At 47.2% G+C, this 72089-nt stretch overlaps 1 protein-coding gene across 1 annotated transcript; it reads right to left on the reverse strand.

The window, feature by feature from the left end:
- Positions 1-18265: 18265 nt before the first annotated feature.
- On the reverse strand, positions 18266-38808 carry LOC130127236 (muscarinic acetylcholine receptor M3-like). The gene is made up of 7 exons (XM_056296804.1): positions 38527-38808; positions 37811-38444; positions 25729-25809; positions 25326-25507; positions 22098-22393; positions 20184-20922; positions 18266-18751 (listed from the first exon to the last, which is right to left on the reverse strand). The coding sequence occupies exons 1-7, from the start codon at positions 38806-38808 to the stop codon at positions 18266-18268; spliced, it is 2700 nt and encodes an 899-aa protein (XP_056152779.1).
- Positions 38809-72089: the final 33281 nt, after the last annotated feature.

Below are 72089 nucleotides of genomic sequence, written 5' to 3' on the forward strand. Positions count from 1 at the left end.
GTCCTGTTGCTGCGGTGATGATGATCATCAACAGCTGCCTTTCAGTCATCAACTGAAATCCCAGTGGTTTTCAACTGTCAAGTTATCTAAGGAAACTCACTTCAGCTTCTGCCCAAACTTGAAAAAGGCCTTAGTCAACCACAGGGAATGTATGGAACAACTCAATCAGCACCTTCTTTAGTCTTCTTTGTGTTTTATGGAAGAGTTTTTAACAGTTTTGATGTTATGTTCCTAGATGGTTACGTTGTTAGGTTGATAACCTTTACATTAAAAACCATCAAAAAGACATGCATGTTAGGGTTAGTACTCCTGTCTGCCCCTGACCAAGGCATGGCACGATGAACTGGAGTTGTTCCCCGGGTGCTGCACGGCTGCCCACCGCTGCTAGCTACACAGCTAGGATGGGTTAAATGCAGAGCGTAATTTCCCTACGGGGATCAATAAAATATATCAAATAAATAAGTAAATAAAAATTACAAAGACAGAGAAAAGAAAAAAATACAATGCTGCCATTACTGCGAATTACATTCCACATCCATAAAAAAGCTCCTTTTATCACTTAATTGTTTTTTTAAGAGTGTGAACTAAATGATTCTCACTTACATTTGAAATGTTCTATCAAATGAAATCGATATGCAACCACATACATGTGCTTACACGTACATAGTGGCACGGTGGCCCAGTGGTCAGCACCGTTGCCTCACAGCAGGAAGGTCCAGGGTTCGAACCCCAGGCAGTCCCAGGTCCTTTCTGTGTGGAGTTTGCATGTTCTCCACATGTCTGCGTGGGTTTCCATCAGGTGCTCCGGTTTCCTCCCACCATCAAAAAGACATGCATGTTAGGGTTAATACTGCTGTCTGTGCCCCTGAGCAAGGCAATGGAAAGATGAACTGGAGTTGGTCCCCGGGCGCTGCAGCTGCCCACTGCTCCTGTGCAATAGGATGGCTTACATGCAGAAGACACATTTCGTTGTAACCATAAAATGACACAACAAAGTGGCTTTCTTCTTCTGTTTCTTAATTGCACATCACATGGCTAGCCTCATGCTAACTGTGAATTACACTGCACAGCACGACAACCTGAGTGATTAGCTAAACGTTTCAACATTAGGCTAATAACAAAATGTTAACTATCAATGAATTCTAACAGCAATAAAGGATCAACTAGTCCACCAGTGGCATCCCTGTAGACGGCCAAGAGGATCAAGCTCTCCACGCTCCAGTGTCCGTTTAGCTTCGACAACTGGGCTCTCAGCCAGCACGCACCTGCAGCTCACGCAGCCTTCGGTATGGGTTGAACCGTTCTCTTGTAAAGCAGCGACAGATGGTCCGGGGGAACAAAAAGGGCGTTGAGCTTCAGGATAACAGCATGTTTGCTAGGAAAGGTTGTGGGTGTCAGTGGTGTGTTGGTGGAAACTGAGTTTATTCTCCAAGTACTCCACCATCCCCACCGTTTCATTGCAGATGGAAAGGGGGTTCTGGGCTGTGCAGTGTAAACTGGGATTACTCAATTGCAAAAGCTCTGCAGAAATATCAGAGGTCTCAAATATTTTGTTCATTACTTTATTTGTCAAGTTTTACAATCATAATCTGGGATATCGTTTTGTATATTTGGTCCCCTCAGGTTTTTCCTTTACTGCTGTCTATTATTTTTGAGAAAATGGGTGAAAACTCAGGTTGTGAATGTCTGGCTGTTTTATATCCTCAGTATATTGATAGTGATAATGGTCAGGTGGGAATGGTCAGGATGCAAGGAGTGGAGGTGACGAAGGCATTTGAGTTTAAATACTTGGGGTCAACTGTCCAAAGTAACGGGGAGTGCAGGAGAGAGGTGAAGAAGAGGGTGCAGGCAGGGTGGAGTGGGTGGAGAAGAGTGTCAGGAGTGATGTGTGACAGAAGGGCACCAGCAAGAGTTAAAGGGAAGGTTTACAAGATGGTAGTGAGACCAGCTATGTTATATGGTTTGGAGACAGTGGCACTGATGAAAAGACAGGAGGTGGAGGAGCTGGAGGTGGCAGAGATGAAGATGATAAGATTTTCACTGGGAGTGATGAAGAAGGACAGGATTAGGAACCAGTATATCAGAGGGACAGCTCAGGCTGGACGGTTTGGAGACAAAGCAAGAGAGACCAGACTGAGATGGTTTGGACCTGTGTGGAGGAGAGATGCTGGGTATACTGGGAGAAGGATGCTGAATATGGAGCTGCCAGGGAAGAGGAGAAGAGGAAGGCCAAAGAGGAGGTTTATGGACGCGGTGAGGGAGGACATGCAGGTGGCTGGTGTGACAGAGGAAGATGCAGAGGACAGGAAGAGATGGAAATGGATGATCCGCTGTGGCGCCCCCTAACGGGAGCAGCCAAAAGTAGCAGTAGTAGAGTATATTAATAGTGATGAGCAGTGGTAAACCTGAGCCTAGCACACTGTATTTAAGATAATTTTATCATTCGTTTAAAACTACTTGGATCATCAGATGCTTAGGGTGTGTCATCTCACAATGGTAAAGCTAGTGACCTGTCAATTGGCAATCCCCAGAAAAATACATCAAATTAATTGCTTTCTCGTGGTCGTCAAAGCAAAAACATCAATGTGACCTTTGAGGATCAATGCTCGGTAATCCAAGGTACAACAGTAATGCATTATGGACATTTTCTCTCCATCTGGCTTGTCGTTGTCAACTGCTCCTTTTATGTTTTTTGTCATTCCCAAAAAGGCGAGGGAGTTCATGCACCCAAACAGCCGACTAAACGCAATATAGGCAATGGTATCTGTCAATCAAAATTGTTCATACGGCACATTTCCTGCATTAAAATGCATCGCAAAATGCTCTACATTTTGACAGGTGCACAGATAATAAGCAGGTAATGATAAGAAGAAAACCTAAAAAAAAATGTGTATTACTGTCGTATTAACTCCATAACGATAGATTGTTGAGACTTAGGCGAAATCATGTCCCAGTAAGAAAAGCACGAATTCCGTTAAACGAATAACATTTTATTGTTTAAAATAATCAGGGATGCTGTAACTTTGTTTCATATATTTGTTTTTAATCTTATTAATTATATGATTATGATAGCCCATTACCCACAAAACCCTTGCTTGTGTTATATTAACACTCAGATGTACGACACAGTGGATAAAAGTGTCTGCTAAATGAAACCGTAACATTGTAACATTGTAACATTGTAACATTTTAACAGTGTAACATTGTAACATTGTATATCAACCAGCTCATAGCGCTATTGCACCATCACTACTTCTATAGTAAAGTAATTTAGGTGAGTTCTATTTTATCCAAACATTCAATTTTAGCAACATTTCAAAAAACATAACTACATTCAGAGTGACTTATATTACACATATATTCCGAGGGCGTTACGTTTCATCTTGGGTCATTCCGCCCACCTATATACACACAAACACACACACACACACACACACACACACACACACACACACACACACACACACACACACACACACACACACACACACACACACACACACACACACACACACACACACACACACTCATACACTTAAAAACACGAACTGTTTGCTTTACTTAAAACTGTTAGGTCAAGTGGCTCCACACAACGGTGCCTCGTGCCAAGACCAGAGGTAGGACTCCAGTACAGACACATACCCAGGCACAGTGCGATGGCATCTTTAAACAACATGGTAGGCAAGTTCAGTGTCAAACGGGGAGGCAGGGAGGTCAGTAACAAGACCGACTGAGGTGACAATACCAGAACCAGAAGACGAGTTTAAATCCAAACACACAAGCAAAGTCAAAAACCGGCACGTGAGAAAAGCACTGGAGGGAGCGGACAAGAGGTACCGGGGAAAGGGCCGACATATAGCAGTATTTACTGCATGGAGTTGATGTGTGCAAGAAGCGACAAGTGGTGATGATCAGGGCAGAAGATGTAACACTTTGTGGTTTCGCTATAGTCACTCTTACAGTGCCCAGGTCCTACAGCAAGCATCCCCATATAACCCTGACGTATGCAAATGAGGCGTCGTGTCAGCCAATTACATGTCCTAGGCCAGTGTTTCTCAACCCAGTCCTCAAGGACCCCCTATCCTGCAGATTTTCATTGTAACCCTGCATAGGTAGCTCTGCTTTTACTTACTCAACCAATCATCTCACAGCACTTAATTATGCAAGGTGTGCAAACTCTGACATTCACTGCTGAATTACTACAAACAGGTACCTATTCAGGGTTGCAAAGAAAATCTGCAGGATAGGGGGTCCTTGAGGACTGGGTTGAGAAACACTGCCCTAGGCTATGTCTAGCTACAGGATCTTACATCCCCCTTCTTTTGTAATGAAAGAACATCACATTAGAAACGTACTGTTTAGTAATTCTGTGACAACATGTTCTCACTTAAAGTACATGACAACGACTAAGGCAGATCTAATCATAATAATACTAAAAATATCATAATAATACTTTCACCTTTCAAAGTTTCACCTGAACAATATGCTAAACAGTGCATTGCCCCTTTTCTCCTTGCAGAACAGGTAAGTAACAGGTAAGTAATAGGTAACAGGTAAGTAACAGGTAAGTAACAGGTAAGTAATAGGTAACAGGTAAGTAACAGGTAAGTAACAGGTAATTAACAGGTAAGTAACAGGTAAGTAATAGGTAAGTAATAGGTAAGTAACAGGTAAGTAATAGGTAACAGGTAAGTAACAGGTAAGTAACAGGTAATTAACAGGTAAGTAACAGGTAAGTAACAGGTAAGTAATAGGTAAGTAACAGGTAAGTAATAGGTAAGTAACAGGTAAGTAACAGGTAAGTAATAGGTAAGTAACAGGTAAGTAACAGGTAAGTAACAGGTAAGTAATAGGTAAGTAACAGGTAAATAACAGGTAAGTAACAGGTATGTTGAACAAACACATTTGCAACTCAATGAACATTGTAACAGATTTTTTTTCTTTTATAGGGCAGCGATCCGCCCACACCCTGTACAATTACAAGTCCAGCGCTTTACCCGGCTTGAAAATGGGGCAAAATGGACTGCTGGGGGGGGGGGGGAGAGAAAGGAAAGGGGGGGAGAGGGAAAAAGAAAAGGAGGAAAAAGAAGGAAAAATATACAATATATCCATTGCTTCTCTACTTATTTATCTTTTTAACATTGTTTTCACACACTTCCGCACTTACTGCAAGGGATATCATCACTTTTATTTTCACATCTCTTGCGGGATTCGAACCTTTTCTGCGGCGAGAGCAGCCGACACGAGTTTGAAGGAAGCTGGTGTTACGACTATCTCCTTCCTGTGGACACGTGAGCCAGGGGAGTTATTCGACAAGAGTTCCGGCCATATGCCATTGGGTTAATCGGGTGGGATAAGGGGAAAACTAGAAATAAATTTAAAAATATGTGTATAAATAACAGTAGAACTGATGAGGATTGTGTCCACAAAAGCAATGCAGTGGTCTTTGAAAACAGCAAATATAGCCAGAGGTGGGTGGGAGATATGCGTCTGTCCAACTCGCGCTCTTGTAGTCTGAGGGGAAACGACGTCTCGTGACAAGCAAAAAACCTCAGGTTAATGCACGAGCGCTCACCAGCCACCTTTCATAGTAACCGCCCTAGCAACGCTGCCACGGAAAATTCTAACCCACACCGAACGCTACCGAACAGCTGATCAGAACGCCATTGTCGCGTCATCCGGAACTTTTTCCCCGGCCCCATTTTCCGGCCGGACCAAATTTACTGTGACAGCTCCCGCAATATGGACTTTATATCACGTGACTTGTTCGGAGTGCTGTTCGGACCTCATTTGGAACTGTTTGATCTCGTTCGGACATTGTTCGGATCTATTGTTAAATGAGAGACATCGCTGACCGCTCGACTAAAGTGTCCGACCCTTCGTCGCTCCGCTGATACAAACCTGGATGGCGGCAACAGTGTCCGGTGAGGGTGTCTGAGGAATGGTAGCCTCAATGAGGGTCGTCGTCATTGTTGGTGGGCCGGGCAGTGTCGTCATCCCCTCGGGTGGCAGTGGTGGTGACAGTGGGGGTGGGGGCGACGGCGGCGTGGTGACATGTGGATGTGGTGACAGGTGGAGTTGGCTGGATGTGGATACGTCCCACCTTCCTCTCTGGACGGCGCCGGAGGGCCAGGGTCTCTGTGCCGAGGTGAATGACGTTACTCGACACATCGACCAGAGCCCCCCATCGAGTCAGCAAGTCCAGACCGATGATGCAAGGGTCTTGTAATTCAGCCAACCAAAACTCGTGGGTGGCTGCGGCTTTCCCTGCCTGCACCTGCAGTGCTCTCTTCCCCAGCATGCCGGTTAGTGAAGGGCTGGACCCTCAGCTGAGCCAACAGCTGAAAGACCTGCTCCAAAAGTTCGCTGAGTTTTTCGCTGCAGACGAGGAGGAGTGCACCCAGACCAACCTGGTACAGTACACAATCGACACTGGCACAACCCCGCCCATTAGACTGCGACCCTACTGGTTAGCGCTTGCCAAGCCTGAAGCTGCAGAGCGGATGATTCTAGAGATGGCTGCAGCTGGGGTGATAGAGCCATCCAACAGCCCTTGGGCCGCCCCTACCATCCTGGTCAAAAAGAAGGATGACACCTGGAGGTTCTGTGTGGACTTTCGTCAGCTGAACAATGCAACTCGTGAGAACTCCTACCCCTTGCCCCGCATTGACGACGCTCTGGATCACATCACGGGGTCACAGTGGTTCCGCTCACTTGACTTACGGAGCGGTTACTGGCAGGTGGAACTGGCACCAGAAGCCAGACCCAAGATGGCCTTCACCATCGGCCAGGGATTATGGCAGTTTCGTGTGATACCCTTTGGTCTCTGCAATGCCCCCGCCACGTTCAAGAGACTGATGGAAAGGGTGCCGGCTCACATTCCCCGCAACCGGTGCGTGGTTTACCTTGATGACCTTCTGGTTCATGCCGCTGACTTCGAGCTGGCCCTAGAGAACCTCCGTCAGGTCTTCCAAGCCATTCGGGGGGCGGGCCTGCGCCTGCACCCCAAGAAATGCAACCTCCTTCGACGTGAGAGCAAGTTTTTGGGCCGTGTGGTGGGGTCAGAGGGCGTGGCCCCTGATCCTACTAAGGTGGAGGCGGTCGAGAAATGGCCAGTTCCGCAAAACGTCAGCGAAGTGCGCAGCTTCACGGGGCTCGTCTCCTACTACCGAAGTTTTGTCCGCAACTTTGCCTCCATTGCCAGTCTCCTACAGCGTCTCACCGAGAACGGACGGGAGTTCCACTGGGACGACAACTGTGCAGCCGCCTTTGCCCGGCTCCGCACCGCCTTAATCACTGCACCCATCCTGGCCCTTCTTGATCCTGAGTGCCGCTTCATCGTGGACACAGACGCCAGCAATATGGGGCTGGGGGCCGTCCTGTCTCAGGAGGTTGCTGGGGGAGAGAGAGTGGTGGCTTACTACAGTCGTGTCTTGAGCCGCCCTGAACGCAATTACTGCGTTACACGACGCGAGCTCCTGGCGGTGGTCGCGGCGTTCAATCATTTTCGGCCCTATCTCTATGGCCAGGCCTTTCTCCTGCAGATGGATCATGCGGCCCTGATCTGGCTGCTCAGCTTTAAGGAGCCTGAAGGCTAGGTGGCTAGGTGGAATGAGGAGCTGCAGAGCTACGACTTTGAGACCCAGCACCGAGCTGGGCGCATGCACAGCAATGCAGATGCCCTCTCCCGTCATCCCTGCAAGGATTGTAGACATTGTGATCACCAAGAGGAGCGAGACAGAGCAATCCTCCAAGTGTCCACCACGCGGCAGGTTGAGCCAGAGGAGGCGTGGCTGATGGCAATGGACAAGTAGGAGTGGCAAACAGCGCAGGATAGTGATCCCACCCTGGCCAGGGTGGGACAGTGGGTCGACGCCAACACACGCCCCCACTGGCAAGCTGTCTCTGCCATGTCGGCGGAGACCAAGGCCTACTTTTCCCAGTGGGCCGGGGAAGAAGTGTGTGGCAGTTACTGGTGCCCAAGGACTGGCGCCAACGAGTACTACGGGCGGCCCACGGCTCGGTGGGGACAGGTCACTATGGGGTGGCAAAGACACTGAACAAACTGCGCCAACGGTTCTACTGGGCCGGATGCCGGCATGACACTGAACTTTTTGTGCACTGTTGTGATGCCTGCACCGCCAAGAAAGGACCAACCAGACGTTCCCATGCCCCTCTACAACAATATCAGGTGGGGGCCCCGATGGAGCGGGTCGGTGTGGACCTCCTTGGCCCATTTCCCACCACAGACAACGGAAAACGGTACATCCTTGTGGCCATGGACTACTTTACCAAATGGTCTGAGGCGTATGCGGTGCCAGACCAGAGCGCTGCCACTGCAGCCGAGCGGCTGGTGTGTGAGATGTTCTGTCGGTTCGGTGCGCCCGAAGAAATACACAGCGATCAGGGGCGGAACTTCGAGGCACAGGTATTCGCTGAGGTGTGTCAACGCATGGAGGTGAAGAAGACCAGGACAACGCTCCTCCACCCCGAGAGCGACGGACTGGTGGAGAGGTTCAATCGAACGCTCACGGCACCAGCGAGACTGGGACTGTCATCTACCCCTGGTCCTGTGGGCGTACCGGTCGGCAGTACAAGGAAGTACTGGGTGTACACCGGCCGCGCTCATGTTCGGGAGAGAACTGCGGACCCCTGTGGACTTAGCCTTTGGCACCCCCCCTGGCACTGACCTTCCCAAGATACCCGGCTTTGAGTACCTGCGGGACCTCCAACAACGTCTGGCCGAGGTACACGAGTTTGCTCGGCAGCATCAGGAACAGACAGGTGCGAAACAAAAGCGGGCGTATGACGCTCGTTGTCAGGGCCGCTCCTTCACCCCGGGAGCGAAGGTGTGGGTCTTCAACCCAACCCGGAAGAGAGGAGTCTCCCCCAAGCTCGCCAGCCAGTGGGTGGGGCCCTGTGAGGTGTCGGAGCAGCTTTCGGATGTTGTGTACCGGGTGAAACTGTGTGTCCGGGGGCGGGTGGTAGTTCTGCACCGGGACCGTTTGGCACCTTACCGCCCCTTGGCTGAAGAACCTGCAGATCAGTTTAGCCCACCCGGGACGGTCCCTCCTACACCCACAGGCCCTACCAACCGGACAGACAGTGGGGAACAGGGACCCGTGCCCCCGCGGCGGCGGAGACGGCTTCCCCTTCGCAATAGGGACTTTGTTGTCGGTTGAGGACAGGCGACACGCTGGAGGGGGTAATGTAGCGAAGAGGCTACTGTAGATAACCTTGTAGTGTTATGTTTGTACTGACCTGCATTCCGTACTTACAGAGTAGTCAGGTGATCATGCAGCCTGGTGGCGGCGCTATACACACAGCTACATGCTGTACACTGTACCTGAGTTCCCCTGCGATGATTATTAACTGTTAAGCCTAGACGCTAACACCGCCTCCATGCGAGTCATCCTACATGGTGTCAGAAGTGAAACCTGATACTGTCCCGACTCGAAAGGTCCATAGTTAGATCCGACGCCCTGTTCGGCAAAGTGAGTCCAGTTAGCGGCGCTGGCTCACTAGCGTAGCCGTTCCCTCTGCACGTAAGCAACTCCACAAAGACGACAGAAGAAAAGCTCGCTAGAAGGGCGGCAATGGCAGACGGATTTCGGCGACCAGACCCTCTTACCTTCGATGGTAATGTAGCAGAGAATTGGCGCATATTCGAGCAGGAATATGACATATTCATCGCCGCAGCGCACAGTGACAAACCGGCCAAAAGGCAAGCGTCCATACTGCTAAACTTAGCAGGAGCAGAGGCGAGCGAACGTGAACGCTCATCCACGTATTCACCAGCGGTGCTCGCAGAAGATGGGGTCGTCATGAGGCGGGCAGAGACACGAGAAGACCCGGAATGTTTGAAAAGAAAATTCAGGGAAATGTGCAACCCTCAGACAAACATCACCATGGAGAGGCATTCCTTCAACTCCAGAAACCAGAAACCGGGGGAAACAGTGGAAGCATATGTGGGTACACTCAGGATCAAATCTCAAAGCTGTAATTCCGGAGTTCTCCAGCAGGAGCTGATCAGAGACCGTTTAGTGTGTGGCATTACCAGTGATACGTGTCAGAGAAGCACTACTCAAGGAAAGTGAGCTAACTCTAGCTAAGGCTATTCGTATGTGTCAAATAAGCGAACTAGTTGAGCAACACAGCAAAACTCTGACCAACGCATGCCCCAGTCAGCGTGGATGCTGTCCAGTATCCAAAAGCCTCCAGATAAAACCAGAAGGGAGTCAGATTAACGTCGCAGAGAGAACAAACGTCAACAACAGGGATCAGCAACTGCAGAAAGTGCGGTGGAAATCACCCACCAAGGGAGTGTCCGGCATACGGGCAGCAGTGCCACAACTGCAACAAATACAACCATTTCAGAAGGTACTGCAGGTCCGCTAGACAAGCCCGTGCATACAAACCTGTCAATCATCTGGTCACAGCAGAGGACTCAGACAGCAGCGATGGCTCATTTCATGCAGATGGACTATCACTAGACACTAGAGAAATCAGCACAATCAACCCGGAGAACATAAAGAACAAAAAGGAGATCTATTGCTCCCTCACAGTGAATGCCAAACCATTGGAACTAAAAGTAGACACCGGGGCCAAGTGTAACGTCATCTCCTCAGACACTTACAACTTCATGAAACAGGTAGAAAAAATCTACAAGACGCAGACAGCCAAACTAGTGGCATATGGCGGAACCGTGATCCACACAGAAGGCACTGCGCTGCTAAACTGTCAAATGAGGACGCAGACACGCATGCTGCGGTTCCATGTGGTGAAAAACAATGTCCAACCACTACTTGGCCTACCAGACTGCCTAAAGATGGACTTAATCACTCTAAACAACGACGTACATCAAGTTGACGTCAGCGAGGATTCAACATTCTCACACATAATATTCTCTGAATATGCTGACCTGTTCAACGACGAGATTGGCTCACTACCAGTAACATACACCATGAAAGTCGATCCAAATGTCACACCTGTCGTGAGGCCACCAAGGCGCATCCCCGTAGCGATGAAGGACAAAGTCAAACCGATCCACGTGACTTGAATTAAGCTTTAATGCGCCCTCACCATCCTATGCGCACGGTCGAAGAGGTGGCTACACAAATGTCTGACGCCACTGTGTTTTCGGTGCTGGATGCAAAAAGTTCATTCTGGCAAATCAAACTAGACACAGAATCCTCCATCCAAACAACATTCGCCACACCCCTGGGGAGGCTCAGATTCCTGAGAATGCCCTTTGGAATCAGTTTGGCATCAGAGGTCTTCCAACGAGCGATGGAGAAGGTCTTCACAGGCTATCCATGTGCGATCATCGTCGATGACATCATTGTGGGCGGCAACGGAGTAGAGGAACATGATGCCAACCTCAAAAAGGTCCTGGACAGGGCTCGGAAAGTGAAGCTCAGACTAAATCCGGTGAAATGCAGGTTCAGACTCAAACAGGTGAGCTATGTGGGACACGTCTTCACAGACCAGGGACTCAAAGCTGACCCTGCGAAGATAAAAGCAATCGCTGAGATACCCCCACCTGAAGACAAGGCTGCTCTTCAGAGATTCTCAGGAATGACAACATACCTTGGAAAGTTCATCCCTAACTCCAGCGAACTGTCTGCACCACTCCGCCAGCTGCTGCAACGTGACGTAGCCTGGCGTTGGGAAAAGGAACACGAAGATGCATTCAACAGCCTGAAGGCCCGCATATCAAGCCCTCCGGTGCTGAAATACTACGACGTGAGAAAGCCTGTCACACTCACCTGTGATGCATCACAGTATGGCCTTGGTGCAGCTTGCCTACAGGGAGGCGAACCCATAGCATATGCCTCGCGCACCTTGACGGAGACTGAGACAAGATATGTACAGACAGAAAAGGAGCTGCTGGCGGTGGTGTTTGCATGTTTCAAGTTCTACGACTATGTCTACGGCAAGCCAATCACAGTCGAAACCGACCATCAGCCCCTCATCACAATCCTGAACAAACCAATCCACACCACATCAGTGCGTCTGCATGATGCTGAAGCTGCACAAGTTCAACTTGACGCTTGTCTACAAGAAAGGGAAGTTCATGTACTTGGCCGACACGCTGTCTCGTGCACCAAGGAAGAGCGCATCACAGCATCAAACTGAACAGAACGACTTCGAAGTGATGGCAGTCCAGCCCACCTCATCAAATTGTCTGAAGCTATCTGCCGCACTATAAAGCAAGGATGGCCCGACCGAGCAAGCAGTACCGCAGCCGCTGCAAGACCATTCTTTACATTCCGGGATGAGCTCACCATCGAGAACGACATTGTAATGAAAGGACCAAGAGTGGCCATTCCCCAAACACTGCAGTCCGAGTACCTGACCATTCTACACAAAGGACATCCTGGGGCCGAAGCAACGAAACGCAGAGCACGTGATGTTGCTTTCTGGCCATCCATGGCAAAGGATGTTGAGAACATGGTCCAAGCCTGCCGTGTGTGCAGCAGTCTAAAAGGACATCAACAGAAAGAGCCACTGCAACCTACCCCAATCCCAGAACTGCCCTGGTCCACCGTCGCCACAGACATCTTCGACTGGAACAGTCACCACTACCTGGTCTTGATCGACTCGTACTCAGGGTGGTTTGAAATCGATCCACTTAAAAACCTCTCTTCACAAAGTGTGGTCAACAAGGTAAAGCGGCACTTCTCAGTCCATGGCGTCCCTGACACTGTCTTTTCAGACAATGGCACCCAGTTCTCCAGTCAGACTTTTCGTGAGTTTGCCACAACTGGGGTTTCCACCACGCCACCAGCAGTACCGAATACCCACAAGCAAACGGCCTGGCAGAACGGGCAGTTCGAAGCGCAAAGAGGCTGCTTGAAACTTCAAAGAGAGATGGGACAGATCTACTTCTGAATCTGCTGAGCATTCGGAGCGTGCCACGAGATACAACCCTGGGCTCTCAGGGTTGTATCTCCAGCCAGCAGCTGTTGGCGCCGTCGTCAAAGGACACCGTAACGGTCCGGGCTCAGCGGTCAAAGAAACGGGGAATACAGAAAGCGCACTATGACAAGTCAAGCAGACCACTGCCTGCACTGGAACTGTCCCAAGTGGTCCGTCTTCAGACTACAAAGGGACATGACAAGATCGGAGTGATCAAAAGGAAGTGCAACGAACCTAGATCTTACATCGTTGAATCGGAAGGAAAGGCATACAGGAGAAACCAACGGCACAGTCTGCCAGTATCCGAACCTCAACATATCCTCGACCAAAATGAACACATTCCATCGGTACTTACCACAGAGCAAGACAACGATGGCACTCAAGTGGAACGCATCCCATCAGTACTCACTAGAGACCCAGACCATGGCACTCAAGCGACCACTGAAGAGCCACCACCAGTCGGGGAGCCACCTGGACAATCTCAATCCCCCTATATCACAAGATCTGGGAGGATTTCAAAGCCCAGCCCAAAATACACTGGATGAAGAGTGCATGGGCACAAGAAGTGACTTGCCTTGTTGGTTGAAATGTTAAATGGTAATTTCTATCTACCGTCATAAGTATACTTCTCTTGTTGTTGAAATGTTGTTGAAATGTTGTTGAAATGTTTAATGTGACATTAACACAGATTTGCTTCCTTTGTAGAGTTACATGCCAGGCATAGCTCGTGTAAGACCAGCACCAGATAGCCAGTACTGCTTTACTAAGTATAAGCTACTTTGAAACACAGTGAACATTTTGGAAACATAATTACAGCGCTGAACTAAAGGAGGAGGATGTAGATAACCTTGTAGCGTTATGTTTGTACTGGTGGCGGCGCTATACACACAGCTGCATGCCTGTACACTGTACCTGAGTTCCCCTGCAATGATTATTAAATGTTAAGCCTAGACGCTAACACTGTCTCCATGCGAGTTATTCTACAGCTACCCCGCTAGAATTGTGCCCTCCTGTTTTACCCATCAGGCACTGCGTTCAGATTGTTAGTTGCAATGGTAGGCAAGCTCCCAGTCAAAACAAGCGGGAGGTCAGTAACTACAAAGTGCAAAGTAACAGTGCCAGAATCAGAACACAGGTGCAAATCCAAAATCACAAGCAGAGTCAAAACCCTGGTAACAGGCAGGCACCACAGGAGAACACCAGCAGTAACAAACTAGAGACAGGCAGACAAAACGTGGTAAGTGGAATCAGGGACGGCGGGTGATGATCAGGGCAGAAGGCAAAACAGAAGATCTGGGCTGGACTTGGTGCTGTAGCTGGTACTGGAATTGGTGGTGGCGGTTGTGGAGTTGGGGCTAGAACTGGAGCTGGCTGAAGTCCAGACAGTCAAGTAACTTCTGAGAAACCATTTTATTAATATATAATCAAGGAATCAGACGTTAACAGTTGTGTGGAACTATCTGACATAACATTTTTAACTAAAGCCAACATTTCATTTTGGGAGTATGAAATATTAACTAAGTATAATTAAATACAAAGAATATGACATCGGTTTTGTAAAAACAGAGCAAAACAAGTTAATGCTAAGTATTCACCCGATGTTTTTCAAACCATCTAAATAAAGCGACCTCATGCTGTCGTATATGTATGTAATGCAGCTCTTTAAACGACAGCTACTTACAGTGATCTAACACAATGCAACGGCAATCATCGTTGTTCCTCATAATGATAAAACACCTTAAGTTCGGAGGTTATTTGAAAATTCTTGTCAGTTGTTTGTAGCTTTTCAATCACGTGGCATATTTCATATGAAATTCAACTTTAACATTTGTTCAATATATCCCTGGAGCAAAACTCAAAGCAAACAACTTCACGGGATTTCAAAGCATGTACACGGCTAAGACTGCATCAGATCGTGTGATGAACAAAAGGAGGTTATAGAGTAATTACACAAAAACACACAACTTTATAGTTATGCACAATTGCATAGATGGACTACATAAACATGTTTAATTGAGAGCATGCACAAACAGTTCTACCTGAAATACCTAAATGCATGACACATTTTGAAAGTCAGGGATTAAAAAACGTTTACAACAACTGCAAAGCAGACAAGGTTATTTTGCCTCCCTTTAAATATGAATGGCTTACCATGGGAGGCAGCACTGTTGACTCCACGAGTCTGAATGCAGGAACTTTACCACTATCTCCATCCATAGCTCCTTCAACTGATCATGGATTTTCAGTGCTTGAGTGCTCAGTGAAATTTGCACGAGTGTCCAAGTGTTGGTGCTCTGGAGTGGTGTTTCTTGGAACATAAATACATGTATGCTTGCACATATAAAGAGCACAAATCTTTTCCATCAGGCAGCCCTTTCAAAAATGTAGCTAAAGGTCCTATAGTTTAGAAAACAGGGTTTGCCTTGTCTTGGCATTGATTGAACATTGTAAAGTTGATATCTATGTGCTGGGAAATCATGGAGTCAGCTCTGCATCCCATTTTGATTGTCTTGCATTAGGACCAAACAAGCCTTTCAGATTTGGTCCCAGAATGGCTAGCCAATCATTTTTTACCTTTAATAATTCATTTTACACCCACCCCTCTCAGCCTCTCCCTGAGGCACAGGTAACATCTCTCATAGTGCATCTTCAGAAAAATTACTGTAGCACAGATTGATGGGTCACTTGCTGTATGACTGGTAAATCTGGCCATGTCAACTGTGATGCTTCTGGCTGTGAGTGAATCTTTGCATGGTCTTCCAAAGATAAGGAGAGGCTTTGAAAGGTGGTTGAAACTCAGTTAAAATGAACACTTAACGGAAGTTAGCCAGCTCGTCTCACTCCTTTCCCTTTTGCCTTCTGAAGGAGGCACCATTCAGATATGGATTTGCAGCAAAAAATACTGTGAGAGTTTCTCCCCAGGCCTTGTCTTTCACTCCCCAGTCAGCCTTCCAATCAAAAGAGTGAATAAATATGTGCAAAAAAGTATTACGCACACAGTAAACAGCTTGTTTAGTTTGAGAAAAGAAAGAAGTGCTGTGTGTCTCAGACCTTACTACCACTAAAGACAAACAAAACAGAGATGTCTATTTGGCCCATTAAAATCTAGATCTGACAGCAATCACGAAGCCTGTCTTAAAGAACTCGGGATATTCTAGGACCTTGAGCGAAATAGAGATTTCCAATTGTATTGTTACCAGCTTAGAAACATTTACAAAATAAGGTCTTTTCTCCTAGCAACTTGGAGAAAGTGATCTGAGCCTTTATTTTGTCTCATTCAGTCTACTGAAAGTCTTTATACACTTGCTTTAGTGTAAAGTCTGTCTGCAGCTAGTGCAGTATGCGGCTAGTGCAGTGTGTGGCTAGTGCATATGTAGCTAGTGCAGTATGTGGCTAGTGCAGCTAGTGCAGTGTGCAGCTAATGCAGTATGCGGCTAGTGCAGTATGCGGCTCATGCAGTATGCGGCTCATGCAGTATGCAGCTAGTGCAGTGTGCGGCTAGTGCAGTATGCGGCTAGTGCAGTGTGCAGCTAGTGCAGTATGTGGCTAGTGCAGTGTGCAGCCAATGCAGTATGCGACGAGTGCACTGCAGTATGTGGCTAGTGCAGTATGTGGCTACTGCAATATGCGGCTCGTGCAGTATGCAGCTAGTGCAGTGTGTGGCTAGTGCAGTGTGCAGCTAGTGCAGTATGTGGTTACTGCAATATGCGGCTCGTGCAGTATGCAGCTAGTGCAGTGTGTGGCTAGTGCAGTGTGCAGCTAGTGCAGTATGTGGTTACTGCAATATGCGGCTCGTGCAGTGTGTGGCTAGTGCAGTGTGCAGCTAGTGCAGTGTGTGGCTAGTGCAGTATGTGGCTAGTGCAGTATGCGGCTAGTGCAGTATGTGGCCAGTGCAGTATGCGGCTAGTGCAGTATGTGACTAGTGCAGTGTGTGCAGCTAGTGCAGTGTGCTGCTAGTGCAGTGTGCGGCTAGTGCAGTGCTGTGGCAAGAGTTTTAGCTAGATCAAAAAGAAAGAGCTTATCAGACCTGGTTTAGCATTTCAGTACTCGTGGCCAGGTCATTTTAGTATTGATCTTGACAGCTTGCTGATGGGCTTGGCTGGGGATGGCCCACAAATATGTCACTCATCTTTTAATAACCCCACATAATAATAATAATAATAATAATAATAATAATAATAATAATAATAATATGAGCCACCATACAGCATTAGAGCTTCAGGCGTAGTCCTCTCGGAAATTCTGAAGACTACATTAAAGACAAAGGCCCATATTCATAAAGCTTGCCATCAAGGAATATGGGCCAAAGGGTAGCTGAACTGTTTCTATCAGGGCCTCTGGTCTTCAGAAAAACCTACTTTGGGACATCACACTGGCCAATTCAGTATCCTGATTTAGATCTCTCCTAAATGTGCACTTTATGGAATTGCTTTTATCCTCTGCTATGTCTCCCTGCTTCATGCTGCTCAGATGTTCTTGTATTATGAATTTGAATATTTGTTCTGCTGTTTGTTAACTGTGACCTGTATCTTGTACTTAATGTTGTTATGAAATATGCTATGCTAATTTGAATGTAAAAGAAGAAATAAATTCCCTGTCCACTCCCTCGGGCATCGGTTCTGACTCTCTGACTGTACAACCTGGAACATGCAGTGAACTGTCATTGACATGTCCTCTGCTATCATGATGTTTAAGTTCACTCATTAGTTCATTGTTCATCCACGATGAAAACTATCAAAATGCCTGTGTAAGTCCAGTAAGTACAGAAGAGTTAAACATGTGACATTAGGGTAGCCATCACCACCACAATTAAACTGAGCTGAGACACTGTTCACAGCAGGGGCACCACGTCATGAGAAGATATCACATTGAAAAATAAAACAAAATGAACCATATGCTCTAAAATTGTGTTGAGGCTGCCTGTCAGTCCCCCCCCCCCCATAGGGCACCGCTGAATGTAAGGCTAGGCATTCATGCCAGAAATAGCACAGTCTAGTTAGCTTTAGCATTTTAAAATGCTCCTGTACAGAGGTTTATTTACTTTAAGTCCAGTACTTAAGAGGCTGGAAAATATGTGAGCTCACTTCCTCTTACTAGTTCAGTTCAGGTCTATAAGGATTTGATTTTCTAGTAAAAAATACATCCTGCAATGCCAGCAAACTAAACCCAAGCTGACATGATTTAGGTTCATTCTGACTCAGTATATTTTCATGAAAACATCGTATTGCGTACTTCTGAAGTGGAAACAGGGTACTTGCATACTACACAAAAGCCCCTCCCAGTTCAAATGAGGAAATCAATCTTAAAACACATGTCCAACCGATAACCCCCAGCTACCTTCTGTCTACAGGACGTCCTTCTTGCGGAAGACCACAGCCTGTCTCTGCTGAAAACGAGGCTTGTTCTTCTGTTTTTTAGCCCACTGACACATTATAATGTCCCTAAATGTGGTTCTGAAGGTTTTGTTGCAGAGGGCGTAGCACATGGGATTGACTGTGCTGTTAACATAACACAACCAATAACCCAGTGCCCACAAGGTTTCAGGGATACAGTCCTGGCAAAATGTATTCACCAGAACCATGATATTATATGGCGTCCATGTAATGATGAACGCAAATAAAATGGCACTTAATGTCTGTGCGGCTTTCTTCTCATTCACCTTTTTTTCATTCTTGCGCTTGCTGATCTGTGTCTTGGCCTTGGAGGCAAAGCGCTTGGCCATGGCTGCATCCTTAATGGTGATGGCTGCAGCTGACTGGTCAGCCGACAGGTAGGAGGCGAGGTTAGATTTTAACCCTCCCTGACCTTTGTCAGTTGATGATGACCATTTGTCCCTGTTTCCCCTCACTTTCCCAGACTTCTTCTCATCTAGATAGATAGAGAGATAGACAGACAGACAGACAGACAGATAGATAGATAGATAGATAGATAGATAGATAGATAGATAGATAGATAGATAGATAGATAGATAGATAGATAGATAGATAGATAGATAGATAGATAGATAGATAGATAGATAGATAGATAGATAGATAGATAGATAGATAGATAGATAGATAGATAGATAGATAGATAGATAGATAGATAGATAGATAGATAGATAGATAGATAGATAGATAGATGATGGATTTATAGAGGGATGATGGATTATAGGTTAGGTATTTCCATAGCACCAAACATGTATATATTGCATTATACAGACAAAAGTTATCGAGGTTCAATCCCTGTAGGAAAAGCTGTTGTTTTGTGTTGGTTTGTTTTTTTAATCAATTTTTGTGATTTTAATTTCTAATAATTTTTATTAATTTTTTTATAATTTTGAATTTTAATTTTTGTGATTTTTTTAAGCATTTTTGTAATTTTAATTGTTATTAATTTTGATACTTTTAAAATATTTTTTGATAATTGTAATTTTAATTTTTGGAATTTTTGTTTTTTGTCCATTTTTGTAATTTTCTGTGAGGTGATAAATGTTGGAAACCTGAGGCTGTGCAGGTGTGTACATAATCAAATTAAATTAGCTTTCACAAAAAAAGGGAAGCAGCAATTGTCAACATGGTGGTGTAGCGAGACCTTCACTCTACAACTCAGTATTTGTACAGCATGATGCCGACTGACAGACCAGAGGAGGCGCTAGCGCATCGACCAGGACACATACCCACATCCGGCTTCCCTCCCGCAGACAAGGCCAATTGTGTCTGTAGGGACGCCCGACCAAGCCGGAGGTAACACGGGGATTCGAACTGGCGATCCCCGTGTTGGTAGGCAACGGAATAGACTGCTATGCTACCCGGACGCCCTGTTATACAGATGTAATAATCTTTTTGGCTTTGAAGGACTCCAGTGCGCACATGAATGTGCAGCTTGGCCTCCGCCTGTTTTATCCCTTTGCCATTACTTGTTAGCTGTGTCCTACCAACAGTTCCATCATATACGTCCTCCACACTGGGACACAACCTTTCAGCCGCTCTCTAGCATTCAGCACACATTCTCTCAGGTTTCCATTTCCCATTAGAGCTTGAACCCTGCATTTATTCATTAATTTAATCAATTCATCGATTACTATTATTATTATTATTATTACTACTACTACTACTACTACTACTGCTACTACTGCTATTACTACTACTACTACTACTACTACTACTACTACAACCTGTGGGGGGCGTCCTCTCCGTTCTTTCTTCAAGTGAGATGAGCAGGGGGTTGTCTCTTGACCCTTGAACTATGACCCCAGTAAGATCCACAACAATAGAGTAGATCTCTGTGGTTGAAGTGGTGCCCTTGCCCTCCCCCTCTGAATCGGACTGATCCACCGATGCACCGGCTTCGATGTTGTTCCAGCTATCACTGCTGCTGCACTCTGCTTCCACTTCCGTCGTTGTTGTAGTCACTGATTTCTTGGAGGATCGGTGGATTGGCAGCAGCATTGAGAGACGGAACTCTCTGGGTACCCAAAATCTGAATCCCCCCCACCTTGTCCCACCTCTTACCCTGTTCTGGTGGCTCTTCCTTAAAGCTGGCTCGTTCAGTTCACAACCACTGCAGCTCTGGGAACTGTCCATTTGAGGCAGCGTAGAGGATGATTCCCCCTGACTACAACTCATGACTTTTTCACCTCCACAGCGCCCTCCTCCACGACAGCTGCCTTGATTCTGACTCGGGTTGGAGCTGTTGTCTGAGCCAGATCCACGGAGACTTGCTAAATCTTTTGCCCGATTTTCTGTCTCCTGATAGATCTTCCAGTAGAGGACCGTCATTATGGTAACTGGCAGGTAAAAAGCGGCAATTGCAGTACAGAACGTAATGATTGGCTCAGAAAGGAACTGGATGTAGCACTCGTTGGACTGGACTGTTCGCTCACCAACAATATATTGCCAGAACAGGATTGCTGGGGCCCAGAGAATAAACGAGATGGACCATGCTAATCCAATCATAGTCATGGCTCGTTTAGTGGTCCTCTTGGCACGATAGGTCAATGGTCTAGTCACAGAGAAGTACCTAAGAAATACAGAAAAGAAAAGTTGACACTGCAATTGAACCTGGTCTCACCAATCTGCGTAAAAATAACACAATATTACACCTTGCGTGCAATGCATATGCCAAAATTCAATCTTGCGTACAGATGATACGTCAATCCTTTCCATTAACTGCTGTGGACAGCTGATGCGTCCAAATACCACGCATCACCTTGAACGGTCATGACGTCACCAGCGAGGCTCAGTTTGCCCAGTTCACCAGAAGTGTGGACATCCACAACCAGGGTTAGGGTTAGGGTCAGGGTCAGGGTTAGGGTCAGGGTCAGGGTTAGGGTCAAGGTTGGGTTTAGGGTTAGGGTTAGGGTCAGGGTCAGGGTTAGGGTTAATAAAATAACTAAAACACTACCGTTAATACCATGATTTAATTACAAAAAAGATTGTTTCCCCTGCTTACCTGCTCGTGGATGTCCGCGCATCAGGTGAACTGGGCAAACTGAGCCTCGCGGGCAAACTGAGCCTTGCTGGTGACGTCATGACCGCTGTAGGTGATGCGTGGTATTTGGACGCATCAGCTCTCCACAGAAGTTAATGGAAAGGATTTGCACATCATCTGCACGTGGATTTTGGCGTATGCATTGCACGCAATGTGAAAGTGTAATATTGTGTTATTTGTACGCAGATTGGTGAGACCAGGCTCTTCACCGATCTGCGTACAAATAACACGATATTGCACTTTCACATTGCAGATGATGTGCAAATCCTTTCCATTAATCCCTAGTTATTACATCATCAATAATAATAATACAAAAAAAACTTTTGTTCTTTCTGTTTTTCACTTGCTTCTCCCCCAATACTTCCTATTTAGATAGCCCGTGGAAATGTGGGCCAAATCTCTCTCCTATTTATTGATTATGTAATATATATGTGATAAAACAAATGAATCCCCCGTTATTACAGGTAAACACCCATGTCGTACAGGCGCCCCATGTACCTATGAACGCCTTGTTAATGTATGAAACTTAACGTTTTTGATGAGTTTATCTCTCAGCTGGTTGTGAAATACTACCACATGTCCCTCTCCTCTTCCCGGCCGTAAACAAAAAGTGGACAACTGATGGGTGTATCCCTGACAATGTCGGCTGTAGCCTACTGGCCTTAAACTAGAAGTACAATTCAAAAACAAATAAAGTGAGGTACCTATCAAAGCTGATGACCAGCAGGTTCATCACTGAAGCATTACTGGCCACGTAGTCTATTGCTAGCCACATGTCACAGACCACTGGTCCGAGAGCCCACTGGTCCATGATGATGTAGGTGGTGTACAGGTTCATTGACAGGGTGCCGATGGTCAGGTCGGCAAACGCCAGGCTGAGCAGGTAGTAGTTGTTAACAGTCTTCAACGCCTTGTTGATCTTGAATGACACCAAGACGAGGATGTTGCCAAAAACAGTGATGAGCGAGAGTGAGCCAGTGAGGAAGACGATGATGATCACCTTGAGGGACAGGTAAGATGGTGCAGGTAAGAAAAGAGGGTGAAAACGGGGAAAAAATCAAAACAACCTGTGCACTATTAGTCATTCCATGCCATTTTAACATAAGACTTATTTATCCAGGTTCCTTGAAAACTCAAGTTATATTGATTTTCAGTTTCAACATATTCAGAAAGATGTTTTGACCTATTTGGCACGCACCGGCAGTCATGATATGAATTTAAAAAGCATGCATCAACATGAGAATAGTTTCCCAGACAAGACTAAATACTTGTTTTGACCACAGCATTATTTGGGTAGTCATGACTCCATACAAATGGTAATGTTAACTGACATATGCACATAGACGTGTTATACCGGCCAGAAAAGGCAAAAAGGGGGGTGTCCGGGTGACGTAGTGGTCTACACAAAAACTACGGCGGTTAGGGTTAGGGTAGTTTTTGTGTTTTCAAATATATGTAAGTGACCGGCATTCTCCCATGAGGCCAGACCAGCCAGAGCCAGCATCTTCATAACGTGACGCATTGGATATAACTCCGCGGTGCCAGACAAGAAAACTTCAGTGACATCGTGTCCTTCAGCACGATTTCATAGATTAAATTTCGTGACTATGACATGAAATCTCGTGATACCGGGCTGAAAGAACGCAAACAGAAAGATCGCTGACCTTGAAGAGGATGTTCGACGGCTTTCTGCTGAACTCCATAAGAAGGACTCCTTCTGGCCAGTCCAAACGGACTTCCACTCTCAGTGCAACCATCCAGGATACAATTCTGTGGGACGCCTCCACTTGTCCATGGCTTTCCGCCTGCTCGACACCTAACCACCAGTTGTTCTGGGCCGAAATGGTGGTCCCTGGTCACAAGAGAAACTCGGACGGGGCTGCCTCGCCCCCTCACCAAGGCCTCTCCAGCTACTATGCGACCCTGTCTGACGACATTCCGGTCCACTCAGCTGACGTTCCTCCGTCTCCGACGCATCTTGATCGGGGCCCTTCTGAGAAAATGGCGCCTGCTGACACTGCAGCTTCCCCGCTGGTGGCTAGTGGTTTTCAGGTGGCTTGCCATCCTACTGTGAAGCCAAAACAACAGGCCTCATCCTGGGTAACAACCTTCTCTTCCCATCATAGGATTCTGAAAGAGGCTGTGATAAAAACGCTCTCAAAGTCCTCTGTACCCCGAGCCAGCAGAAACATCCATTGTCAGAGCTGATGTCGCTGCCTCGCCACAACACTTGTTTGGTAAGATACCACATGCCCAGTCGGCGATTTCAATACACAATGAGGATCGTGTACAGCCACAGCCCATATCTCCTCGTCCTCTTTTCCCCTCAGCCACATTAATAATTGGGGATTCCTTAATTAAGAACATCCGTTTTCTCAACGCACCACATACCGTTTCCCTGGAGCCACAGTCCCTGATATCCTGAATAAACTCCCAGGGTTGACCCGCTCACTCCTGTCCTCCACCAATCGAGTGATCGTTTATGTGGGGACAAACGCTGCAGCTTGTCAGCAGTCTGAATTAACCAAAAAGGATTTCATTGATCTTTTCAGCTTTTTAAGTACGTGCGGAAAGTCTGTTTTTATCTCAGTTCGTATTCCGACACTGGCCCATGGAGCTGGGCATTTCAGCCCAATCCTCAGCCTGCACACATGGCTCATCTCCGCCTGCGCAGCTCACAATATTGGTTTTATTGATCATTTTAATCTGTTTTGAGATCGTCTCTCCTTCTTCAGATCTGGCGGAGTCCGCCCAACCAGGCTGGGTAGCTGATGCTGGGTAGCTGATGCTGGGTAGCTGATGCTGGGTAGCTGATGCCGGGTAACTGATGCCGGGTAGCTGATGCCGGGTAGCTGATGCCGGGTAGCTGATGCCGGGTAGCTGATGCCGGGTAGCTGATGCTGGGTAGCTGATGCTAGCGGCCGACCTGCAGCACGCTGTACAGTCCTCTCCACGTGACTGACTGTTCACATCCCGCGCTTCCCTCCCGGAGCCTCCGCTTCCACCTGTGGTGGCACTCAACGGTACTGTTCCGCCCGCTAACTCCCTCTGCTGGCCTCCTCTGTCATTGACCCTCTCGCCGGGAGTTTTACCCAAACAGCATCTTTCCTTGGGTCCTGCTGAGCACTCCCACATCAACAATATTCCTATTCCCACTAGGATAACTTTAAACCGTACCACCTATAGACCCAGAGGTACTACTAAATCTACAATAAGAGCAAACTTGGTTTCCATTCCAGCCTTTCCAACAACAAAATCAGGAACATCTTCTATTCCACAGCAGTTACACCCTTTGACTGCATCTACTGTTGAAACGATGGCTGCTGTGTTTTGTTTGCTGAGCGCGAGGTCCCTTGCTAACAAATCTTTTTTTATGCCAAGATTTTATCACGGACTGGAGGGTGTGCTCCAATTATCGGGGCATCATCGCATTGCTCAGCCTCCCTGGGAAAGTCTACTCTAGGGTGCTGGAAAGGAGGCTCCGACCGATTGTCAAGCCTTGGATCCAGGAGGAACAACGCGGATTCCGTCCTGGCCCTGGAACAACAGACCACCTCTTTACCCTCGCGGAACTGCTGAGGGGGCCTGGGAGTTTAACCAGCCAGTCTCCATGTGTCTTGTGGACTTGGAGAAGACCGTGTACCCCGGGGCACTCTGCGGGGGGTACTGCGGGGTTATGGGGTACCGGGCAGTTGCTACAAGCCATCCGGTCCGTGTATAACCAAATTGAGAGCTGTGCCCACATTCTCAGCACAAAGTCGAACACGTTTTCGGTGGGCGTCGGACTCCGCCAAGGTTGTCCCTTGTGTCTGATTCTATTTGTGATAGTCATATAAGTGTGATACACATATATATGAAATATGTGTATGTTTTATTTTTACAATGTTGAGTAACAGTCAACCAATTCAAAACTAATGCATAGCTATTGTTACCTGCCAAATAGCGTGTCCTCCCAATGGGTCATGGGTGTCTTTGGGCAAGCTCAGAGTGTCGTCCACTTGTAAGCTGGTGAAGTTCCCTCTGTGCCCCGTCATGAGGCTTCCATTCCTGTCATTGTGCTGCTGCCACATGTCCACGCTGGCTGACAGCATGGCTGACTTGTGGTGAGGGTTGCCTGAAATGGGAATTATAAACAATCATACGATTAAAAAATAGTACAATAACGGTCTTTTTTGACAAATAACCCGTATTTGGACCAACTAAAAATAAAGGAAATTGGAAAAATGAATGTAAAAACATTTTGCAGGGGTGTGATTTTTCCAGCTATCTAGGTGCATTTGGTAAGACATCTTGCAGCCCGTCCCTTGATGGCAATGCCAGGGTGGGTTCTCATACCAGAAGAGCTGTTGGTGAATAAGATGCTGGGCGCAAATCTCGAGTTCGGGCTCATTGTGGTCAGCAGACAGTCCGGGGAAACTGACAAGAGCAAAGGAGGCGGAGAAAGAGGTCAGTGTTCAGAGCTCAGGACTGAAACTCAAATAAAACAAACATTTAAACCAACAACCTTTTTGTTCTTTTACTTTTTTGCGTCACATGTGGAATGTAATGGCGTTTTACAGTTCATCATATTCTTACTTTTCAAAGGTGAATTTGGATTCATTTCTCTTATGCCCTCATGTTTTAACTATTGTTTTTTATCTTAAGGTTTGTCATTAACACACATGCTTATATCTCGACTCAAATTGTGGTTTGATTAAGCCTGTCACGGTGTGCAGACCCCACGTAGACCCAAAGACACATTTCCATTGAATCAACAGATGGATTTCACCATGGAAACAACATTGTGTTGGGCACAAAGAGCTTCCAGTCAGCTCTGCACTGATCCTGCAGCGGGGTGCTGGTTCTGAACGGAGTCCCCCTGACATCTTACCTTCTAAGGAGAACGGCGTCCACTGGTCGTTGCACCCTTCAAAGGATGCCAAGAATTTCTGAAGGAAAAACCCCTGTCAGAACTATTTCAAGCTGGGCTGATGGAGGTGAAATACCCGCCTGGCATGCTTTTGTTCCCTAACTGGACCCCGATATGCTTCTGTAATGCATCCTGTATTGTGTCTGAAGCGTTTGTAATTATTGCTGAGGAAACTTAGACAAATTCCAAGAACAGGATGCACACAGACAAAAGGATGCTGAGTGACACGAGTAACACGTCACTCATGTCGACAGATGTACTCTTAGGCCATCTTACAATGCTGTGATTCCCAAATCCTCTGCGAATAGTACACATTGCCATGGAAACTCTACTTAATGGTCACGCCCATATTTGCATATGAAACTGGTCGTTGGTTTGGGTCGTTATGCCACTGTATTGTTTATAAGGGTGGGGACACCTGCAGCCACTGTATTGTTTATAAGGGTGGGGACACCTGCAGCCACTGTAGTGTTTATAAGGGTGGAGACACCTGCAGCCACTGTATTGTTTATAAGGGTGGGGACACCTGCAGCCACTGTATTGTTTATAAGGGTGGAAACACCTGCAGTCACTGTATTGTTTATAAGGGCGGGGACACCTGCAGCCACTGTAGTGTTTATAAGGGTGGGGACACCTGCAGCCACTGTATTGTTTATAAGGGTGGGGACACCTGCAGTCACTGTATTGTTTATAAGGGTGGGGACACCTGCAGCCACTGTAGTGTTTATAAGGGTGGGGACACCTGCAACCACTGTATTGTTTATAAGGGTGGGGACACCTGCAGTCACTGTATTGTTTATAAGGGCGGGGACACCTGCAACCACTGTATTGTTTATAAGGGTGGGGACACCTGCAGCCACTGTATTGTTTATAAGGGTGGGGACACCTGCAGCCACTGTATTGTTTATAAGGGTAGGACACCTGCAGCCACTGTATTGTTTATAAGGGTGGGGACACCTGCAACCACTGTACTGTTTATAAGGGTAGGACACCTGCAGTCACTGTATTGTTTATAAGGGTGGGGACACCTGCAACCACTGTATTGTTTATAAGGGTGGGGACACCTGCAGCCGCTGTATTGTTTATAAGGGTGGGGACACCTGCAGCCACTGTATTGTTTATAAGGGTGGGGACACCTGCAACCACTGTATTGTTTATAAGGGTGGGGACACCTGCAACCACTGTATTGTTTATAAGGGTGGGGACACCTGCAGCCACTGTATTGTTTATAAGGGCGGGGACACCTGCAACCACTGTATTGTTTATAAGGGTGGGGACACCTGCAGCCACTGTATTGTTTATAAGGGTGGGGACACCTGCAGCCACTGTATTGTTTATAAGGGTGGGGACACCTGCAGCCACTGTATTGTTTATAAGGGTGGGGACACCTGCAGCCACTGTATTGTTTATAAGGGTAGGACACCTGCAGTCAGTTTAGACTGAAGAGGTCACTTAGGGCCGAGACACACCAAACCGGTTAGCGGCGACGAAGGCCGACTTTTGCCGTCTGGGCCAAAAAGTAGCACTTGAAATGACCCAAGGATGATCCAAGATGCTACAAAGAACATAAAAATCACAGGTAGACCCTACACATCCATTCTGCCGGAAGATGCACATGCACCAGCATTGTGTTTTACTTGCTAGAAGCTCTGACATAACTGACAGTTTTATCTAGTTTTAGCCACATTTTTGTAGCTACACTTTTAGATCCTGGCTGATTTACCTATATATTTCAACAAGGTAAAAATGTTTAGTCATCAGACATTTGGATCTTAAGTTACCAGTGGTATTAAGTTGGCTATCAGCTGGACGTATCTACTGGACCATCTCGACTGCTGCCACCTTAACTAGGTTTATTTTTAGGCTGGTGGCTAGCCTAGCTGGTCGCTTTTACTGAGGATTTTAATGTTTTAGCACCTTTATGGACTTTTACGCCAATTTTCTTGCTTAATGCCTGAAAACAAACATGGCCTTGTGTGTGGATTGCCTTCCTACCTTTGCACAGTTGAAAGCTGACGTGACCTGACCGCAGGCTGAACTCAGGCAGAGGGACAAGTTAATCCTGGACCTATCATCCGTGGCCACAGTTCAGTCCAAACACCTCTCGCTGTATGGTAAAAACTAAAAACACAGAAAAAAGGCCCTCTGGAGAAACAGAGTGGTTGTTAGGAAGCTTAAGAGAGAGTGTCACCAGGCAGAAGGACTGGAGAAAGACTAAAGTTCAGGTTCACCGTGAACTCTACAAGGATAGACTGAATAACTGCAACAAAGAAATTAAACAGACCTGACAAGCTTTCTTGTCTAAAATCATTCATGAAAATATTAACATTAGTGAAGTTTTCTTCACTACTGTTGATCAACTTCTTAATCCACCATCTCCAACCCCATCTGAGATGATGTCCACTGAAAAATGTGATTCTTCAATCACAAAATTATTGTCATTAGACAACACATTATTGCCAGGAATGAACCTACCCTCCAATTCTCCAAAAATATCACTGGCGCCATGTCTCACTTTGACCCTCTACTACTACTATTTTTGGCTGCTCCCGTTAGGGGGCGCCACAGTGGATAATCCATTTCCATCTCTTCCTGTCTTCTGCATCTTGCTCTGTCACACCAGCCACCTACATGTCCTCCCTCACCACATCCATAAACCTCCTCTTTGGACTTCCTCTTCTCCTCTTCCCTGGCAGCTCCATATTCAGCATCCTTCTCCCAGTATACCCAGCATCTCTCCTCCACACATGTCCACACCATCTCAATCTTGTCTCTCTTGCTTTGTCTCCAAACCGTCCAACCTGAGCTGTCCCTCTACAAACCCCCATTCCAATGAAGTTGGGACGTTGGGTAAAACGCAGATAAAAACAGAATAAAACGATTTGCAAATCCTTTTCGACCTATATTATATTGAATACACTACAAAGACAAGATAGTTAACGTTCAAACTGATAAACTTTATTGTTTTTTGCAAATATTCACTCATTTTGAATTTGATGTCTGCAACACGTTCCATAGAAGCTGGGACAGGGGCAACAAAAGACTGGGAAAGTTGAGGAATGCTCAAAAAACACCTGTCTGGAACATTCCACAGGTGAACAGGTTAATTGGAAACAGGTTAATTGGAAACAGTGTCATGATTGGGTATAAAAGGAGCATCCCCGAAAGGCTCAGTCGTTCACAAGCAAGGATGGGGCGAGGTTCACCACTTTGTGAACAACTGTGTGAGCAAACAGTCCAACAGTTTAAGAACAACGTTTCTCAACGTACGATTGCAAGGAATTTAGGGATTTCATCATCTACAGTCCATAATATCATCACAAGATTCAGAGAATCCGGAGAAATCTCTGCGCGTAAGCGGCAAGGCCCAAAACCAACATTGAATACCCATGACCTTCGACCCCTCAGATGGCACTGCATTAAAAACCGACATCATTGTGTAAAGGATATTACCACGTGGGCTCAGGAACACTTGGGAAAACCATCGTCATTTAACACAGTTGGTCGCTACATCTACAAGTGCAAGTTAAAACTCTACCATGCAAAGCCAAAGCCAGATATCAACACCACCCAGAAACACCGCCCGCCGGCTTCTCTGGGCCGAGCTCATCTGAGATGGACTGACGCAAAGTGGAAAAGTGTGCTGTGGTCTGACGAGTCCACATTTCACATTGTTTTTGGAAATCATGGACATCGTGTCCTCCGGGCTAAAGAGGAAAAGGACCATCCACATTGTTATCAGCACAAAGTCCAAAAGCCAGCATCTGTGGTGGTATGGGGGGGGGGGTGTTAGGGCCCATGGCATCATGGGTAACTTGCACAACTGTGAAGGCACCATTAATGCTGAAAGGTACATACAGGTTTTAGAGCAACATGTGCTGCCATCCAAGCGACGTCTTTTTCAGGGACGTCCCTGCTTATTTCAGCAAGACAATGCCAAGCCACATTCTGCACGTGTTCCAACAGCGGGGCTTCGTAGTAAAAGAGTGTGGGTACTGGACTGGCCTGCCTGCAGTCCAGACCTGTCTCCCATTGAACATGTGTGGCGCATTATGAAGCGCCAAATACGACAACGGAGACCCCGGACTGGTGAGCAACTGAAGTCGCACATCAAGCAAGGATGGGAAAGAATTCCACCTACAAAGCTTCAACAAGTAGTGTCCTCGGTTCCCAAACGCTTACTGGGTGTTGTTAAAAGGAAAGGTGGTGTAACACAGTGGTGAACATGCCCCTGTCCCAGCTTCTTTGGAACGTGTTGCAGGCATCACATTCAAAATGAGGGAATATTTGCAAAAAAACAATAAAGTTTATCAGTTTGAACATTAAATATCTTGTCTTTGTAGTGTATTCAGCTGAATATAGCTGGAAAAGGATTTGCAAATCATTGTATTCTGTTTTTATTTACGTTTTACACAACGTCCCAATTTCATTGGAATTGGGGTTAGTAATTCCCATTATGGTATATTAGTTCTTAAGCCACACTACATTAATATTAATTTAAGATCCCAAAATATTTGTTGATAATCTTGCTCTATATTTCATGTGTTGCGATTTAAAAAAGGAATATATTTCAGCATATTTCATCCAACCATCTGATCTGAAATGTATCTAAAATGCTATAAAACATTACACAATAAAACTCTATACGTCACTATCAAGATAAGGTCATGTAACGTTTGTGCAAAGCTTTAAGGCCCTCTCACAGTGGTTCATACCTAAGAGTCAACTTGGGCAGAATTGGGCGGCACGGTGGTGCAGGGGTTAGTGTCGTCGCCTCACAGCAAGAAGGTCCTGGGTTTGAATCCTGGGGTTGTCCAGCCTTGGGATCATCCCAGTTTGCATGTTCACCCCGTGCCTGTGGTGGGTTTTCTGCGGGTGCTCCGGTTTCCTCCACCATCAAAAAGACATGCATGTTAGGGTTAATACTCCTGCCTGTGTCCCTGACCGAGGCATAGCGAGACCAACTGGAGTTGGTCACCAGGTGCTGCACGGCGGCTGCCCACTGCTCCCAGCTACACAGCTAGGGTGGCGTAAATGCAGAGCAGAATTTCCCTGCAGGGATCAATAAACTATATCAAAATGAAAAGAAAAAAAAATATATATATATACTTGTTCCTGTCCTTCTTTGTCACTCTCAACAAAAATCTTAGCATCTTCAACTCTGCCACTTCAACTCCGCCTCCTGTCTTTTCATCAGTACCACCGTCTCCATATCGTAACATAGCTGGTCTCACTACCGTCTTGTAAACCTCCCCTTTCACTCATCGTCCACGGAGACTCCTGCCTGATCTCGTCCCTCAACCTGTCCATCACCATTGCAAAGAAGAAAGGGCTCAGAGCCGATCCTTGATGTAACCCCACCTCCACCTTCAACCCATCTGTCATTCCAACCACACACCTAGCCAACTGACCTTTCGCAGAGTCCCGCCCCCCTTAGTTACTGTTGCTATGCCCTTCAAGCATTTCAGAACCATCCAGGAAGTAGCCGGAAAACCCCAAAACATGAAGGAAGAAATCAGCGCATTCCCAGAGAAAACAACAAGTGATGTATTTTGGTGTAATTCATCCTGAGTATCCTCCTGTGGAAGGCAGGAGGGGGTACAGTATGCGGTGGCGGGAGACATTCAGAATATCAAAAGTAAAACTGACTGGCGTGGACTCCGGGCTGCCGGGGGCGACTGTAATGGAGGGTAACGCTTACCGGTCACAATCAAAGATGAGAAAGCCCATCAACTAGTAATTCTGAAACACACTGTGGACCCGCTGTGCTCTTGCCCTGCAGGGTAAGTTACATATTTCAGCTGTTATTGGTATATTTTTAATAATCCATTGTCAACATCGCCGTATTGTAGTGTTGATTTTGGCCAAGGTTCCCCATGGCGTTCTTTTATCCAGGCTTCTTCGGGGGTTCTGTATGGGCTCCTGGGGGTCGCAGGGCGGCCAGGGACATACCCCGGGGCCGGGAGAACCGCCCATGATTTTTTCTTTTTTCTTTTTTTTTACCTTTGGACCAGAACCGGTATTTTCCACAAACTAAGGCAAATGTGATGCTTCTGCGGGCGGGATGACTTTTCCAAACGGCCGGTCCCAACCTGGAGCTCACAGAGGGGGAGAAACATATAAAATAGGCCGGATATGGGGAGGTCAGTCTGGCCAGAGACCATCCCAGTGGACCCTCCCCGCGGGGTGGAACCTGGCTAACCTGTGACTAGCATAACAAAGTTGTGTTAGTGGGCTAGCTAGCATTAGCTATCATTAAATTAGGTATATCTGGCCACAGACTAAGCTGGTTCCGTTCATCAGGTACATTGATAATGTTATTTTGTTAGGCAGTAATACGTTGATATGTTGATAATGGTAATAATCATTGTGTGGGTAAAAGTAACAGTAATAATACGTTGGCTGTATTAGCTATCAATAATAGCTAGTAGCAAGCTTAGCTTGGAGCAGACAGGTATTTTTGGTGGTTTTGGATGGACTAAGCTGGCCATGGGGTCTGCTATACTGCCAAATCTATTACTCTGGGTTTCGGGAAGGGAAAGAAAATTACACCCCTCCAAACTTTTCACATATCTAGTATCTGATCTGCAGATCCCATAGGCACACCGTTTCAGCATTTTGCTGTGTGTTTGAAAGCTTGACGGACCTCCCTCACATACTAGAAACCGTTGCTAAGGTAGGATTGGACAAGCACCCTTCTGGGGCGGTGGTACTTTGCGAAAGGTCAGTTGTCCCTAGGTGTGCGTGCGTGTGTGTGTGTGTGTGTGGACCCAGAGATGGCCTGGCGACTTGTCCAGTGTGTCTCCCCACCTGCCGCCCAATGACTGCTGGGATAGGCTCCAGCATCCCCGCGACCCTGGCAGCCTGAGAGCAGGATAAGCGGTTTAGATAATGGATGGATGGATGGATGGATGTCCTGCACCAATCCTACATCTCTGCAACTCCCGACTTCCTCATACAATGCCACACCTCCTCTCGCGGCACCCTGTCGTATGCTTTCTCTGAATCCACAAAGACACAATGTAACTCCTTCTGGCCTTCTCTATACTTCTCCATAGCGCTGTCACAGTTACCACATAATCGCCTGGTCGCGATTATTTGACCTGACCGCGATCATTTTGCATAACGGTTAGAATCGTTTCCATTCATTTGTATAATAACAGCTGGATGAAACTAACAGAAATGTCATATTTCATCACTATTTCCACGTCGTTTTCCACCGTTTGTTGTAATGACGTCATCTTGTTACGCCCCTGGCACATGGGTGGTGAATTAGCGCCAACAAACTTTATCTTGAGACGCTTATTCTATAATAGTCTATAACACTCTATAATGTGCTATAATAGTCTATAACACTCTATAATGTGCTATAATATTATGTAATAGTCTATAACACTCTATAATGTGCTATAATATTCTATAATAGTCTATCATACTCTATAAGGTTCTATAATATTCTATAATATTCTATATTCTCTAATATTCTGCAATATTTTATAACACTCTATAATACTCTATAATATTGGACGATTGCGTTTCGACGAGCATGTGTTGACATGCACATCATGGACGTAGCTGCAAAGCCAAACAGCACAGGGGACATGGTAGTTTTAAGCCACACGAAACAGGAGAGCCCGATAATTTAAAGGAGGCCATTTGTGGGATTTGCAGGAAAAGGTGGCGGTCAGAAGCACTAATACCACAGATTAAAAAAAAAAACATCTACGGATCTACAATTCGCCAACCTTGGAAAGACAGCCACCGCCGCAGTTCCATCCCTGAAGCTTTTGGACGAGTGTCTAAAACGTGACAGTACCAGATGGGGCACATTAACAGACAGTGTAATGCGGTATATAGCCATAGAATTGCAGCCGTTCAATACGGTTGAAAAACCAACACTTAAAGAAAGGCTGCAAAACTTTGACAAGTAGTACGAATTACCAGGAAAAAACACATATCCAAAACTGCGACCCCCAGTTTACACAGCAAGGTGAGGGATGATATTCTCAAGGATTTAAAAGAAACTGACTTTTACTCAGCCACTACAGACATGTGGTCCAGCTCAAATATGACCCCATACATGAGCTTAACAATACACTACCTCACCACTGACTGGACTGTACAGTCCAAGTGTTTAGAAACAAGATGTACACCAGAGAACCACACAGCTGATACACCTCCTGCAGGATGCCTTCCGTCTGCTTTGGCAGACTGGGCATTAGATGAGCAGAAAATGTCCTGCACAACCACAAATAATGGTTCTGACATTGTGGCTGCAATAGGCAAACTCGGCTGGCCATGGCTAAACTGCTTTGGCCATAATCTCAGAGACGTCAGAGATGCCTTGCAAGTGAGAAGGAATGCTCAGCTCGCACCTTGGGATTGTGTAGAAGTCTGGTCAACACTTTCAACCTCCGCTGGCTGAAGAAGAGAGACCTGAGAAAGGCACAGACTGAGGCCAGTTTCCCCAGCCCAGTCTAATTCTGGTGAGCTATCTATTTATTTATTTAGAACATTTATATAGTAGTAAGTCAGTTGTAAACACAGTCATTTTTATTCACAATTTACTTTTACATTATTCATCATTTACACTTGAAATCTGGGCATGAGCAGTGATTTCTCTTAGATGCTTTAGTGTTTTGAAATTGAAACCATAGATGTTAGGTCATTGTCATGTAATCTTGGTATAATGAACAAAAGCCTAAACAAGTCTGTTATCTTTCCTGCAGGATGTCTCTACACGATGGGGTACCAAGCAAAAAATGGTAGAGGGTGGTGGAGCTCCCTGCCATAAGATGTGCTCTTGATCGATGACAGAAAAGATGGGCATCTCAGCCCGACCTGGCAGGATACATCTGTCTAGGAATCCATCAATGCAGCACTGAAACCAGCTTACTGATGTTCTATCAGGGGAAAAGTATGTGACTGTGTCCTCTGTGAACCCTATGTTGGAGCTTCTAAAGGGAGGACTCGTATCCCCAGACCCCAAGGACACCACACTCACAGCAAACAAGAAAAAATGTGGTGTGTTCTTGATGAAACGTACAGCACAACGCCACTGCACGAGTTCTTGAGAAAGGCCCTCCTCGATCCAACGTATAGGAGCCAAATCCGGGATGCAGTTGTTGTGGATGGTACTAAGGACCATCTTATAAGGGAGATGATGGAGATGAGAGATGAATGAGGCAACAGTAACGGAGGAGGGGACTGTAACAGAGCTATGGCAGAAGATGATGGATCTGCATCTCCTGCACCCAAGAAGAAGAGGCTGTGCGACCTGTTGCAGAACAGAAGAACCCAAACTGCTAACCAGGCTGTGCCAAAAATTGTGCGGGCTGATACTGAACTGAGACGGTACCTGCAGGAAGATACACTGGATCTCTTGGTGGATCCTCTGATGTGGTGGCGCGACAACCAAGCAAGGTTCCCTCCGTGCATTTGTCCAACAAGTACTGTAATAGACAGTGCACTGATCACAGTGCATTGCAACAGGATCTCCCCCTTTTCTCCCCCTGATCTCAACAAGATCCCATGCAAACTCCTCACAGAAAGGACCTGGAACGGATAACAATAATAACAATATTTATTATTATTATTATTATTATACAAATGTCCTTTAACGTCATGCCATAATACAACATAATAAGTGGGCGGGTCCATTCCTTGGGCCTAGGGTTAGAATGAAGTAGAAGTCCATGTGATGGATAGTGCCTTTCTTAGGATATGAGATGTTCCAAGTAGTGCGATCTTCTGTAGTTCTTGTATTCTGATGGTACCCGGGATCCTTTGGGTGTATTTCTCCATCACTTTTTTTTTTTACAAGTTCCAGGACTCCTGTCACTACTGGTATTGTTGTGGTTTTCATTCCCCACATTCGTTCAATCTGGATTTCAAGGTCTTTATATTTGGACAGTTTTTCAGTTACTTTTACTGAGGTGTTCCTTTCAGTCGGGATGGACATGTCGATGAGTAGGCAGCTTTTTTCTTTTTTGTTCTTGATGATGATGTCTGTCTGTTGGCCTTTATCTCACGATCTGTCTGTATTGGCATGTCCCATAAGATTGTGATGTTGTCTTTTTCTGTTGCTGTTTGGGGCTCATGCTCGTACCATTTTTCTTTTGTGTTGATGCTGAATTCTTTGCAGATGTTCCAGTGCAGGTATGTGGCGGCCTTGTTATGTCTTTGTAGGTATTCAGTTTTGGCCAGCTCAGAGCACCCTGCCACGATATGGTCAATGGTTTCCTGGAATATCCTGCACGATGGGTCTGTGCCATCTTTGAGGATTTTGCTCCGGTAGTAATTGGTCTTGATGGCCTGGTCTTGGGCAGCGATGATAAAGCCCTCTGTTTCGGATTTCAGCCCAGCTGTTATTATTATTTCTTTCACGTTTCCTGTTTTACATCCTGTAGAGCTGGGTCCAAACTAAGGACCTGAGACACTATACGGCAGATGTCACTTGATTGACAGTACTCGTCGTAATATGTGGGCTGTTCCAAGTAGGGCGATCTTCTGGACTGCATGGATTTTGATGTTTCCTGGGATACGGTTGGTGAACTTTTCCATTCCCTTCTTCATGAGTCCTAGAGCTCCGATGACCACCGGTGTTGTTTCGGTCTTCATTCCCCAGATCCTGTTGATTTCAATCTCCAGGTCTTTGTACTTGATCAGCTTCTCTGTGACTTTCACCAAGGTGTTTTTTTCGGATGGTATTACCATGTCGATGAGCATGCACCTCTTTTCCTTCCTGTCCTTGATAACGATGTCGGGCTTGCTGGCTTTTATCTCGCTGTGAGTGTGGATGGGCGTGTCCCAGAGGGTGGTGACGTCATTGTTTTAAGTGTTCGTACCACTTCTCAGTCATCTTGATCTTGTGACTCCTGCAGATCTTCCAGTACAGTGTATATGTACTCGGTCTTTGCCAGTTCCGGGCAGCCTGAGACAATGTGGTCGATGGTTTCTTCGTATCATTATTATTACTTTTTAATAACAACAACAATAATAATATAATAAACCAGCACAAAAACAACAGGGTTTCAACCCTTCGGGCTTGAACCCCTAATACAATGCAGAGAAACTCTGAGAAAGGAATAATGTCATAAAGTAATGTGACAAGCACGGGGGAACTTAGCACCCGACCCAACAACGAAACAGAGACCGTCGGCAAGTTGAGCCCGCTGTGGGCATTTATTCAAAACACATAAGGAAAAACGCTCCACAGGAGTACTGCTCCTCGTCCGAGCCGGCTGGCTCCCGTCTTCCTTGGCTCCTACGCTGGGCAGCCAACACAACTATAGCTTTCTCTCTCGCCCCCTGGCGACTATCTATAGCTTTCTCTCTCGCCCCCTGGCGGCTGTCTCTGGCTCCCTTTTATCCTTGGGCTCCTCATCAGCCTCTGATTGGGGCCAGGTGTGTCGCCCAGTCTCCCTCTCGTTGAGGGGGGAAGTGGGTACAGGTGTGTTTCTGGGCTGTGCTGGGTCGCTGGCCATGGCGCAGAAGCTGGGCTGACACCGGGGTTGTCACAACTCCCCCTCTCAAGAAGGAAGCCAGGGTCCCCACGTATGGCCCAGAGGCAGGCATCGCGGAGGGACAGGGCGTCGGCGTTGGCGTTCTCCCGTCCCGGGCGGTGCACCACTCTGAAACTGTAATCCTGCAACATAAGGAATGATCGTGTTACCCGCTCGTTCGTGTCCTTGGCGGCGGCCATCCACCGGAGCAGAGAGTGGTCCGTGACGAGGTCGAAGCGTCTCCCCAGGAGGTAGTAGCGGAGCTTTTCCACTGCCCACTTGATGGCCAATGCCTCCTTCTCTACCGTGGAGTAGGCCCGCTCATGGGGCAGGAACTTGCGGCTTACATAGGTCACCGGATGCTCCTCTCCATCCTTCACCTGGGAGAGGACTGCTCCCACCCCTATGGCTGAAGCATCAGTTTGGACAACAAAAGGCAGGGCAAAATCAGAGGTAACCAGTACCGAATCAGAGCAGAGGGCTTGCCTGAGCATGGTGAAGGCCTCCTCCGCTTCTCTGGTCCAGCGAACGCGGTCAGGTAGGTTCTTCTTGGTGAGGTTGTGGAGCGGGCCGGCCAGGGTTGCGTACTGGGGGATGAACCTCTGGTAGTACCCCACCAGTCCAAGGAACGACTTCACCTGTTTTTTTTGTCACAGGGCGGGGCCACTCCCTGATGGCCTCCAGCTTCAGTTCCTGGGGCCACACATTGTCTCGTCCCACTCGGTAGCCCAGGTACGAGGCTTCCTCAACCCCAAGGCGGCACTTCTGCGGGTTGGCTTTGAGGCCCGCGGCCCTCAGGGCCCCCAGGACGGATCGCAGGTGGGTCAGGTGACCCCTCCGAGTGGCGCTGTGGATCACAATGTCATCCAAGTAGGCCGCGGCGTAGGCCCAGTGAGGACCCAGGACCCGGTCCATCATCCGCTGGAAGGTAGCGGGGGCCCCATGTACCCTGAACGGGAGTACGGTGTATTGGTACAGCCCGGTTGGGGTCGCGAACGCCATCTTCTCCCTTGCAGCCGGCGTCAGGGGAACCTGCCAATAGCCTTTAGATAAGTCAAGGGTTGTAATGAAACGGGCTGGCCCTAGCCGCTCAATGAGCTCATCTACCCGGGGCATGGGATAGGCGTAAACCTGGACACTGCATTCAGCTGCCTGAAATCATTGCAAAACCTAAAAGTCCCATCTGGCTTAGGTACAAGGACTATGGGGCTAGACAAATGGCTCTGAGACTCCTCTATCACCCCCAACTTCAGCATCTTTTCTACCTCCTCCTGAATGGCTGTCCGCCTCGCCTCTGGGACCCGGTACAGCCTCACCCGAACGGTCACCCCTGGCTCGCTGTGGATGTCGTGAGTCGTCACTGTAGTTCGCCCAGGCAGCTCTGAGAAGACTGCCTGGTGCTGCAGGACCACTTCACGGAGATCCTGCTGCTGGCTGGGCCCCAACATGGCTCCCATTGGAACCTCAGGGGGGGAGAGTGGGTTAGAAAAACTGGACCGGCCTGTGGGACAGGGTGAGAGTGCCACATTTTAAGCAGATTGATATGGTAGAGCTGCGTAGGTTTCCGTCTCCCCGGCTGTCTTCCCACATAGTTCACCTTCCCCACCTGCTCAACCACCTCGTAAGGCCCCTGCCACTTGGCCAGGAACTTACATTCAGATGAGGGGATTAGGACCAGTACCTTCTCACCTGGCTGGAAGGTACGCACCTGGGCCCCTCTGTCGTACACCCGGGCCTGGGCTTGCTGGGCCTGTTCCAGGTGCGTCCGCACCACCGGCCAGATCTGGGCCAGCCTCTTCTTCATCTTCAATTTTTTTCACACATGGCAAAATTCTGAGTCTCATCACCAGCCAGTCAGACTAGCTTGGTCTAATCAGCAAGGCACGAACTGAGGAAGCCTCTTGGATGACAGGCGAAACGTCTTCACGGATATATACCACGTCCACTTCTAAGTTGGCTGTCCATTCATCTTCAGTGCCATCCTCATTCACTAGTGCTAATGTCTCTACATACAGCACGTCATCATCATCACTGTCACTTGCCTCTTTTGCCTGTCCCACTACATGCACTTTTTTCTTTGTGAAACATGTCCTTGCAAAATGATTTTTACCTCCACATTTGCGATATTCTTTGCCATATGCTGAGCACTTGTTTGGAGCATGTTGGCTTCCACATCGTTCACAGTCTTTGCCATATTGTTTTGATAGTCTTTGTCCATGTTGTTTCTCTTTCGTTTTCTGTGACTGCCATTTTTCATTTTTCTTCTTGTGCTTTTGCACTGCATCAACTGACTTGATCGCTGTTTCACTGTCATTGTCAGAGGACTTGAGCTGTAGCTTTGTGTTTTCAGATGCTTGGCAAATCTTTACTGCTTTTTCTAGAGTAAGGTCAGCTTCCTTTAATAAAAGTAGCCTTACTCTCTTGTCCTGCACTCCCACGACGAGTTGGTCTCTTCTCATGGAATCACACGGTGCTGAAGTTACAGGACTGGCTCTTTAGACGTAGGTCTGTCACATAACTTTCTATGGACTCTCCTTCTTTTTGCATTCTGTTTCGGAAGACATACCGTTCGTCTGTTTCATTCTTTCTTGGCGTGCAGTAGTCCTCTAATGTCCCCAGGACTGCGGGAAACTGGTCTTTCTCATCCTCCGTAAACGTGAACGTGTTGTACACATCCAGCACGGATCTGCCAGCTCCAGTTAGCAGCAGGGCTATCTTGCCACGGTCGTCATCTTCTTCTATCCCTACCACCAGCAGGTAGGACTCAGAACCCTGCCTGAAGCTTTTCCAGTTCTCCTGGATATCGCCTGTTAACTTTAGCTCGTCAGGCGGACGTTTATTGTCCTTTTATTTTTTTTTACCGTTTTACTCTGGATTTACTCCTGGTACCATGTAATGACTGCTACTCACGCCAGATGCTGTTCTCAAGTGCGTAGTTTATTCTTCGTTACTGCATAACATACAACACAGTGTACTGCAATATCAGTAACGCCACAGCGCCATCTATAGGCTAGCCTGTATCAGTACATCTCTGTTCTTTGTTTTGGAAGCCGGTCCAGCCGTGCATGCATATTAGTGCGTCATGTGTGCATGTTAGTGCATGTGAAGTAGCTAGCTTTAGCAAGATAGCTTTAGCAAGCTAATAATTATGTTACATGGCTTTATGTCACTCGGAAGTCTGAAGAAATAGCCCCTTACCAAGCTGAATATTTTACTAACAACATAACGTTACTGTAAAAATCAAAATTCCAACCAACAAAATAGCCAAGAACGTGAAATAGGCAATACAGGGCGGGATTAAATGGATAGATTACACTAGGCAGAGCATTGTTTTGGGTGCAGGATAGTGCTGGTGCAGGATAGTGCTGGTGCAGGTTAGCCAATCAGCAGAGGTTCTCTACAGCAGACCGACATCTTGTCATTTTTTACCAGAGTGAGTGAGCAGCTTGTTTAAACCTTTTGTTGGCTGCAAATGTGCAAAAGACGCTGAAATTCGACTGTGCTGGACCAGCACGATTATGGCGGGATTTAGTCCGCTCAGCGGCGAGTGTAGTAAGGTTGTTAGATGCTTAGGGAAGTGATAATTGTCGAGAAACGCGGAGCGAAAAAGACGGCCGTTAGCCGCGAAGCTAATTACATGTAGGTGTAGCGGGCATAATAAGCCACGCCTTGTAGGGGTAGTAAAAGTACTTATTTACCTTGAGAGATTAGGTTAATGAAGGGATCTGGGTCCCCATTCCCAATGCAGTTAGTCTCAGTACCTACGTGGGTAAGTATGTGGATGCCTATCCTGCTGAACTGAGTGGTTAGTACGTTACACCCTATAAGATATGGTGGGGTGGGCTTCACGCCAAGGTATTTGACACGGCGGCCCCTCACGTGTATAGTGTATGCTGTGCTATGGGTCCAACTCAGCATAACCCTCTCTCCCCAGAACCAACAGGACAGTTGAGACGCCCCTACTCCAAGGTAAGGACACAACTCCAAAATACGTATAAACCCTCAGCTAAGTATTGTAATAAGCCCTAAACTCCAAACACAGTAAAGATGACTCAATAGCAACAACAGTTTAGTATTAATAGAATGTAATACTATAGGATGACAAGAGCAAAAAATAAAAAATAAAATGCAAAAAAAAACACAGTTTGACTTTCTTTGTATACACAGTATCTCTTGGTATACACAATATCAACACAACCTCAAATGAGAAACTCACTCTACATGTTGAGTATCAAAACCAATGAATGTTCAAACATAAATAGTTCAGTTGTTTTTTTTTTTAACACAGTCTAGTAATGAGTAATAACGAAACTGACACGAATACCAGTCTGATGGATCCTGGACACAGGAGATGAGCCGCTGGAGAGACGCCTGTACGGCCGGGCAAACCACGTGACGTGCGTGTAGTCTACGTGACTCGCTGTAGACGTTAGATGGCGCCAGCAGCAATGCAATGTGTTCAATGTTCACACTGCTCTTGAAATAACTTTCACTCAGGCAGCAAATCTCCCGCCACACAGCTAAAAAACACGACTGTCCTCCGAGTCCTCTTCTCAGCATCCAACACTTCATCCGGACGCACTGAGAACTACCGAGCCACTACGACCAGTGAGCTAGCTAGCTAGCTTCACTGACACATAGACTAACGTTAGCACTATATGCTAGTCCAGTGCGGTGCTAAGCTAGTGCTGGAGAGAGTCCATCACTAAACACTAATATAGAATCCTCTCCGTGCCTCATGCACACTACAACAATGGCAGATGCTCCACTGAAACTCACGGCACCGACGAAGCCCTGACTTCCCCGTCCTCAGTCCAGGACCATGTCAAACACTCCACCGCTAGTCGGGGGGATTCATGCTAGCTGGTGGTCACTCGCAGCCTCCAAGCAGGACACCTTCTCCGATGCGCCCAGGAGACACGGATTCGTCCCAAAGGATTCTGGGAGACGGTAACACGTTCACTCCACGTACAGTACGTGTCTGTGTTTCTCTCTAGATTTCGTTTTTTTTTCCTATTTGTTCAGCGACCCACACACAGCCGCAAAGCTCTGGCACACCGCCGCCTCTCTTCTTTTTCCTTTTTTCCCCCTCCCCCGGTGTGTTAGAGAGCTTCACTCTGATTGGCTACAATGGAGGGGGCTTGCCTGATATTAACCCAATCATATACGACTATACTCAGACTAGTTGCGCATACCCTACATAAATTCCCATAGGCTGGCGCTAGCTAGGTCAGCACGTGGCCATGGGGTAAACGTGGTTAGCCAGTCTCAATTGTCTGCCGGTGAACCATGGAAATGTATTTTCATTTGTGCGTCCTGTGTTTTTGTGCAGCCTCAGAGGTTCACAGAGTATAACATGTATGTTCCTTATGTGATGTGTTTACATTTGAAGCCTTAAATCAAGGTTAGCTTGAAGTATTTGGAGTGTGGCTAACTTGTTACACTTAGCTTGTTAACATGTTACACTGAATTTGATTAGAAACTATATTTTTGTTGTACAACACAACCAAGTGAGAATGTGGTTTGAATTAGATTGTATTATTAATGTTTGGTGATAATTCACCCTGAATTACAAGTTAGATATCATCTATATTGACAGTGTATGAATGCAACTCGAACTATGTGGCTGTGATGTGACCTGTCTATAGGTCAGGTTTTGGTAACTGCAAGTTGGAGCAAATTCCGATGCTGCGAAGCGTCTGATGCCGGGACTCCACTCCACTGAGGGATAACGGTTCATACAGGAGCTGCTGCTGTGAGATTCCAGACGTCCCAGTTAACTGGGTGGCGAGCCAGACTGTGATAGTGATTTTGACTTGTGAAACGGATCCCCTTCCTCACTCATGGTGTGGTAGAACAGATACAGACACAAATTGAATTGGGCCCAACGACTGAAAGGCTGAGCTCAAGGGAAAAAAATGGGGGGGGGGGTTCTTTTGTGTGCACCATATTGTATTAGTTTGTTCTTTGGGTAAATTGCTTTTGTCTATGTTTAAACTGCCACTTGTGTGTAATAATATATGTGTTCATACAAATTCATTTTGGTGTGTGGCCGCTTTTGCCATACAGACACGCAGTGCCAGAGGACCCCCGCGCCAGGTATTGGGTGAGGACATTAGGTAGTGCTTACGGTTGGCAGTGGTGTTACTAAGACATACCTAGCTGAGCTAAAGGACTTGGCAAAGCTAAGTGGCAAAGACTATGGGGAAGTGTTGAAAGAGATGATGTCACAGATCAGTGAGGCATCTTCCCCTAAAGTTGTTGATACCCCAGTTGACACACCACAGCGCTACACCGAGGGAGCTACAGCCCCTTATCTCCCTCTCTGATGCTCCTCGGAGCAGCAATGGCTTAAGTGACACTGCTTCTGTGCCGTTTACAAAGGTAAAGAGAACCCCATCCCTTTCAGTAAGTGATATGAACCCACCAGAGACTCAGAAGGTCGTGGTTGAGCATATTGTAAGGAGGGAAGATGTTGGTTCACACATGCAATTCTCAGTGAGACTCGGTTCCTTCGCCGAAAAGACTCCCAGACCTAATAATGAAACAGATTATGACACTTGGCGCCCACATATTGAACTGCTTCCAAATGATCCCACTGTGGAGGATGTAAGAAAAGAGACGAGGCCACTTCTCCTTTTGACCATACAGCCGTGGGGTTGTTTATTTCCTCGCAACAAACTCTTAAGTCCACAGTTCATTATACTAAAAACCTCAGCCTCGTGCCTACCCACAATACCCCTTGCTAACCCACGCCCACTGTCTTAAAGGGACCTTATCTGGCTCGCATGGTGAATATCTTACCTGCAAGTAGGTCACTACACACGCCCCCCCCCCCCCCAGAATTCACCATGACGCCGCTCTGGTGGCCGAGCGGAATAAACCGCCGTTCTTGCAACCCGCTCGTCATGTGGCTGGGCGGTTCGTATCCCAGACTCGCCGTAACCGGTCACGGCCAGAGCGTCCACGGGGTAAGGCATTCATTAGGCCACCCTTACCCGAGGGATAGTGGGTGTAGATCGGTGTAGTGTTCGGGGACTCGTCGTTCTCCAGCGACCCCTCTGGCCCACCCGGGCGCCTGCAGCCAAGCAACTGAAAGCATTCTCCCTACGCCTCCTTCGCGGCCTGAAGGTGATGTAATCCATGCGAGGAGGCTTCTGCGTGTAAAATAGCGAGAGCAGCCGACACGAGTTTAAAGGAAGCTGGTGTTACGACTATCTCCTTCCTGTGGAAACGTGAGCCAGGGGAGTTATTCGACAAGAGTTCCGGCCATATGCAATTGGGTTAATCGGTGGGATAAGGAGAAAAACTAGAAATACATTTATAAGAAAAAGAATTCACCATGACAAAAAAACATCAACGTGGCGGGGGACGAATAATGCGGCCAAAACGGCTCCTCTTGACGGGTGTAGGAGCAGGGGGGCGTCCACGCCGAGGGGGCTTGGCCAGTTGAACCGGCCTGTCCAAGTCCAGGTGAGCCGGTTTGAGGTGGTCCACGGAAACCCACTCCTGTTTACCACCGACATCCACAACAAAGTTCTTATCCCCCGCCACCAGGACACGGAAGGGGCCATCGTAGGGGGGCCGCAGGGGGGTATGGTGGGCGTCATGCTGGATGAAGACGTACCTGGCCTACTGCAGGTCCTTGGGACTGGACTGAAAACGCCGGCAGCGTCCTGGAACACAGCCCGTTGACGGGCAGCAGACCAGGGTGCCGCGCCGTCTGGGAGAAACCCATCGGGACCCGCAGTGGCTGGCCAGAAACCAGCTCGGCCGACGAGGACTGGAGGTCTTCCTTAGGGGCGGTCCGCAGGCCAAGCACGACTCACGGGAGCCGGTCGACCCAGCTACTGTCTGTGAGGCTGGCCCGAAGAGCGACCTTCATAGAACGATGAAACCGCTCACATAAACCGTTGCCCTGCGGGTTGTACACCGTGGTGCGGTGCAGCTGCACCCCTAGGCTTTCAGCGACTGCAGTCCAGAGCAAGGATGTGAACTGCGGGCCCCGGTCAGAAGTGAGGTGAGATGGCGTGCTACCCAGGATCCGATGAACGCCCGGGCCACCTCAGCAGACGTGGTGGTTGACAACGGAATAGCCTCTGGCCACCTAGTGGTCCTGTCCACCAAGGAGATGAGTGAAACCACGGGAGGAGGGAAGGGGTCCTACTAGGTCCACATTGACATGGTCGAAACGCCTTCCAGGCACTGGGAACAGCGCCAGGGAGAAGGGTATGTCTGCAGACCGCAGAGCCATGACAGTTCTCGTATAATGACAGTTCTCGCGAAATGACAGTTTTAGTATCTCGCGAGAAAGTTACAGACTGCAGCACGCGCTGCCCTCATACTGCTTTAAAAAGTCTCACTACAGGATTGGGTCCGCTCGTGTAGTAATGTTGCTGCCATGCAAGTTTCAATCCAGAAAGGCAAATATTTGCCAGAAGATTGTAAGAAGTTTGAAAAATGCGAATGCCCCTTCTGCAGTAAGCCACAAACAGATAATTCTCTCGAGTGTCATATAGAGTCTCATTTCAGACGGGCAGTCAAATATGAAGGTAAGTCGACCTTTACTTTTACACGATCGTGACACGAATTTGTACAAGTTGAAATGTTAGCTAGTTTGGGGCATGTGTGCACAGTCCAATAGCCTTCTTTGTACATGAATGTAGAGCGTTACAGCAGTTGTTCGCAAATGTTATTTTCTTGAGAATAGCATCTGCTGTGCATAATGGTGATTTAGGATAAACCGACTTCCATATGTGCGTTTGTCGACTTAGCTAGCTACCACATGTGCGTCTGTCGACTTGGCTAGCTACCACATGTGCGTTTGTCGACTTGGCTAGCTACCACATGTGCGTTTTCGTTTTTCTCCTTGGAGCGCTGACACACCATGCAGGTGCCTGCCCAGTCCTTGACGTCCTTCCTGAGGCCATGCAACACGAACTTGGCCCCCACCAACTTCGTTGACGCCTTCACGCCTGGGTGTGAAAGGCCATGGATGGCGTCGAAAACCTGTCGCCGCCAGCCCGTGGGCACCATGGGCCGGGGCTGACCCGTGGAGATGTCAGAGAGAAGTGTGGCCACATCCTTGAACTGTAGCCCGGTGTCAGCAGTCCGGTAGGCTTGCACTTCTGTGTCAGCAGCCTGGTCTGCAGCCATGGCTGCGTAGTCGAGTCCCAAGTGGACGGCCCCCAACATCGCCCGGGAGGAGCAGTCGGCGACGAAGTTGTCCTTGCCGGCAACGTGCCGGATGTCAGTGGTGAACTCTGAGATGTAAGAGAGCTGATGCTGCTGGCGCCCAGACCACGACTCGGTGGTTTTGGCCATGACGAATGTCAGCGGCTTGTGGTCCACAAACACAGAGAACCGGCGGCGTTCCAGCAGGAACCGGAAGCGGCGGATAGCGAGAAACAGGCCAAGAAGCTCCCGCTCGAAGGTACTGTATTTCCTCTCATTGCTGCGCAGCTGGCGGCTGAAAAAAGCAAACGGCTGCCAGGCTCCGCCCACCCACTGCTCGTACACTGCCCCCACGGTGTAATCTGAGGCATCCGTGGTGAATGCTACTGGGGCAGTTGGTGATGGGTGCGCCAACAAGGCGGCGTCAGCCAGCGCAGCCTTAGCGTCCTCAAACGCCCGGTTTCTCTCTTCCGCCCAGTCCACTGGGCCCTTGGGGTCCTTACCCTTCAGAGCCTCATACAGGGGGCGCAAGAGATGAGCCGCCCGGGGAATGAACCAGTTGTAAAAGTTCACCATATTGCTTTTTCACGTGTGTATTCAGAAAAGTCAAACCGGAACTACAAGCAGACACAAATCGGAACTAAAAGCAGACAATAGAGGACAGTACAGCGCATTAGCGACACCCATTGTCAAATTACTGTATTACAACACTCCCACTAAATTTTACAACGGTATTAAGGCACTTCACACTAAATTCTATTACTAAGCCGCGCTCTCCTTCACAAATAATGTCAAGATAATAAATCTTTAAACTGAAAAAAAAACTTGCAAGATTCCTTTTCTTACTCCTTTTACCTTGCTTACAGCTTTCTTACCATTTTAAACAGAAAAACAGTGCCTGTTACAGTAAACAGAATTACATAGGGAAAAGCCCAATCACTCTCCTAAGATATTCAAACTTCTGTTTAGTCAGTGGCTTGGTCAAGATATCCGCCCTCATGTCATTTGTTGGGCAATATTGCAGTTCTATTTGCCCATTCTGCACACATTCACGGATGTAGTGGTAGCGAATGTCTGTGTTTAGTCCTTGAGTGATCCACTGGGTTCTTCGCGATTGCAATGGCTCCTTGGTTGTCCTCCAGGATCACTGTGGGCGTAGCATCTATTCCGAGATCATTCAGTAATCGTCTCAGCCAGGTACCCTCTTGAGAAGCTTGACTGAGTGCGACGTACTCGGCTTCTGCTGTTGAAAGTGCAACTGTTGCCTGTTTCTTGCTGAGCCAGCTCACTGCTCCTCCACTCAGTAAGCATATGTTGCCGGTTGTTGAGCGGTGGTCATCCTGATCACCGGCCGGGTCAGCATCTGAGAAGCCGATCAAGGTTCCAGACTCTGACCGCTCGTACTTGAGAGCAAGGTTCACTGTACCTTTCAAGTATCGGAAGTATTCTCTTCACAGCAGTCAGATGTGCAGCATCTGGATTTGCATTGAACTTTGACACAGAACTCACTGCTTGAGCTATGTCTGGTCGTGTGGCCATTGCAGCATACAGCAGACTTCCTACCATGGACTGATAGGTACTTTGGTTCACAGGCTTGCTGACACCATCACTTTTTTTCAATTTGACGTTGGCATTAGCAGGAGTTGCAACAGGATTTGCAATATCCATCCCATATTTCTGAATAATGGCTTCAATGTAATGCTTCTGATGAAGTAAGACAAAGTTCTTTTCTTTGTCTTGGACAACAGAGATGCCCAGGATATAGGACAGCTATGTCCTTCATTTTGTAGCGCTTCTTGAGAGCCATTTTCAACTCGTTCATGCTTGCAATCGACGCCGTAATCAGAATCAGATCATCCACATAAACAGCGCGTATCTCAAGCTCTTGTCTTGATCTCACAAACACACAGAGGTCTGATGTGCTCTGTTTAAATTCGATTTCCATCATGAACTCCGTGAAAGCCTTGCTCCAGCAGCGAGGAGACTGCTTCAGTCCATAGATTGATTTCTTCAGTTTACACACCAGGTGCTCCTGCCCTGGTTTGATGTATCCCTCTGGTTGCTCCATGTAGATTTCTTCTTCCAGGTGTCCATTAAGGAATGCAGTTACTACGTCCATCTGGTGCACATGTAGATTGTTCTGGATGGCAAAGGACAGTAATGTACGAATTGAGCTAAATCGTACCACGGGTGAAAAAGTATCATCATAGTCAGCACCATACAACTGTGAGTAGCCCTTGGCGACTAGTCTGCACTTGTATCTCTCCACTCGTTCATCACTATGATGCTTGACTTTGAACACCCATCTTGATCTTATGGCCTTTCTATCCCTTGGTAAATCCACTAAGTCCCACGTCTCATTTTCCAGCAGCGACTCATATTCCAAGTCAGACGCCTCTTGCCATGCCTTTGCATTAGTACTCATCATTGCTTCTTTCAATGTGCTTGGCTCTATGACACGACACACACTGGCATAATGATCAAGTCACTATATCAGGAAACTCATCATATCCATGTCTCCTTGGAGCCCTTCTGATTCTGCCGCCTTCTCTAGCAGCTTCATCGATAGTGACCTCGTCATCTGGTGTTCCACTCTCGTCTGTGTTCATGGTTACCTCGTTCTCTGAGCAGGTCACTTCCACTTCCTGTTTCCAGTCGAAGTCTGATTCATTAAAGATGACATCACGACGAATTAGAATCCTCCTTTTCTCTTCATCAAACAGGCCTTTGGCATTGTTTGCATATCCCATGAAACGAAGCTTCACAGCCTTCTTGTCCAGTTTTCTTCTCTCTGTGTCTGGTATATGTGCATAAGCAACACAGCCAAACACTCTCATGTGACTCATGTCCGGCTTTTTGCCACACCATCTCTCGTAGGGTGTCTCTTGCTTCAGGACAGATGTGGGCAGCCTGTTCTGTATGTAAGCTGCGGTTGCTACAGCCTCTGCCCAGTACATCTTTGGCAAGTTAGCATGAGACAGCATACTTCTAGCTGCTTCAATTAATGTCCCATTTTTTCTTTCTGCTACACCATTTTGCTGTGGTGAGTGAGGTACAGTCATCTCATGGTGGATACCTTGAGCCTTCAAATATTCTTGAAACTCCTTTGATGTGTACTCACCACCATTGTCTGATCTCAGTCTCGTGACGTTCTGCCCACACTCATTGGAGAATGTTTTCTCAAATTCCTTGAATTTGCTAAGGACTTCACTCTTCTGTTTCAGAAAGTATACCTTGCAGCATCTAGAGTACTCATCGATAAAAGCCACAAAATATTTTGCTCCACCTATAGATTCAGTCTGCATGGGACCACAGACGTCACTATGGATCAGCTGCAACTTGCGTTTGGAACGGATTTCTCCAACTGGCTTGTATGGCTTTCTAGACAGCTTGCCTTCCACACATCCTTCACAGAAAGGAACCTCTTTCTCTGCAGAGAAGTCCACTCCGTTTACCAGATCTTTTAGTTCCTTCAGCTTGGTGGTGTGACTCAGGCGCTGGTGCCACAGGCTGGCTGCTACTGATGCACTTGATGCACCATGACAGACAGACGAACTTCCTTCGACGTCCAGATGATACAGCCCGTCAGATCTTTGTGTTCCCAATCCTTGAAGAGTTCCACCTTTCCCATATACACTCACCGGCCACTTTATTAGGCACACCTGTCCAACTGCTCGTTAACGCAAATTTCTAATCAGCCAATCGCATGGCAGCAACTCAATGCATTTAGGCATGTAGACATGGTCAAGACGATCTGCTGCAGTTCAAACCGAGCATCAGAATGGGGAAGAAAGGTGATTTAAGTGACTTTGAACGTGGCATGGTTGTTGGTGCCAGACGGGCTGGTCTGAGTATTTCAGAAACTGCTGATCTACTGGGATTTTCACGCACAACCATCTCTAGGGTTTACCGAGAATGGTCCGAAAAAGAGAAAATATCCAGTGAGCGGCAGTTCTGTGGGCGAAAATGCCTTGTTGATGCCAGAGGTCAGAGGAGAATGGCCAGACTGGTTCGAGCTGACAGAAAGGCAACAGTAACTCAAATAACCACTCATTACAACCGAGGCATGCAGAAGAGCATCTCTGAACGCACAACACGTCGAACCTTGAGGCAGATGGGCTACAGCGGCAGAAGACCACACCGGGTGCCACTCCTGTCAGCTAAGAACAGGAAACTGAGGCTACAATTCGCACAGGCTCACCAAAATTGGACAATGGAAGATTGGAAAAACGTTGCCTGGTCTGATGAGTCTCGATTTCTGCTGCGACATTCGGATGGTAGGGTCAGAATTTGGCGTCAACAACATGGAAGCATGGATCCATCCTGCCTTGTATCAACGGTTCAGGCTGGTGGTGGTGGTGTAATGGTGTGGGGGATATTTTCTTGGCACACTTTGGGCCCCTTAGTACCAATTGAGCATCGTGTCAACGCCACAGCCTACCTGAGTATTGTTGCTGACCATGTCCATCCCTTTATGACCACAGTGTTCCCATCGTCTGATGGCTACTCCCAGCAGGATAACGCGCCATGTCATAAAGCTCGAATCATCTCAGACTGGTTTCTTGAACATGACAATGAGTTCACTGTACTCAAATGGCCTCCACAGTCACCAGATCTCAATCCAATAGAGCACCTTTGGGATGTGGTGGACCGGTAGATTCGCATCATGGATGTGCAGCCGACAAATCTGCAGCAACTGCGTGATGCTATCATGTCAATATGGACCAAACTCTCTGAGGAATGTTTCCAGTACCTTGTTGAATCTATGCCATGAAGGATTAAGGCAGTTCTGAAGGCAAAAGGGGGTCCAACCCGGTACTAGCAAGGTGTACCTAATAAAGTGGCCAGTGAGTGTATGTAGCAGCGAGACTTCTTGAACTGCACCGTATTTCCTTTTCTGACTGCAGCTCCCACTGAGAATGGATTCCCAGATAGCTTTGGAACATACAGCACGTCATACATTGTGACATTTTTTACATCACTTACTTTGAAAGTCATTCTCATTTTGACATTGCCCAGTCCTAGGGCGTCAACCACCCTGCTGTCACTGAGTTTCACACTCTGTGCTTTTGAGAATTGCTGGTAGTCTTGAAGAATTTCTTTATCACATGTCATGTGCTTTGATGCTCCCGAATCAATCAACCATTCGACCTGTTGTGGCCTCTCAGTCGGGTTTGCCTCTTTAGTGACAAAGGCACTTTCAGACGAATCTTCTGCATCTTCACACATCATGCTTTTGGCCTTGTGGGTTTTATTTTTCCAACTTGGACAGTCGCGCTTTATATGTCCTTCTTTCCCACATTTGTAACATTTCCACGTGCTTGGTCTTTCAGCTCCCACTGCCTTGGAGTTAGCCTGCATATCTCCACAAAATTGTGATGACATGGCTGATGCACCACCTGACGTAGCACCACTGGAGTTATCATTAGCTTTCACTCGCTTTTGCTTTTCATTTATTAATGCTTGCTGAACAAACTGCAGTGTCAAATTGTCAATCTTTGTTTCTAGCACAGTGACAATTGTAGCATAGCTTGGCGGCAAACTACCCAAGAGTGTTATAATTTGGTCTTCCTCTTCAATCACAGAACCTATTGCTCCTAGCTGATCAGTCAGTTCCTTCGTTCGCTTTAAATGTTCATTTAAACTTTCTCCTTCCTTCATTTCACATCTGAAATATTTTTTAATCAGGAACAGTTTATTTGCCAAAGTATCTCTCTCAAAATGTCCTTGCAGCATGTTCCACGCCTCCTTTGGAGTCTGGCAGCTTGTTATCAGGTACAACTTGGGTGTGCTTACATTCAGCACCAACACAGAGAACGCCTTCTCTCTCCGTTTCGTGAATTCAGCTTGTGCGTGTGCATTAGCATCTGCGGCTAGGATATCCGTCTCCATTAGCAGGCCCCATAGTCCTTTTGCCTTCAGCAAGTGTTCCATCTGAAATGTCCACGTTGCCCAGTTCTCTGGTCCGCTCAGCGTGTCAATAAACAGCTTATCTTCCATTGTGAATTCCACAACACCGTTTATCTCACACAAAACTCCGTGTAAAACAGCCTTTTAGCAACGCCCTGGGCCCATAACCTATGGCTCTTTCACGTGTTTATTCAGAAAGTCAAACCGGAACTACAAGCAGACACTAGAGGACAGTACAGCGCATTAGCGACACCCATTGTCAAATTACTGTATTACAACACACCAAACTCCTTCAGGGACTTCACCGTGTTCGGGCGTGGGTACCTGGCGACGGCGTCCACCTTGTCGGGGAGGGGGGGGGGTTGTTCCATCCTTTGTAACCCGGTGCCCGAGGAAATCAATGGCTGGCAGGCCCAACTGGCGCTTTGTTGGGTTGACGATGAGCCCATGCTGGCTGAGCCGTTCGAACAAGTGCCGGAGGTGGACCAGGTGCTCCGCTGCGGACGTACTGGCCACGAGAATGTCGTCCAGGTAAACAAACAGGAACGGCATATCTCGCAGCACAGAGTCCATGAGCCGCTGAAAGACCTGTGCAGCCCCCCTGAGCCCAAACGGCATCCTCAGGAACTCGAACAGGCCGAACGGCGTGTTTACTGCCGTCTTCGGCACATCCTGCGGGCGAACCGGCACCTGATGGTATCCGCGCACGAGGTCCACCTTGGAGAAGATGACCGCCCCTGCCAAGCGCACGGAGAAGTCCTGGATGTGCGGGACGGGGCAGCGGTCTGGTGTCGTGGCGTTGTTGCGGCGGCGGCAATCACCACATGGGCGCCAGCCACCGTTAGCCTTCGTGACCATATGCAGAGGGGAGGACTGTCGGAGCGGCGCACGATGCCGAGGCGCTCCATGTTGGCAAACTCCTCCTTGGCGATGGCGAGCTTGGCTGGGTCGAGGCGCCGTGCACGGGCGTAGACTGGGGGGTCCGTGGTGGTGACGTAGTGTTCCACTCCATGCTTGGTGACTGCTGATGAGAAGATAGACGTTGTGAGGTCCGGAAACTCAGCGAGCAGACGCTGACATTCATCCTCGGTGGCAACCATGTTGGACAAGCAGATGGGACCCGCCTCCCCCAACGTACATGGGTAGGAGCAGAAGGAGACGACGTCAATCAAGCGGCGGTTTTTAACTTCTACCAACAGTCCATAAGCGCGCAGGAAATCCGCACCCAGGAGGGCAACGGACACCTTCGGAAAACTTCAGGTTAGAGTATCAAAACCAGACAGTGCAAATGCAGACATGCTAAGACAGACAAAAAAAAAGAAGAAGCAGACGAGCAAACGCAGGCCTTGGTACTGCTTTAACTGTGGGGAGGATGGGCACATTGTCACGTCCTGTACTGACGACGCAAACCCTGCTTTAGTGACTGAAAAGAGGAAACAATTGGAGGAAAAACAGCACGTGTTGGAAAGACAAAACTATCCTAACTCACCTTTAAACTAGATTCAGGTCCTGTTGTGGGACAAACGGGGGCTGAAGAGAGGCAACAACGTCCCTCAGGCATAAATGCAAAGTTCAAGAGTGTTTCAGCCTAAAACATTCAAATAAAACCCACCCTTTTAAACCTCCTAAGGGGTTGGTTGGCTCCAAGAGTACAGCTTTAGGGACAATAAAAGGCGAAAAGCTTAACTGTCTACTTGACACGACTTCACTAGTTACAACAGTTCCCCATTCATTTTATGAGCGGCACTTTTCAGAGCAGGAGATTAAGCTGCTGCATGATCTCTTAGAGGTAGAGGGGACGAACGGACAGTCTGTGCCCTATTTGGCTGTCACTTTCCCAAATGAGTTTCTTGGAACATCAATGGATGTGAAAATACTTGCCCTGGTCGTCCCTGAAGTTCGAGCTATTTCACAATCTCCTGTGCTAATAGGCACCAATACACTTGATGTGTTGTATGATATCTACTCTGAAGCCGGACTGACACACCATCAGCCCATCCCACCGCCGCAGCCAGGACGCGAAACCGCATCTCCCACTCATGAATGTTGCATATAGCGCCTTTAAACATTCATCCATCCATTATCCAAGTTGCTTATTCCATTCTGGGTCGCGGGAAGCTGCGTATCCCAGCAGTCATTGGGTGGCAGGTGGGGAGACGCCCTGGACAGGCTGCCAGTCTATCACACACGTTCACACCTAGGGACAATTTAGTATAACAGAGTCCTTTCTGTTAATATTCTTTATCCATTTCTGCCAAATCTCTTGGTCCTCTGCATGCCTAAGGATTCTATGTAAAGAGTATGGTCTCAGACGGGGACTCTTCATGAAGTGTTCTCTCCCCCTGGCTCTTCTCACTTTACACCACCCACTTTCCATCCACGGATAGCTCTGTGAAAATAATATAATACGCAGATGACACAACCATTGTAGGCCTCATCTCCAATAATGGTGAAACCCAGGACGGCACTGAAGTAGACCAAGCTGCCACTTGGTGTGCAAACAACGACCTTCTGCTTAATACAAATACAGCCAAAACCCAAGAACTCATTATTGACTTCCGATGCATGCCTGATCCTAAAACACTCATACAAATGAACGGAGACCCCATCACCACCACCCACTCTTAAATTCCTTGGAAAAAGCATCAGCAATAACCTGAAGTGGAAAATGAACACTGAACACATCATTGCAAAAGCTCAACAACGACTTTACTTGCTTAGGCATCGTAAAAAATACCGGCTCAAACATCAGCTGCTCGTCCTGTTTTACTCAGCCATTATCGAGTCCATCATAACATCTTCTATTACAGTATTACAGTATTACAGTATGGTACGGCGGAACAGACACAGTCAAACATGGAAGAGAGTGCAGTGGATTGTCAACAAGGCATCCAAAATCACAGGCAACCCACTCCCCTCAGTTGAGTCTCTACATACTCACCGGAATGTAAAGCGAGCAAAGAAGATCACCTCCGACCCCTCACATCCTGCTCATCGCCTCTTCCAGCTTCTTGCCTCAGGGAGGCGCCACAGGTCACTGTCCACTAAGACTAAACGCTTCACAAACAGTTTCCCCCCTAGCCACCAGGACTCTGAATTCCTCCCTATAGTCCCCTCCTCACACGCCGCTGGCACAAATGCCACCATTCCCCTAATTGTTATGCGTGATATGTTTATTTCTGTTATTGTGTAACTGTATTGTTCGTGATAATATGTGACATGTCTGTTGTTGTACATGTATGTGTTGTGCTGCAGAGTTTGTGTACCAAAAACAAATTCCACCGGCCTTGTTCGTGTGGCTAATAAAACAATTTTATCTAATCTAATCTAATCCAACCTAATCTGATTTGATCTAATCTAATATAATCTAATCTATTCGAATTTGATCTAATATAATCTGATCTATTCTGATCTAATCTAATCTAATCCGATCTGATCTGATCTAATCTGATTTGATCTAATCCAATCCAATCCAATCTAATCTAATCTAAACTAATCTAATTTTATCTAATCTACTCTAGTCTAATATAATCTAAAGGCTTGTGTGTTCTTTAAATGAAAATGTGAAAATGGTATTGCATTTTTTTCGGGGGTGATTTTTTTGTGTGCTTAATTTCGGAAAAATTAGGCAATTTTGGATTATATCCAGAAAAAGTGAAGCACATTGTGGAGCAATATAAGGAGCTTCTCAGTTTATCCACCTCTACCTACCAATCATCTATCTATTTATCATCTGTCTGTTATAAGCGTCAGTCTGTTTGACTCGTCAGCTTTCCCGTCTTTCTTTTTCTTTCTTTAATCCTACATTTGGTCAAAGCATCCTATGTTTCTCCCTCGCATTAAACTTTCACATATCAAATGGCAGTAAATTACTTCCTTTTTCGCAGTCTTTTTTTGCAGTCCCCCCCCCCCCAAATTCTGTTATCTGTGGCATCCACAGCCATGACTGCTTATGTGCCACAGATGTGTGCATCATTCCATGTGGGGTCGGTCAGATCCAAAGGTTCCACTGCATTACTGATTCTGGCCTAGATTAGCACAGCCTGTAAAGAATTCATGACATCACTAATACAGGCTATACTAATTAAAGCCAGAATCATCACACAACCCCTCGGACAATGCCTCCCACATATAACGTTGGGTTGGATTTACACAATAGGATGTTATGCAACAAGTATTTACACTTTTTAGCTGAGAAAGGATAACTTCCTTACATCACAGTTACATTACTGTGTTCAAATGAGGATTATTTTTATTATGGCAGTAAAACGTAACACATGGTGCAGCAGATTTCTCAACATAATCAAATAACACACAGCATTTCTTGTGTTGCATCAACATTATGTCAACACAAATGTGATAACCCCTCTAAACACGTACCGGGTGCAGTATTGCTTGGAAGGTAAACCTTAGCTGACCACTGAAGGCAGTAAAAGCTGGACTTCTTGTCACCCTTTCCTTTCCCCTCCTTTAACCCCACTCCCAGATGGAAGTGCCCTGTCCAGTTTTGTGTATCTATGGGAGCTCGGCCTTTTAGAACCTTTATCTTGTCTACTGGTCTACACGTTTCCTTGTTTTGAGATGATTTTGTTATGTTGCATTAACTGCTGATTCTCCTGTTTGGCACGCTGCGCTTTTGCAAAACTGTTGTAACCAAACTAACCTATCGCTAGGGGCTAACGCAGTGCTTGGTTTACGCTTAAGTTCACCACTCTGCTGATGCAGCTTGTGTGCCAATATGTCATAATAACTGCAAGTTTCATCCTTAAACTGAACTACACCTACATGAAACGACATGAAACTGCTGACAACTGTGGATTGTCCTGAGTAAGCGGGCCATGATTCATTGAATGAGACGTTGTTCTTGAGTTTTCAAAGGATTTTTTTTTTGTCGTTTTGAGCAACACAAGCTGTGTGCCATTCAGTTCCATTGTCTTCGACAGAGGGAAACCATCTCTATAGCCGATATCTCCAAACCTCAGCAACTCACACCAACATGATCTAGATGGATCAGTTAAGAGGAAAAACGTGTATTCTTGATTTTGGGGTGAACAATCCCTTTAAGTAGGCCCACTATCAGGGTCTAGGCCTGATAGTTAGTAACCGCATCTGTGATAGCTTAGCCTCATGCAGCAAACACTTGGTGTCTCTTTGTGAGTGTCTCTGTCCCGGGTTGTCAGTGCTCACCTGAGCTATCAGCTGCACTGCCCAGTTGGGAGTCACACCTCTCAACTGCCCATTTTAGTTTTTTTGATGAGCCCACTCCTCCTTCCCCCTCTGCCATCGCTAAACAACACAACTTAGGTGGCCCCTTTCCCGTTACATTAGACTAGTGTTGCCATCTGATGTTTTCTGGCGGCCTTGGAGCTGCCAACACTGAAGAGCTAATCTTACGGTACAGGCAAATCACATGAGCAGAAACAGGAGAGAGAGGCACGTGGCGTTTGTACTCAATACAGAAGCAATGTTATCCGTCTTGGCACCAATACCAATGATATTGACATAATGCCGTCTGTGATCACTACGAAAACATAGGCAGGACTTGTGACCACTGAATGTTCTCTGGTCCTTAGCTTCAGTGCTGTTCCTATTCTTTTTCAGGGGCATAAATCTTGCAAGAGCTCCAACAAATGGCGGCAAGGTGGCACAGTGCAGTGGTTAGTGCGGTCGCCTCACAGCAAGAAGGTCCTGGGTTCGAGCCCCGGGGTAGTCCAACCTTGATGGATCATTCTGGGTCGTCCTCTGTGTGGAGTTTGCATGTTCTCCCCTTGTCTGCGTGGGTTTCCTCCGGGGGCTCCGGTTTCCTCCCACAGTCCAAAGACATGTAGGTCAGGTGAATCACCCGTACTAAACTGTCCCTCAGAATGAATGTGTGTGTGTGTGTGTGTGTGTGTGGACCCTGTGATGGCCTGGCGGTCTGTCCAGGGTGTCTCCCCGCCTGCCACCCAAATCACTGCTGGAATACGCTCCAGCATCCCTGAGAGCAGCATGAGCGGTTTGGATGATGGATGGATGGATGGATGGATGGATGGATGGATGGATGGATGGATGGATGGATGGATGGATGGATGGATGGCGCTCCAAAAATGTTGACTTGAACAAATAACTAAATTATGTTCACTTTTAGTGAAATTCCAATTCATCCTGTTTACAGGCACCATGTTAGCAGCAGTTTTGCTGTATCTAGAGTAACAAAAACTCCACTATGTTTGAAGTTGTGCCAGATAATCCCATATTTAACATAGAAAGCCAACATTTAAAATCAAACACGATTCCTCTCATACCAGGGCTGGTCTGTTACCCTTCACTCAGTGCTCCCCACTAGTGGTGAGGTTTATATAGTGACTAATAGCAGGAGCTCAACTGCCCTGCAAGGTACTGTGCAGTAAATAATTTGTAAACTAGCAAAAATAAATGATGCTTCCCCACCCGACTGTACTTATCCTCATGTAGCTCGGGCAAATAAACAAGGTGGAGGTGTGGGAAGTCAAATTGGAAACGTATAAATTTGTTTTCAATCTGACTTCTAGACGTAAATCTAAACTCCAGTCTTTTGAGGCTCTTGTTCTTGGTCCATCTCCCTCAGCCATGAATGCCTCAGAGACCTCTAACAGGGGTATAGGTGGGGCTTCCCCCGAATCTTCAGACTCTGCCTCCTCCACTGAGGACGTGTTAGCTGCCATGTTTACATGTGTATCTGTGATGCCGAAGTTCATTAACATGCACTGTCCCTATTTAAATAAATAAATAGTAAATAGAAACTTCCTCGTGCATATGCTGAATAATTGAAGGAGTTGGTGATTGTCCCCAAGTGCACTTCCATATTCCACTTAAACTGTTCAGCTGTTCCCATGACCGAGGGAACAGTTGGTTTTTTGCACAGTTGTTGTGGGGTTTTTTTTGTAGTTTGTGTTTTGCAGGTTGGATATGTGTGTGTTTAGCAGGTTGGATATGTGTGTTTAGCAGGTTGGATATGTGTGTTTAGCAGGTTGGATATGTGTGTGTTTAGCAGGTTGGATATGTGTGTGTTTAGCAGGTTGGATATGTGTGTGTTTAGCAGGTTGGATATGTGTGTGTTTAGCAGGTTGGATATGTGTGTGTTTAGCAGGTTGGATATGTGTGTGTTTAGCAGGTTGGATATGTGTGTTTAGCAGGTTGGATATGTGTGTTTAGCAGGTTGGATATGTGTGTGTTTAGCAGGTTTGATATGTGTGTGTTTAGCAGGTTGGATATGTGTGTGTTTAGCAGGTTGGATATGTGTGTGTTTAGCAGGTTGGATATGTGTGTGTTTAGCAGGTTGGATATGTGTGTGTTTAGCAGGTTGGATATGTGTGTGTTTAGCAGGTTGGATATGTGTGTGTTTAGCAGGTTTGATATGTGTGTGTTTAGCAGGTTGGATATATGTGTGTTTAGCAGGTTGGATATGTGTGTGTTTAGCAGGTTGGATATGTGTGTGTTTAGCAGGTTGGATATGTGTGTGTTTAGCAGGTTGGATATGTGTGTTTTGTAGTTTGGATGTGTGTGTGTTTAGCAGGTTGGATATGTGTGTTTAGCAGTTTGGATGTGTGTGTTTTGTAGTTTGGATATTTGTGTTTAGCAGGTTGGATATGTGTGTTTTGTAGTTTGGATGTGTGTTTGTCTTTGTGTTGCACTGTTGTAGGCTGAGGAAACAATATGTCATTTCATGTACGCAAGTACATGAAATGAAACGACAAACGAATGTTCCTGAACCATCACCCTACAGCTGACAGTAAAAATGCTGTATCTTTTACTGGCTGTATATATATATATATATATATATATATATATATATATATATATATATATATATTGCTGGCTGGGTATATAACCATCAAATGCACACTTGAAAATACTTCTGTTGTGGAGGAACAGAGTACAAGTTCTGGAAACTTAAAGGATGCAACAAGAAAATGCATACTACCCCTGAGAAGAGCTGCAGGGTAAGAAATCCACATGAAGAATCTCTTAGTCTCCTTGAACACTGACATGACATTGGAATCCCAAAACATGTGTACAAGTATAGACATGAATACACACAACAGCAAGCACACGTCCAGGTGCTCCGTGTGTGTCTTCAGCCTGGTTAAGCATTACTGAAAGAGTCGAGCCCTGGAGCTGGTTGTTCAATGCGTTTACGGTTCCAGCTCCATTAGGCCATGTAACTGGACTACTGTCCTCGTCCCAGTATACAAGAACCAGGGACGAATCCATTTATTGACGGACGTGTGTCCAACACCGCTACGTTGGGTAGTGATCTGCCCCTTTCAGCTGGTTGCTACTGGATGAAAGCATTATGGATCATGTGCAGAACGCCTAGGCCAGTTCGGGGCCGGAGGAAACCCACGCAGGTACGGGAAGAACATGTAAACTCCATAGAGAGGACGACCCGCAAGGTTGGACTGCCCCGGGGCTCGAACCCAGGACCTTCTTGCTGTGAAGTAACCACTGCGCCACCGTGCCGCCTGAAGCGTATACATGCCAGAGTAAATCCACCCTCAACGGTTGTTAGTCCATCCCAGTCGTGTTAGTCCGACTTCGAGAAATTCGATTTGGTAGGACTTCAGTCGGACTAACACGTTGTTGTGTTGCTAAGCAACCACTCAAAGACACACGTCTGTTAGCATACGCTTCTTTATTTCAACAACCCACGTCACACTCCTTCTCCCCTCTTACAGTCACTTACCTCCTATCTTGTCCTCTAGCTCCCCCTGCTGTCCTCCAACTGCATCAACTCAAAACGTCACATATCCCCTTGGCAAAAGATAACATTTCCATCACCAACCATACAATCACTGTGGTGCTTATGCTGAACTGTATAAGCTAGCTCCAGTTGCACTTGATTCAACTCCTTTGGATAACCACGACCTGGATGAATGAGAACATTCACAGACATGTATAAGCTATGAACAGTCTTACAATAACAACAGAATTCCTTGACCATAAAACAAATAATAGTTTCGAAATAACAGTCTCATGCAGACAATACTAGGTCATTAAGAAAATAACAGTTTTGAAGTAACAGTTTCATACAGACAGTACTAGGTCTATAAGAAATAAGTCTCGAAAAAACAGTTTCATACCAACAATAGGCTACTCTTGTTTTAGTTTACCGTCCTCACATAACATAGTCCTGTGCCCAAACCGGCAGCCTCCTGACCCTGACCTCTCGCAGAGGGGGCTGAGCATGTAGTGGGTCAGGCTGGACTCGGCTACAGTCTATGTCAGGCCCCTCAGGAGGAAGGGCCTGCCCAGGGTCTGCGTGACCCTGAAGGAGTAGGGCTGGCGGGAGATAGGATGCATTCCAGGTGCGCCCATCAGACAGTCTGTAAGTGTTCTGGCCTCTTTGCTCATGCACCTGAAGAGGGCGAGAGTACTTTGACTGCCTCTTGTGTAGTATACCTGGTCTCCTAACTCTGACCCAAGACCCAGGAAGAAAGTGCACTGCTTTTGCCTTTCTCTTCTTGTCTGCATACTCCTTCATCTCCTCTGTTTCTCTTTCACTACTTGTGCTGTGTTTTGTGCTTGTAGGGATGTGACAGGCTGTAGTTTGTAGAGACCTGTCACATGGAGTTTGGTGTGCATCTGACGTCCGTGCAACAGCTCTGCAGGGGAGCACTGAGTGGTGGCATGTCTGGTTGCCCTGTAGACCTGGAGAAAGTCTCTGGTTGATGCTGTCCACTCCTTTCCTTCTATTTTCGCAGTCAGTAAACTATCCTTCAGACATCGATTAAATCTCTCAATTTCCCCATTGGCCTGGGGGTAGTAGAGTGAGGAGCGTTTGTGTGCAATTCCCCTGTCCTTGAGAAAAGATTACATTTCCTGTGAAATCAGTTGACTACCATTGTCTGAGATTAACTCTTTTGGGTTTCCTTCCCTGCTGAACACTATACTGAACTGAACACTAAGTGGATCACTGATGCAGAAGTAACTTGGGACGTGAATGCAAACTTAGGCCACTTGCTAAAGTAATCTATGAGGGTAATATCAAAACAGCAACCAGGGGCTGTGGACTCAAAAGGGCCTACAATGTCTATTGCTACTTTTTCCCATGCGGCATCTGGGAATGGAACAGGTTGCATAGGCATAGTATGTGTAACAGCTGTCTTGTCATGCTGCTGACATGTGAGGCAAGATTTGATTGTGGCTTCGACTTGTGCATCCATCCCAGGCCACCAGTACAGGTCCCTGAGATGTTTGATTCTGACGATGCCCTGATGTGTCTCGTGAGCCAGTCGTATCAGTTGTGGCTGCAATTGCTGTGGCACCAGTAGACGGTGGTCTCCCCGCAGGACACATCCATCCACAATGGACAGTTCTGCTCTCAGTCTGTAGTAGGGTGTCAGTGTTGCATCCAGACCTGAGTGTGGCCATCTTATGGCGATGAACTTGCGCAGCTCTGACTGAACAGGGCATGCTTGACAGGCCTTGGATTCATCTGCAGACACAGTTGAGACGCTGCCAATGAGTGCCACCACCTCCAGCTCGTTCTCCTGTCCCTGATCAGCAGTTAGCAACGGGAGCCTGGACAGACAGTCAGCTGTGACGTTTCCTGTGCCAGGTCTGTACTGCATGTCATAATTAAACGACAGCAACCTAGCCGACCACCTAGCTATATGCATACCAGCTCTGTCCAGCCCCTTAGAGGAGAGCTGTGTAGTGAGGGGGCTGTGGTCTGTACGTAACGTGAAGCGTCTGCCCCACAGGTAGGTCCTCCATTTCTCTGTAGCCCAGACACACCCCAAAGCTTCTTTCTCCACCGTGGAGTACTTCTGCTCTGCTGATGAAAGCGTGCGTGACGTGAACGCCACTGTTCTCTCGGAGTTGTGTGGGTGTATTTGAGTCAGCACAGCCCCAACCCCATAATCTGAAGCATCAGTGGTTACGCTGGTGGGTAGATCAGGGTCAAACAAGGTCAGCGCAGGACTGTGTACAATCAACTGTTCCAAAGCTCTGCTGTGCACTTGCGGACCAGACATATGCAGCATCTCCTCACAACAGGCTGCACATAGGCTCCACCACTGGGGAGTAGTTGGGAATGAACTTTGCAGACCATAAAGTGAGCCCCAGAAAGGAGCGGAAGCTAGAGGCATCCTTGGGGGCACGTGCCTGCAACACTGCCTCCACATGACAGGGGTCTTGGCTGTATCCCCTGGGCTGACACCCTGTGGCCCAGGAAGCCAAGCTCTTCCTGCCTGAATTTGCACTTTGCCATGTTCAGTTTCGGTCCTGATGCATGGATGGCCTGGAGTACTGCTCAGAGATGGGCATCATGTTGTTCCCTGGTTTTCATATCATCCAAGTAGCATTGGCACCCGGGTAAGTCTTTCAGTATGGTCGTCATCATCTGCTGGAAGCAGCTAGGCCCTGAAGCCAGTCCATATGGGACACGTTTAAACCTGAAGAGACCCTCGTGTGTGATGAAAGCTGTGAGATTTCTGCTGTCCTCATGGAGCAGCACCTGATGATATGCACTCTGCAGGTCCAGTGTGGAGAAAACAGTTCCCCCTCTGAGCTCTGAAAACATTTCCTCCATGTGTGGGAGAGGGTAGCTGTCCACCACTATAGCCTTATTAGGCTCCCTTAAGTCCACACATAACCTAATAGCTCCCTCTTTCTTTATGGTCACTACAATAGGGGAAACCCACTCTGATGACTCGATAGGCTCTATAATGTTCTACCTTTGAAGCTTCTCAAGCTCCTGTGGAACTGCACCTCTCACTGCAAAAGTTTGGCGGCGCAGTCTTTGCTGAATTGGGGTCACATCTGTGCGCACTTTGATTTTGTGAACAAATCCTTTTGCATAGCTCAGTGTCTCCCCATTGCCCTGTTCTGAAATGGATGAAACAGCGTCTGGGTGACGTGTGACTGGGGAGCAGGTCGGACTTGGAACCTGACCATTCACTATCTGCATACCAAGTCCAGCAAGCAAGTCTCTGCCTAGAATGGCCGTGCCCAAGTGTGTAACATACGTATATCTCACTCCTCATACTTGTACTGGCGTATGACACAGTGGCATGTAGAGTTCCACTCACAGGAATAGGATTGCCTCCGTAACTCACAAGTTTCAGCGTTGCATCGGGAAGGATTGAAACAGCAGAGCCCGTGTCCAGCATAAGTTCCACATTTTGTGTTGTCTGCCCCTCAACAGCCATCTGTACTGTGCACATTATTTTATTCCCAGTGCGAGCTACAGTATCTACATTTAATATAGTCACTTCAGGCACAGGGCTCTCTACTTGTTCCACATCATCTGTAATTCCACTTACTCTCTTTGGCCCCCTACACGTCTATGCAAAATGCCCCTGTTTCCTGCAGTTATTACAGCGGGCCGTCCTGGAGGGGCAAGATGGGTAGGAAGCTTTATGGTCGCGTGCTCCACCTGAAGCATGTTAGCCCTTGTCTCGTGGCGTTGTCTCGTGGACGCTGGCGGTCCCCTGGTTGTGTCCACCGGCTGCACAGCCACAGCTGCCGCGGGCGGCGCTGCAGCCGCAGTTCCCCGGTCGATGATTTTAGCATTAGATGTGACGGATTCAATTAGTCCAGCAATAGTCCCAGCCTTTTCCAGACTTAGGGGCCCCTCCGGCAGCAAACGCTCTCTTATCCGACTGGAGTTGGTCTTTTCCACCAACTGGTCCCGTAGCACGTCATCCTCAAACGTTTTAGAGTCGCACGTGGCAGCGAGTTCTCTCCGCGCGGACACGTACTGTGCCACTGGTTCTCCGTGATGCTGACTCCGGTGTCTAGACTTGTATCTTTCAGCCACCACCTTAACAGCAGGAAGAACCCTCGTCAGTGCAGCCACCGCTGCATCATAGGATTCATCTTCGCAAGTCAGTGTGTAAAATAATCTCTGCCCCTCAGCACCGAGGCTGTGGACGAGAAGCGCGTGCATTCTAGCTTCCGCCATTTTCTCCGCCGAAGCTAGCAGATAAATTTCCAAAGCACGTAGCCAGCTGGAAAAGCTATCGAAGGCTCACCCGGAGACATGAGGAAAGGTGGCATTGGAGTCACATTCACAGCCATCGTTGCCAATATGTTGTGTTGCTAAGGGATCACTCGAAGACACACGTCTGTTAGCGTACGCTTCTTTACTTCAACAACCTACGTCACACTCCTTCTCCCCTCTTACAGTCACTTACATCCTATCTTGTCCTCTAGCTCCTCCTACTGTCCTCCAACTGCATCTACTCAAGACATCACACACGTTTACATGTATTTAAAAGTCCAGTTTCCGTCAGACTAACAAAATAAATCCACTGTTCTAACACCATGTAAACGCAGTCACCGCCAGACAGCAGGAGGTCAACAGCTGGGGTAGTATAGAGGCGGAGTGTGGATTTGTGCAGTCTGTCTACAAGAGAAAGGGGGTCCACGACCACACAATGAAAAACAGTATTTACATTAAATATGTATATACAGACATTCATGTAGAAAAACACATACAGGTTTTGGAAAGTAAGAAGTGTTCACAAGTCAGTGGAATAAGAACAGCAGTTGTACAGCACGGGAGCACTGGACCTACAGCACAGGAGCACTGGCCCTACAGCACAGGAGCACTGGACCTTGACAGTCGGCTGGAACTTTCCATGTAAATACAACCTTTCCATCCCAACACATTCCTATATAAAGACTGCTGCTCCCGGAGGCAGCCAGGCTGAGGGGGCAAGTCTTACATGGAGTGATTATCCCTATTTGTTTTGAACTGAGCCTGGGGAAGACGGAGTAAAACCGAATTTGGTTAACTTCATCCTGGAAGTCCCTGACTTCTGGGATTTAGGTCTAAATATAGAACAATGAATGAAGGCTGGGTGCTGGCTAAGAGCTGGTCGACCATGGCGGATCAGCCCCAATCCCCCCACAGCCAGGCAGGCTAACACAGCAGAGTATCATTTAGCAGTTGCAAAATCTGTAATGAGATGTGTGAAGATGTGTGAAGCTCACTGAAGGCTCCGTTGAACACAAAGCATCCCTCATCATTTACAGAAAAGCATGTTCATGATATAATGACACAGCTGATAGAAACCAAACCCTGAATATTTCACACGTTCATGTTCTCCACCCAAACCTCAGTAATGAAGGCAGCTCATTGACTCCTGGGTATGAAACAACAGCAGGTTTAATCCACTCACACCAACGCTCCTGCATATTTCACAGTGGAGGTAAATTAAGATATTTCTCTTTTCTTTGGGGTACAGTATTGTTGCTAATCAGAAAACTTTATTCATCCCCGAGGAGGAACTGGGTTCTATTACAGACACTCACGCTCTAGTAAAGAACAAACTAAAAACTAACAAGATACAAGATAACCAGAAAATAGAAACATGAAAAACAGAAACAAATGGAAATAAAAGATCCAATAAGAACAAAATATATCAACAAGCATGGTCACATGACACCCTATCTATACTGCACTACCGCAGCACACAACAAACAACCCCACTTGATGGTTTGAAAGACCAGGACCCAGATCAGGATCTAGACTAGGATCCAGCAGACGAGAAGATAAACAGACTAAAGCCAGCAGAGTAGAACAAGACATAACAGACTAGAATAGAAATCCAGTCTATTGTGCGAGGAAGCCAAGTAACAGACAGCTCCATTATAAAAAGAGCACTATAGTGAGATGGGTATCCATCTACAAGCAAAGTTTACCTGCTTGGATTTTAAGTAGGGATACACATGGTGGAATCACAGTAAACCACAGATGACATGTAGACAACAGGGTTACATTAACATCAAAAACATGAAGCATGTCTATCAAACATACATGATTACATTAACATCAAAGAGATGTTACTGTAATCATGTATCAAACAGATACCTGACATAAAAATGTATCTATCGCTGTGACATACAGAAGAAGAAAGCAAAGTACCCACTCAGATATGAAGTACAGATACACAGTAGTGTAACAAACCATGATCAGCCAGTCATACACACATGAAGGTTTACTGTCACATCAAGCAGAATGTAGCGATGCTCATGTCAAATAGATACATAACATAAAGGTCTCCAGGATCATCCAGGATCATCCAGGATCACAGCATGGCACCATTCAGCTTCTATAGGTACTTAGTAGGAGTCACATAGGCAACAGGTTGACATGACGCATCCACATGGAGAACGTGCGTCCTGAGGGACAGTGTCTCTGTTTCCTCCAGAAGTTCAGGGTGTGATGTGAGCCAGAAAATGATGCTTGTCTTGTGTCATGCTGGAGTTGAGACCATCTCAGTGAAGGTATCTCAGCTTGGTTTGGGAATCTTTCTTTCAACTCAAGGGCCAAATCAATCGATTAACCATGACAGCCATGAACATCACTGGACTTCAGGCTACCTTGGAAAAAAAACACTTCTTAGACAGGGAGAGAACCTCATCTTAACCGCCCCCCCCCTATGTGCTGACACCTGAACACCAGCCCCTCCCTTCAGGTAGACACTTCAGAGCCACCAGTGTAAACTGAACAGGTAGTAGCACTGCTTCATACTCCTGTCCATTAAATTTCCCAATAGTAGCCTGGGAGGTAAAATTTGGAGCTAGGTCTGATGTGTTGTCTGATGTGTAATTATTATTATTATTATTATCATCATTATTATTATTATTATTGTTATGTTGTGTAGACAGCAGAAAATGGCATAACACAACATAACACAGATAGCTAAAATCCACGCAAACAAGGCAAAATAAGGGTACATTAAGGCAAAGGAATGCCCACATTAATAACTGCTCAACACATTAATACACACAGCTATGGCAGGCCATCCCACCTTCAGTAAAGCAACACTAAAACAGAGAGAGAGAGAGAGAGAGAGAGAGAGAGAGAGAGAGAGAGAGAGAGAGAGAGAGAGAGAGAGAGAGAGAGAGAAGGGGTCAGGCCCGGTTCTAGAACGCTTTGACTGGGGGGTGGGGGGCGATAAGAGATGTTGGTTGGTCATCAGCTAATAGTGTTACTATGAGTGTTCTTTAGGACTGTAAGCTATATCCTACCATGTTTCATGTTTTTATCTAAAGCTAAAGCCATAATAATTGATACATAAACCAAGAATTTATTTAATTTTAAACCCAACTCCCCCCCCCCAAAGGAGGACAACAACTTTATTTATGCCCTGTTATATCTCTCTACTATCTGTTTTTACATGTTCTAGTGTAGTAAAGATTAGCTACATGCCTTCATTCGGTAGAGTTTTCCAGTCTACTATTTTCTAGTTGGGGTAATGGGATCATGGGGTGCAGTGCTTGGGCAACCGGGCTACAAGGCCCCCACTAGGGTGGTAGTGGGTTTTAGGATGGGTTGAGGAGCACTCACATGAGACACCGTGGAGCCTGCTTCTGTTGACTGGTGCTCCGACATGGTAGCACTGGGGTTGCGAGGTTTAACAACCAGAAACTGGTGCATGGTGACGGCAGAGCAGGGAGACAGAGAGGAAGTAAAGCCAGACGGAGAAACACGAAAAACTAAATAATCTCTGAAGAGGGTTTAGAAACGTGCACCCATGTGCAGAGTGCAGCTAGCTAAACACACACACACACACACACACACACACACACACACCACACACACGAGCAGCCAGCTAACCACTACCCAAAGGCAAATGGCGTGGCTAGTAACCCCAGCTGAATGGAACTTTTTAAATCTCTCTCCCACTAGTATTTAGAGTCAAATCTTCCCACAGAGAAAGCCAGTGAAACCTGGCTCAGTGAGTCCACCCCAGCAGCAGCTTCCATCAGCCGGGCCTCCGCCTGTAGCTACCGAGCGGCTCGTGTTACGGGGCCATCCGCGAAAGTGGAGGAATTTGCTTCTGCATGAACGAAGGTTGGGGTACAGTGTTAAGTCAGTACTGCAGCCTGAACTTGGGGTCACTGTTCATAAACCGCAAGCCACTGTATTCACCGCGGGGGTTGTCATCCGTCATCCTGGTCGGTGTTTACGGCCCACCCAGGCCAGCGGGACTGGCGCGCTGCTGAGTCCGAGTGACCAGATTACCGGCTTGGAAACCAAAACATACGTGCTCACTTTTCATGGTCCTTGGTGACTTAAACAGAGCAAAATTAAAGCAATGTGGGAGTGCAGGAATGAGGAGACGGAGAGATGGAGTCGAGTCAATTCCCTTTACTCGCCACACAAAACAACACCGATACAGCACAATCTCTCCTGGCAACCAGCTAACCAACCGCTAGCTGCTGCAAACATGGCTCCACCCCGGAAACTCTGAGCAGTGCCTACGTCAGCACTCTGAATGTCCTCCTTAAAGGAGCAGCAGCCCCTGCTGAATCTACCCTCAACTGTGTATCACCACACCACGAATACAGACGGCATATTAATTCTTCGATTAATGAATTATTAAAGCAGAAGCAGTCGGCTTCCGGTGTGGGAAGATGGCGGCGTGAACTCACGGTCGCAGCGGCCTCACCCAGCACCGTCCACGCAGTGTCTTTGTCCACGTCCGCGTCTAAGTCTGTCTCCGTATGATGGCTGGGAGAGCCTGGTCTGCTGCGTCCTGTGGGCCCAAGGACCACTGCCCTGCCCGGAGCTGCACTCGAACAGGTAACACTGAGGGCGGTCTGACAGGATGCGGAAGTGGAGCAGGCTAAGCTAACTGCTAGCCCATCCAGACCAGCGGTTCCAATAACACTGAGGGCGGTCTGACAGGACGCGGAAGAGGAGCAGGCTAAGCTAACTGCTAGCCCATGCAGACCGGCGGTTCCAATAACACTGAGGGCGGTCTGACAGGACGCGGAAGAGGAGCAGGCTAAGCTAACTGCTAGCCCATGCAGACCGGCGGTTCCAATAACACTGAGGGCGGTCTGACAGGATGCGGAAGAGGAGCAGGCTAAGCTAACTGCTAGCCCATCCAGACCAGCGGTTCCAATAACACTGAGGGCGGTCTGACAGGACGCGGAAGAGGAGCAGGCTAAGCTAACTGCTAGCCCATGCAGACCAGCGGTTCCAATAACACTGAGGGCAGTCTGACAGGACGTGGAAGAGGAGCAGGCTAAGCTAACTGCTAGCCCATGCAGACCAGCGGTTCCAATAACACTGAGGGCAGTCTGACAGGACGTGGAAGAGGAGCAGGCTAAGCTAACTGCTAGCCCATGCAGACCGGCGGTTCCAATAACACTGAGGGCGGTCTGACAGGATGCGGAAGAGGAGCAGGCTAAGCTAACTGCTAGCCCATGCAGACCGGCGGTTCCAATAACACTGAGGGCGGTCTGACAGGATGCGGAAGAGGAGCAGGCTAAGCTAACTGCTAGCCCATCCAGACCAGCGGTTCCAATAACACTGAGGGCAGTCTGACAGGACGTGGAAGAGGAGCAGGCTAAGCTAACTGCTAGCCCATCCAGACCAGCGGTTCCGACGGTCATCCTGGCTGGCGTTCCTTCTCCTGGACAGTGACTTTTTTTTTTATTTGTTTTTTTTGTTTTGTTTGGATATGTGTGGTAGTGTGGGTATGTGTGTTAGTTTGGGTATGTGTGTTAGTGTGGGTGTGTGTGTTGGTGTTGGTATGTGTGTTAGTGAGGTTATGTGTGTTAGTGTGGGTGGATGTGTTAGTGTGGGTATGTGTGTTAGTGTGGTTATGTGTGTTAGTGTGGGTGTGTGTGTTAGTGTGGGTGTGTGTGTTAGTGTGGGTACGTGTGTTAGTGTGGGTGTGTGTGTGGTAGTGTGGGTATGTGTGTTAGTGTGGGTATGTGTGGTAGTGTGGGTGTGTGTGTTAGTGTGGGTGTGTGTGTTAGTGTGGGTATGTGTGTTAGTGTGGGTGTGTGTGGTAGTGTGGGTATGTGTGTTAGCGTGGGTGTGTGTGTTAGTGAGGTTATGTGTGTTAGTGTGGGTGGATGTGTTAGTTTGGGTATGTGTGTTAGTGTGGGTGTGTGTGGTAGTGTGGGTGTGTGTGTTAGTGTGGGTGTGTGTGTTAGTGTGGGTGTGTGTGTTAGTGTGGGTATGTGTGTTAGTGTGGGTGTGTGTGTTGGTGTTGGTATGTGTGTTAGTTTGGGTATGTGTGTTAGTGTGGATATGTGTGTTAGTGTGGGTGTGTGTGTTTTGTAGTTCTTGTAGTTTTTGGATGTGTTGTTGTCTTTGTGTTGCGCTGCTGTGGGCTGGGGGAAATGGCATTTCGTTTCATTTCATGGACACAAGTGCATGAAGTGAAATGCCAAGTCAAGTGTCCTGAGTCCTGATTCCTGAC

Source organism: Lampris incognitus, chromosome 17 (genome assembly GCF_029633865.1).
Source record: "Lampris incognitus isolate fLamInc1 chromosome 17, fLamInc1.hap2, whole genome shotgun sequence".
Taxonomy (NCBI): domain Eukaryota; kingdom Metazoa; phylum Chordata; class Actinopteri; order Lampriformes; family Lampridae; genus Lampris; species Lampris incognitus.

Excerpts from the sequence above, each read along its gene's own strand:
- LOC130127236 (XM_056296804.1), bottom strand. The coding sequence starts at position 38,808 with ATGGCGTTCGCGACCCCAACCGGGCTGTACCAATACACCGTACTCCCG. Across the intron at positions 38,445-38,526 it reads CCTCGTACCTGGGCTACCGA|GTGAAGTCGTTCCTTGGACT; the intron begins GTGGGACGAGAC and ends CAAAAAAAACAG. Across the intron at positions 25,810-37,810 it reads GGGGAGTTGTGACAACCCCG|TTTCCCCGGACTGTCTGCTG; the intron begins GTGTCAGCCCAG and ends TGCTCTTGTCAG.